Raw genomic sequence first — 60,948 nt, 5'->3', positions numbered from 1 at the left:
TGCTAGAAGAAACAGTCACTCTGATTCTTATTATTTATCATCTGAAGATCTTTATCAGCAGCCTCCAAAAGTCAGGCAAATTCTAGTGTGGAAGGAGAGGGGCTCACAAAGTCCCACTCCTAAATGGCATATTGGCAATTAATGGCTGCTAGCAGAGGGAGTCAGTTTTCTTCCGAGTTATGCCCCTGAGAGGCCCGGTCACTCTTTAGTGGACAGTTCTGCTCCCACACAGGTACTAGTGGCATAAAGTGGATTCCATAGAGCATTGGGGGTTAATGAGAAGGGACTGAGGATGGGTTCAATCAGAACATGCTACTTGCATGTTCTGAAATTCTCAATCAATTTTAAAATGCAACTGCATTAGGTTAAAGCCCATGAGATATCATAACATCTCAAGACAACAATAGTTTAAGAAACATGAAGGCAAGCATGGCGGTTCTCACTTGTGATCCAAACACTCGAGAAGCTGAGACAGAAGGATTGCAATGAATTTGAGGCTAGTCTGGGCTATGTAGTAAGCTCTTGTTTGAATAAAGAAAGAAAAAGAGGGGGGGGGAAGGAGAAAGAAAATAACTTAAAACAAATAGCATGGGGGTGGTGCTTATTACTTGTGTGAAGAATATTAGACATGCTCTTTGTATTGGTGAGGCTGTTGTAGGGTTTGACTGCTGTGAACAGACACCATGACCAAGGAACCCTTATAAGGACAACATTTAATTGGGGCTGTCTTACAGGTTCAGAGGTTCAGTCCATTATCATCAAGGTGGGAACATAGCAACATCCAGGCAGGCATAGTGTAAGAGAAGCTGAGAGTTCTTCATCTTCATCAGAAAGCTGCTAGCAGGCTACTGGCTTCCAGGCAACTAGGAGGAGGGTCTTAAAGCCCACACCCACATGGCACACCTACTCCAAGGACACCCCTACTCCAACAGGGCCACACCTAATATTGCCACCCCCTGGGCCGAGCATATACAAACCATCAAAGAGGCTGAATTACCCGAACAGAGAAACCAACTTAAACTAGGACCCTATTTGGTCCCTGATCTCCCTCACTAGGACAGCAGTTATCTCTTAAGGTTCATGGAGAAGACCAGCAGCACCAGCAGCACCTGGTAACCTTTTAGAAATGCAAATCACCAGACCACTGCAGACATACTAAATTGGAAACCCTGGCACAGGGCTATGCCATGGATAGCAACTGCTTCTGAGGGGTGGGTGTGCTCCCAGGCATGGTTTGCTGTCTCTAGTTGGATAGTGTCTGCTGTGTATAGCTTTTGCTACTCCACCAGAGCTCTGGAAATGGACAGCACTACCAGCCCCGATCCAGATAATATTGGATCCATGGATGAAACACACACACACACACACACACACACACACACACACACACACACACACACACACAGTTGCTCAGTTTCAATTTGCCTTATTGGCTCAACTGCTGGTCACCTCCAATCTACCTCGACTAATGTGCTCTTCTCAGAGCTCTCAGCTCAACGCCCTGAATCTGCCCTCAACTTCAGTTGCTCAACCATCTTCAGTTCCAGCTTAACATCCCCAACCTCCCACCTGTAGAAGCAGCCTGTGGTTCCCCCCTCCCCCCATATCTCACATGGCATAGCAAACTTATTCTCTTCCCTCTTCATTTGCCATTTGCCTGTGGGGACCTGAAAGTCCTCCCTATTCCTTCTGCCCAACATTTGTCCCATGGCTTCTTTACCAATAGATCAAGAACCAATTGGGGAACAGGACCTTAGCATCAGCTTATGCAGGATAGAAAGAGCTACCCACAAGTGCCTGTGCTCTGTGTCCTTTTGTGGCTCCCCACAAGGTAGTCTCCTATCTTTGCATGGAAGGGACTCTTCCTTTACCCTCACATTTGTTCCAAGGCATGCTAACTCTGTGGAGAGGCAGTGAAGTCTGTGCCTAAGAAGTCCGGCCACCTAAATCCTGGACCACTCAGGTTGTTGGGGATCTTTTCTGTCATTAAACATCAAGCACCAACTCTTTGCTGGCTGATGAGGGAAATTGAAAACCTTCCTGTTTATTGGGTCCATCTTGGAACTTTCCTATTTGAGCTGCATTTTATCAGCTTGGAACTACAGGAAGACAAAGTATCTAAAGATACTCCTTAGATCATTCAAACACTCGAGAGATATGAGGCCCCTGGGAGCAGGGAGGCCTGATGGAGATGGGGAACAGCAGCCTATCCTCTTGGTGACAGGGGGGAGGAGAAATAGGATGAGGAACTGTGGGAGAGGGGCAAAGACTGGACTGTAAAAAAATGAAAGTAATAAAAAGAATTTAAAGATAAAATTTTTAAAAATGATAAAGTTCTACCTGATGCCTTTGGTCTGTCAATGTAATACAATAATGTAATACAGTTATACATGGATACCATAGAAAATAAACTGTCATCATCATGCAGGGTCTCATGTAGCTCTTATTGAAGCTTGTACTTGAGGTTGACCTTGAACTCTTGATCTTCCTGCCTCTGCCCAGAATGGTGGATTACAGGTGAGGGCTAACAAGTTGTAAAGAGCTGGGGCGCAACCCTGGGTTTTATGCTTGTTAAGCAAACATGTTACAAGCTCAAGTACATCTCCAGTCCCCAAATAAACTTTAAAATTTTAGAATAGCATCTACACGCACACACACACACACACACACACACACACACACACACACACACACACTGTGGATGTAGAGTACACGTGTTGCATATTTAGTTGTTTTATTAAGCCTTTTCCTTAAAATCAGAACAAGAAAAAAGTACATGCCATGGAAACTTAGCTGACCAGAAGAATCTGTGAAATCATTCCACAAGAAACTACATGAGCAATAAGGCAGTAGTTTTTGCATCTAGTGTAAACTGGGTATTTGGTTCTGATACACCTGCATATAGACTTAATCATATGTTTTACGATATGAGGAAGAAAAAAGACTTATTATACCACAGCTATTCACTTGCTTATTGGTTCATTCATTTAATGCTTACTGAGTACCCCCAATACACCAGTAAGGTATGCTTCTAGCACTGGGGTCAATGCAGTAGCAGAGGATAACATGCTCCTACCCAACTAGTCTTGGTGATTTAAGGGGAGAAGGTCAAGCAAGCAAAGTGTTTATAGTAAAATGCAATGACTGTTACCTTAGGACATAATGGATTCACCAGAAACTCATAGAAGGATAGCAGAACTGTACAGAGATGGAGTGGCAAGAGCCCCATATGAACTTTGGGGCTTTGGTTTTGGAGGCTCTTTCAAACATGTTTGATGAAGAATAGCCCCAAATTATACTGATCACTGGAAGGAAAGTCTAGGTGAAGGAGTCCCTTCTGCAGTCTAATAGACATCAGCTCACTGCCTCAGCTTTTGGTAAGTGTTGGAGAATGTGATGAAGGTCAAGAAGATCAAAGCCGTGATGCAGCCAATGAGCAGGCCCAGCAAGCTTCCGTGCACATGCATGGCCTGACAGCGCTCCCCTGTGTAGAAAAAGGCATGCCCAGAGACGCACCTGTGGAACAGGACACAGAGAGGGGAAAACGCCTGAACCTCAGATGCTTCATAGCAACAACCCCACCAATAATAGCAATAACGGTAGTCAGTAATTACAGACTATTTCCAGCCCATTCACAGGCTTTATACATATCGATTCACTTAGTCACACCATAGCTTTTTGTGGTAGGGGACTACAATCCAGCCATTCTCGCTGAATGCCTTATTTAAGCTGAGCAATAAGGCATAAATAACTGTCAGAGTCACATGGTTGGTATTTCACCCCTGAAGCTGAGTCTCAGGAGAGAGACCTTGGCCACTTGCATCCAGGAGGAAGGCTTGGACCACTTACAGAGTACTTTACCTGACCCAAGCTCAGAGACACTGCAATGGAAGCTCCCCCAGAGAGAACCTGAGTTAGTATATCACTGAAATGCTAAACCTCACAGACTATACCAAGAGACTGTGAGTTGCCACAGTGTCAATGGTCTCTCAAGGTTTCTGGAAGAATGAAGATTCTGTGCCAATTAAGATTATTGAAACATAGCAGTGCATATCAGCTTAACTCTGAAACGTTTTTTTTAATAATGTTGTTTGGCAGTGAGCATTAGTGGTGCACAACATTGGCCCCAGCACTTGGGAGGCAGAGGCAAGTGGATCTCTGAGTCCAAGATCAGCCTGGTAAACAGAGCAATGTTCAGGAGAGCTTGAGCTGCACAGAGAAACTTTGTCTTGAAAGAAAATGTCATTTTACATAAAGATCATTAAGGGAAGGGCTCCATGCCTTCCATAAGGACCATCTCTCCCTTTGTTTTGAACATGTCAACTACAGAGAACTCGATGGGGCAGGCTGGGATGTTCATGAGTCAGGGGTCCTAATATTATCCCTGGAATTCTTTTACTCTTTTAGTCCTTGAGTAAGGGTTGAGACAGGGTTTGCAGACTAGCCTGGAGCTCACTGGGTAGTTCCCGTTGGCCTCAATCCACAATCCTCCTGCATCAGCCTCTCAAGGGGCAGCATTATAAAAGTAAGCTATCATACCTGGCTTTCTTTTACCTTTAAAGGATTTCTCTCTAGTCTGGGAGTTTTCTTCTTAAAAATCAATAATAGCAATCAAACAAAATTTTCTTCTGATCTGACCCCACCAGCTTGAGTTACTTCCAGCAAGCCTATCCCACAAGGCCCTGCTTCAGGGCTGTGGGAGACAAATAACCCTTTGATACATGGGTGGCAATTCCTGGCTTTCCTTCTGGGACAAGTATGGCTAGTAGGAGTCCCTACTTGGATGTGGTATCTGAAAACCTAGCAGACCTATGTCTTTGATCTGTTATTGGTGCCCAATCTGGGATGAGTCAATGTTTGTTAATGTATCCCAGGAACAGTTAATATAAGGAATGCAAAGTACTCTTTGACTCTGGTACCTAAACATAAGATCCATCTAATCAAGAAAAAAAATTCTAGAGTCAACACAGCAATAACAAGGAAAATGTTATGAAGTAAATATCATCACTCTTCAAAAATGTCAAAGTGACAAATGACAAGGATTGTTTCAAGTTGAAAGAGTCTAAGGAGACAAGGAACTAGATGCATTGTGATGTCCTGGAGTAGAAAGGGGACATCGAAGAAAACCTGGTAAAATCTAAATGAAGTCTGTTGTCTGGCCCATAGCATTGCGTTGATGATGTGCAAGTCTTGCCTTTGCTAGATTTAACATGGTTGTGTAAAATATTAACATGAGAAGAAGATTATTAACAAGAAGAAGAGAATTTAACAAGAGAAGAAGAAGGACACAGGGAAATCAGTAGTATTTGTGCAGTGTCAACATACCTACAAGCCTAAAGTTATTTCCATGTAAAAATTCAAAAGAAAAGAAACAAAGTAGAGATGAGAAGAACTCACAGGACACATGTCTGTATGGAATACCTCCTACATCTGCTTTCATCCTGCCTACAGCAGTGATGGTTCTTTCACTACACATGCTTGTTTATGATGTGTTCTTAAGGCTGTTATGCAAAAGTGAGAAAAAAAATACCAGGTACAGAAAATTGCACAGGCAAGTCCCAGCTCTGCCATTTATTATCTGGGTAATTTGGGACAAATTACCCTTTGTACGTTCATCTTCCCTGATATACTAGATGAAGGTAAGAAGAACTAGGACACAAGATAAGATCAGATCTTGTTGTATAACACTGAGAGGGACACATGATACCCAGATGATGATAATCAGTTCCCATTACAGTTATTGAAAACGTAATGATGGGACAGAACTGATGAATTCTAAAACTATTATTGCTAATACTAAGAGATAATAAGACATCTGCCATCCTCGAAGATTCAAGTTTGATCTTGATTCTCTGTAGCAGGTCACAGAACAGAAAGCCCCTAGGTCACCATTTGTGAGGCCTGGTGCCATAGTCAAGGCAAACAACATCTTATATAATGTGCTCATTGCCATGTTCTATATGTGTATATATGATGTGCATGTGTCATCGAGTGTACACATGTGCATGTGGGTATGTATGTATGTGTGGTATGTGTTCATGAACATGTTGCCAGACATAGACATTGGGTAGTATCTTCTTCAGTTGGCTCTTCACCTTATTCTTTGAGAAAGGATCTCTCGCTGAACCAGAAGCTGGCTGATTTAGATAGGTTGGCAAACCAATGAGTTTCATGGATGTTTATCTTCCTAGTATTGAATTCGTAGATATGTGTCACTATGTTCTGATGTTGTATGTGGGTGCTGGGGACCCAAAATGCAAGTCCTCAAATTGCACAGCTGACACCTCCTCCTCAACCCCGCCCCCTCTGTGATGTTTTGAACATCAAATTTGACTCAGATATGTTAGCCCATCCTCCACTTGCCACTCTTGACCTTGGCACCTACCTGCAGCTGGCCATTCCCTTTACGTTCACACAGGTGCCTTCATTCTGGCAAGGGTTTGGGTCACAGGGGTCTCTGAAGTACTGTGGCCAGTTGTGGTCCTCCATGGGACCAGTATTCTCCACTGAGCGCTTTGGTCTGCTGGGCTGTCTCTGGTCCAGCCTGCTTGGCAGGGATTCCTCCATCATGGCTTTTCTGGAGTCTCCCAAGGCAAGAGGCTCCTGGCCCTGCAGAAGGAGGCCTCGGGGCATCACGCTTCTGCTGGAAATGGGGACTTCAGTCTGCCTCAAGTGGGTAAGGTCTTCAGGATCCAGACCATGGCAGTGAGAGAATTCAAGATTAGTGTCTGACTGTGATGGGTGTCTGCTTCTGGAAGTTCTCTGGGCCTCCTCTTTCTTTCATATTTCACAAATGTGTTTCTCTACCACATTACAAAGGAAAGTGGCTTTGTCTCAGGATACCAGCTCTCTTACTGTAAAAGGATCCTGTCACACACTTCCTTACTGGATTTGCAAAAAGGAAGCATATGCTAACCAAGGGTAGATGGATGGAGGCTAAACTGAAGCCAGCATATGGTCATAGCTGATAACTTATCACAAAGAAAACACTTCAAAAAGATGAAATTTTGGTTTCTCCTAAGGACAGCTAAAGATTATAGCTTTTGCTACAAAGAAACCATAGGTGTTTGAAGAGTTAGATACACTTGCCCTGGGTTTTTGGTCATATAATGGACAGATGTGTCAATGTATCACATGATATACTCTGCATGACTATGTGTAATTTTTTAAATTTTTTTCCAGAGCTGAGGACTGAACCCAGGGCCTTGTGCTTGCTAGACAAGCACTCTACCACTGAGCTAAACCCTAAGCTCCCTGTGTGTAATTTTTAATGTGTCAATCAAACAACATATTCAAAACATTATACAAAAATATGAATCTTTGACCAACAAGCCAAATGTGGCTATTATAACACAGTCTTTTTCTTTTTAAAAAACCTTGTCCTAAAAAATAAAAAAATATAAAAAGATTTTTAGTTCCCTGACTTGTTTTAAAATCGATGTAAATCAATAGACCAGGCAGAGCCTAGGGCTATTGACCCAGGAAGTCTAACAAAGTACCTTTAAAGTCCACGAAGATTATGAGGGTGTCATCTTTAAGGAAATTTCTTCTCATCAGCATCTGGTGGGAAATGGCCTGGCCCCAACCCCAGTCAATGCTTCTAAAACAATCACAGTCCTTATCATAGACTCCAACCTTGGTTGGCCTGTCCCAGATGACAGAGCCATTTATAGCTGCAGAGGGATGAAGGAAATACAGTCTCATTAGCATTTATGCTGTACCTTCCAACTTGTCTTTGATAAGCATGAAGGGCTTTGTTAAAACTCTCCCCTCCCCCCAAAACAACCTATAATTGTACACTCACATCAATATGTCATTGCTATGCACAAGGGGAGAGTAAGAAGAATGATGCTATCTTTTAAACCTCTGCTGGCTGTCCTAGACTCAGGGGCAATTCTTCTTGTGTGCAAACACCTACCTGAAGATGTTTGGTACTTGGAGGTAGTGAACATCAAGCTCAAGGACATCCTGTTCCTGGCATCAGGTTCCTGGTCCAGGATGGTCATTATGGCCTGTCTGTTCTCCACTGGCCACTCCAGAATCACATCGTTATCCCCACTGTACAAGTGGAAAGCGAGTCCCAGGTAGCCAGAGTTACTGGTGATTCTACCATTGGGGTACAAGGTCACCCCAAAACCATAACCCTCGGAATTGTAGAACCTAGGGCTCACGAGGCTGTCCCCTTTCACTGTGTTCTCAAAGACCTGGGAGATATTCCGGATGGTCCAAACCCCTGTAGGGCAGGGGGTTTCTGTCAGAGTGATGTCATCAAGGTAAATACCGCCATCTGAGTTACCAGGGTCACCTTTGGTACCCTGGAAAACATAGCGAAATTTCTTCTCTTCGTTGAGTGTCACGTGAGCAATTTTCCAGTAGTGATCAGAATCTCCTAAGGAAAAAAGAAAGTTGGTGACCATTGGTGTCAAGAGTTGATGGGCCAGGGATGTATACATACCAGTTCCCTCCTTCATTCTTCCTGGAGGCTCCCAACAGAGGCATTATTGCAGACATACTAAGCAGCTTTGCCCAGTCACTTGTTGTGATATTTAAAGTTAGCATTTGCAGCGATAGACTTCATAGACATGTCACTGAGCTCACTCTTAATTCCCCTCCTTCTCCATTCTCCCCTCCCCAACTTAAGCCTTATTTATAATCGATATTCAAATCTTAGTCAGTTTCGATTTCCAGCATTTTTAAAGTTGCTCCTCCCTGTTGCCACAGACTGCTATCCGCTCTTGATAACACTAAAATGTCCATGCATTCAGTGGAACCCCATAAAATAGACATTTTAGGAGTCAAAGATCAAACAACGGGCACATTTCATGGTTCATCCTTTCACCTGTTGCCCACAATTTGTTTGTCTAGACTTTTCCTTGTACATTTGTTAATTCTAGTATGGAAGGGACCCGAGGAATCCAGGGTTACCAGAAGCCGGTGACTGTTCTATATTTGCTCCTTGGCTGAGGCTGAACTGGAAGTGGGAGGTTTGAACAAAAACCTGAAGTAAGGGGATAAAAGGCCAGAGAGAGAAGCCAAGGGGCAATATGGAGAAACTATTGCTAAGGCAGAGTAACTCAGAATGCCCCAAACCTAGGCAAGCAAATTCTGAAGTGAAGTAGAGAGGGGGCCCTGGGGGTGTTCCCTTTCCTCCCCTGCATCTTCTAGGCAGGGCTAAGCTTTTCCCAGGACAAAGAGCCTGGGATTCCTCTTGTCCTCAGGTCCTTCTAAGGATGACCATGGAGACAGACTCCTGGCCACAGTTTGCTCAGACACATACGACAAGGTGCATGAACCACATCAGTAGCATGGGAATCTACGTAGCATGAGGACACGTGAACTGAAAATACAATGGGTGACTTAAGGTCTGAGATGGGAACAAAAACACAGGTGGGAACTAAGTACTCAGCAGATTCCACATCACGGGGATTCCAACAAGAGGATGAAAGTTCACTTCTTGCTTCTGAGTAACTGCTTTGATTTTACGTTTTGAGGTTGGAATGTGGGGCAGGGTAGTAGTAGACAGACTCTAGACACTGTGCCACATGGACACAGACTTCTTAAATGAAAATTCCAAGTTTTTACCTAAGTGGGAGGCTTCCCTGAGTCAGTCATGTGGTAGTGATAACTCGATTGTTCGAGCCAAACTTTGTCTGTGGTAGTTCAGAATTGTCATCTATTAGAGGTTCTGGCCTCACTATAGCTGTAAGCTGTATATGTGTATGTGTGTGTGAATGTTCATACTCATGTTTTGTGTAAACATGTTGTAATTAAGCTTATATATAAAAATCCTATAGACCTATAGTTTGCATATTGATAAGCACATTAATAGACACATTTTTATGTAAGCATAAAATTTGGGTTAGAACAAATTAAAATGGGCCATTTCACAAAAGTTACAAGCTACTCCAAGATGACAGTAACCAACTTGTGTTGAGTACCCCATCTTTGCCAAGTTGTACTCAACTTTTAGAGGAGTGTCACAGACAGGACAACCATAGAATTGACTGATTTCAAAATCCATTTATGCACTATGTCTAAGGAACTTACAAATATGTCCTATGGGAGGCTGGAGAGATGGCTCAGTGGTTAAGAGCACTGTCTGTTCTTGTCAAGGTCCTGAGTTCAATTCCCAGCAACCACGTGGTGGCTCACAACCATCTGTCATGGGATCTGATGCCTGCTTCTGGTGGGTCTGAAAACAGTGACAGTGTACTCACATAATACAATAAATCAATAAAATCTTTAAAAAGTCTATTAAAAAAGATGCCCTATGAGAAGTCAAATGATTTGAGTAACTAAATTCCACCTGGGATGGTTTCATGTATCCTAGTAATCGTTTTCATGGGGGTGGGTAATCAATCAATCAATATCATTGTATTTACAACACATTTTCACTTTAAATATTCTCTACTTTTAAAAGGGTTACTTTAATAAATGCTTGAATAAAAATGCTATGCGGGTCTGGTTAATCTCTTTTTATGTGCAAGTTCTTTACGATAAGCTTTTAATTATTAAAGAAAAAGGAAAAGGCATCTTGCTGACATCCTTCTGCCAAATTAGCTTTGACTAATTGCAGTCTGGAACAGCAAGCCATCCCCTCAAAGCAAAAGACTTCTCAGACAGCAGCTGATGTTGGAGTGGGCAGAGGTGACTGGACATATGTGTTTCCAAGGACATCTCAGTAAGTTTCCTCCTTTCAAGAGTAGCAGCCTGTTTTATATAGTGTAAACAGTATTTACTTTCTAGGACTCACGTTGAGAAATCCTTTGTTGGGTAGGGAATATGTCAAAGCCTGTCTCCCTTGTTCAGAAACACTCACTGCCACAACAACAACAACAACAATGACAACAACAACAAGGAGAAATATTTAGCTCTAAGGAACAGGGTTTGATGACCTTCACATTCAATTGTCTGCCTTAGCAGCCAAGGATTTTCTTTCTGAGCCCCAGAGACACAAAACAACAGAGCAAGTAAATGGCCCTGGTGGTGGAGTGAATTCATTCAGTGATTTCAGTCCCATCACTATTTTAAATACTGGAGTAACCAGAGCCCACGTGTGAGGTCTTAAGGCACTTCAGTATTTTACATAATGATGTCATTTGCTTTCCTGAAACAGAAACAAAAGCAGTTACTTAATTGCTTGGCATCTTATCTCCTCCTCTGAATCTGCCTGCTTTCCTCAACAACCTCTTTCAAAAGTATCTTTGAGCCTCACCTAAATGCTTAACTTTCCAGGGCATAAAACTTTCTGGTAAAACAAATTAGCAGAGTCTGGGGGAGACAGAGGAAGCTGAGAAGGAGGAGAGAACCAGAGGAGGGCAGAATGCATGAAAGGAGAGAGGGACAGAAGGAAGAAGACCCCGGTCCCAGGGTTTCAGAAGCCAGTCCTTCTGTGATCGCTCTAAGTACCTTGAAAAGTCTGGATCTTGGCCAGCTGGCGCACGGTGCCCGTGTTGTCGTCCCTTCTCACCCAGATGAGGAGTCTGTCTGCAGGGCTTCCTGTCATCTTATAAAAAAACTGCAAACACTGCTGCTTCCTCTTGGGGTAAAGGATCCGAGACTCCAGAAGGGCTACCTCTCCTGTCACCCCCGAGCTGGTATTGAAGTACATGAAGTAGCCAGCAGCTGTGGAGAGAGAAGCCCAAGGTCCCATCTCTGCCTTCTCATGACCTACGCAGAGTACCTTCTACCCAGACAAACTGAAGTAGGAAAAACTAGCTGTATCCAGGCACCCAAAGCTAGAACTTCTACAAGGAACCAAAAAGATGTCTAGTAACATCTTCTCTCAGTGAGGGCCATTAGTATCTAGCTAACTCCATCATTCTGCACACCTATTTTATTTATTTATATTTACTGACATTTAGAGAGAAGATTCTCTACATAGCCCAGGCTGGTTTTGAACTCATGATCTTCCTGACTTAACCCTCTGGCATGCTGAAATTACAGATGATCCCAACTTGTAGATTTCCTTTGATTGTCTTTTCCCAAAATTTGTGAAATGTACAGCACACAGGATTTAATTAAAGTTTGATGGGATTTGGTATATGGGAGATAAATTCTATTTTCCTTGCCGATTTCCTAGTTTAAATTAGAGATTCGTTACAAAGTGAAAAGTTGATCTCCTTATTTGGTAAGAAACAGGTCAGGTTTATGATTTGGACTTCAAATGGTTATAGCAATACAGGTTGAAACTTCTGTTTCTAACCAAACAGATTGGATCTACTATCAATGGGAAAGAATTGTTTCTACTGATCCACAGAATGGCTCATATTAGACATACAAAGGACTGATTAAAAATTTCATCTGAATTTTTATTATAAAATATGCCTTTATATATTTTAATATTTTAAAAAATATTATATATATATATATGCACTTTCCCCATACATGTACATTTCTTCTGGGGTGTGGTCCTCTCCTACTAGGATCTAGAACATTTTCCAGAAAGCTCTTCTTCTGTAATGATCTCTTTGCCTCTCTGGAAGTTGAATATTAGCCTGGTAGTGAACCCATAGGGGAGGGTCAACTAGAGGCACCAAAGGTAACATGACTTCAGGATTGATTTTGACTTTTATGTGACAGAGACTTTCATCTTCTGTCAGGCTCAGGGGAAGGGTGCAATGGTAGCAAATGACCTTTCACATTCTTCTTGGTGGCCTGGCATTTAGCTGACTCTTCTGAAAGGATATCTAATCAAGTCTCAGGCTGATATGGGCTCAGGGACTTCGAAATAAATAGCCTAGCCTTTAAAGGTCTATTGTAACCTATAACCCCACTTGCTTTCAAAGAGGTGTGACATGACTTTTCCTTGGCAGGCACATGATAAACAGATGAAAAATAAAATCGGAAAGACCCTAGAGATGTAGCTTAACTGAAATCCCATAATGTCAGTACTTGCGAAGAGGAGCAGGAGGACCAGATGTTCAAGGTCACTGCCCTCTGCTTAGCAAGTTTGCAGCTAGCTTGAATCATGTAAGACTGTGTCAAATAAGTAGACAGACAGACAGACAGGCAGACAGAATTTTCAAATCCTCCCAGAGAAAGGGAAGATGAAAAAATGAAAAGTGAGAGAGGGGAGCTACAGTCTCCAGCTAGAGACTTTGTAAGCCTTGTCTTCCTCCACCTCTCTGGAAAGATTTAGTATGTTTTTGTTTCATGAGCCTTATAAATACCAAGACATCGTAAGAAAAAGCACAGAGTAACCATTGCCTATCATCACCAATAGTCAGTTGGGGAACTGCATTTCAAACTGAGATCTGTCTGACCTTATGCATTTTCAATAAAGAAAGCAAATGCACAATTTAGTCGTTCCTTTGCTGTGGACACACCGATTATCACATACTGAGGACCACTAAGGACAAGGTGAGAACAAACTGAGAAGTGCTGTTAAGCTGGGTGTGGCGGCTCATGCTTTTAACTTGGGAGGCAGAGGCAGGCCAAACTCTGAGTTCAAGACCAGCCTGGTCTACAAAATAAGTTCCAGGACAGCTAGGGCTACACAGAGAAATCCTGTCTTGAAAAACAAAATAAAATCCAGAACAGAAACAGAAATTAACCCAACCAAACACAATTTACAAAGAGTAATAATGTAGATGTTTCCTACAAAAAAATTAAAGTTTCACATATAGTCATTTTCAGGTTGACTAAACATAATAATACTAATACCTTTGAATCAAAGTGATTTTTGCCTGCTTCCTTTTAGTCCTATATGAGGCTATTGTAGACTGTACATAATACATGTGGCTAGCATGGTATTTCCATTGGTGGGTACTGCTTGGAAATACTATCCTTCATTATAAAGTTATGTTATAACCAGGTATGCCCGTACCAATGTTATCATGGCAAACATATACCTTTCTTTTCATATATATTTAAAATATTTTAGAGTGTATTTCTAGGCAATTTTGCACATGTATACAATGCATTTTGATAATACACATTCTCTACTGTGCCAAGCCTACTCCTGTAGAATGTCTTCCCAATACAGTCTCTTCCTATTTTCATGTAATTTATTTTGTGTCACCCAGAGAGTTTAATTAGGGTTTCCTACACGCAGGGGTGGAGGGTAATTTCAACGGTCTCCCGCCTCTCCACAGCCTGGATAGTTTTTACTGAGTTAAAGATTAAGGTATGAGAAATATTCTTTGTCCCTGTTCAGGTTTTCAGGTTTGATAATTAACACAATAACTTAAAGGCAGAATCCACTGCCGGCCATTCACCACCTCAGGGTGCCGACTTGGACTATCACCAACCTTTGCACCGTCCCACCAAGGTGTGATCCACTTGTCCAGGCTGACTGCTGTCCTCATGAACCCAGTCAGCATCATCTCTGGTCCCCTGGATCATTCCACAGATGTTGGTCTTCTCAAACGCACAGTGGTCCAGCAGGGTATGTGTTCTGGCTACATGTGATATTTTTCGTCATGTGGTTAAAATGTAAGATATCTTATTCCAAACAGCTAATGTCTCAAGACACTTAACCACCACTGTTCAAACGAAACAATGTCACGAGCCTTTCATCTTCTTGACCTTTTCCCCATATGTGGCCCTTACTGTCATGGGTTAGCTCTTAGAGCACAGACACAGAGCCATGTAACTCAGACAACCAGAAATTAACTGCAGAGAAACTGCAAGAAGTCCTTGCTAGCTAGGCCAGTGTGAACTCCAGATCAAGGATGAGGCAGCTAGCACACTGGGCTTTGTATTCACTTGGCCTGTGCATGCTTTGTGAGCACAATTGGAAAGTACCCCCAGCTCAAAGCTTTAGAACACTTTAAGATTAGCCCGAGGAAAGAGGTTGCCCTGGCGCAACACATTTTCCAGTCCATTGCCTGTCTTGACCTTTATATGATTACTCACCCTTTGAAAGGAAGCCAGAGGAAATAGACAATGAGAGCTCCTTATATTTGTCCAATTGTTACCTTGCAATATACATGCACAAACACATATGCATAGACATATGCATCATATACATATATGCGTGCAACATAACTACCCTATGAGATGCCTTTTTCTAAAGAGAGCATGCTTAAGGGTATTTAGTCTGCCTGTTACCCAGAGCATTCAAGAAAAGTAGCAGAGGCTGAGGGCTTAGCCAGTCCTTAGGCCCAGAGTTACTCACTGCAGTTGTACATCCGATTCAGTCTCGTTAAATCAAAGGTACTAAAATCCAGGCGCTGTCCAATGATGGCATTGAACTCAGGGATCTTGGTAGTGATGGTCGGGATGCTTTTATTCTTGTTAAATGAAAATGGCCCATAGTGCATCAAGGACTCATAATCATAGGGTGTGTTGAGGTCTGTGATGGTCTTGTCATCATACGTGTTGAAATTATGTTCATAATCTGTTGGGGAGAGAACCCTCAGGTACTGCTCAGCCACGCTATTCTCTCCAAACTTTCGTCTTTGCCTCAGATATCTCAAAAATGGGAATATTGCATCATCAGTTTATATATATATATATATTTATATACACACACACATATACCTTACAATTAGAATATATAAAGAATATACATTTTTGAATATTAGTAATAATCCATTAATTTTATAATATGTTTTGTAAAATAGTATGTATAAGACTGTTGGAGTGATCATAAAGAATCCATGTTCTATTAATACACATACTTATATATTATTATGCATTATGAATATTTCATGTAATTGTATGGGAGAATGTGTATATGTATGTGGCTTTTAAAAATAAAGTAAAATAGCACACCTAAAGAAAGAATTTTAAACAGAAAGAGAAGAAGTTTTTGAATTAAGGAAAATATTCAGGATTATGTTACGATGCCTCTCCTAATGACCAAGTACACCCATCCCTAGGTCCATCCAACTTTCTACCTGGCCAGCTCTTTATGTGTTGGGAAAATGAACTTGAAGGGTCAATAGGAAAGGTAATCAGCTGGCAAGAAAGACTTGTCTTGATCAAAGCGCATGCTCCCTGGTCTAAGGAGAGCATGTAAGTAAAAACAAGATATGAAGAAAGAACTATTTTCCCATTAAAGGAAATGTGTTGCGGTAAACATTAGTTGGAAGGAGATAAGACAAGTTGTGACATGAAGTGTGGAGGTACAAAGCCCAATCGATGTCCTGAAATTGAGCAGTTACCAATAACTTACTGTTTCAGCTACCCAGATAGGAAGAGTTGAGAGGTGTTTAATTGCCTTCTTGTAAGAGAAGAATTCTACATATCCAAGGCGTAAAGCAGTGGTCATGGTTGTGGTTGTTTTCATTCTAAAAGCAGCTCCACATCTCATGGAACTACACAGCTTGTCAACCTCTGCTCCACCTCAGAAATGAAATCTGTTCCTTAGTGGAAAAGAAGAAACGCAGTCCTCATCCACAGAATGGAGACAGAAACTGCACCACAGTGCGTCAATATATTGACCTGGTGATACACTCAGGGCTGGAGGTGACATACAATAAAATACACAGATGACTCTGGGAGTCACACTGCCCTTGTGTATATTATTGGGCTTCTGGCTGCTTGGAGAACAGTAATTCAGTGATTGCAGGCAATCTAGATATACAGAATTGGATGCGATGAAAATAAAGAGGTAGATATATGCTAAGCAGCCCTGCCTCACTCAGCACTGAGCAAATATGCAGACTGTGCGAGCCAGTGTGGGTTCACTGATAAACAGATATCGTTTGCCTTAAAACCGTCTTTAAAAGTCACGAAATATCACTTTCCTCAAGTCTTAGAAATAGGATTGTTTTTGCTAATGAAATCTTCAGCAAATCCAGCTACATGTGTTGGAAGGTAAGAAACTCAGACCTGTAGGCAAATACAGGAAGAGTCTAAGAGAGCTCTAAGGGCCACAGTCAGGTGATGTAGTACTTTTGCCTGTGAGTCCATCCGTCCTTTCTTTACATACCCAGTTATGGCACAATCAACTCTGAGAGACAAACACATTGAGTCTTATCTGAAATAGCATCTCTGAGGACATAGATTCCCAAACTGACTTCAGGAAACCCCCACCTAAGACTACCTCACAATTCCAGTGTTTACATTGTATATGTGTTGTGTGTGTGTGTGTGTGTGTGTGTGTGTGTGTGTGTGTGTGTGTGTGTGTGTGTGTGTGTGTGTGTGTGTGTGTCTGTGTTTCATGCCAGTGACAAATAAAGCTTTTACAAATTACAGGTTTCCTGTTATTTTTCTATCATTCCACATTAATGATATTATTGGTATATTATAGGGTGGGAGGGACACAGATTGAGAAACCATATGAGGAAGTTCGATATGTTAGGGAGCTCTCTCCACCCTTCTGTAAGGACCACTGACCACCAAGTGAGCTGTGCTGACAGGAGTTTTACAGGATTCAGATTTAATTTTAAAGCTGGAACAGTTCTCACAAGCACATAAAAGTCAGATGCCTACGTAAACATGGCCATGAATGGACCTATTCATGAAACTAGAATAGAAATAAAATAAAATTCTTGTGCAGGAAAATCATATACTCGAGGCAGCATGTGTGCTAAGAGTGAAATCATTTCTACCGTAGTGAAGTTTTATTATTTCCTTATGACTTGAAAGAACACTTTTCCACATCCTGAACTAATTCCCACATTCAAAACATGCATGCATGCATATATTCACATGAGCATACACACAGGCACACACACTTATATTATATACATACACACATGTACATACACACATATACTCATGTACATACACACAGGTTTATACACACATACATACACACACACACATATATACTCACGTGCAAGGTATACACACTTATATACATAAACACATATATGTACATACACACATATATACACATATACGTTAATGCACATATACACCTGTGCATATATATATAAACACATACACAGTGCATACATATATACATATAGCATTCACACACATTCCTATACACATAAACATACACATTGTCTTAATGGGTTTCTACTGATGTGATAAATGATTATGACCAAAACCATCTATCACTATAGGAAGTTGGGAAAGAGCCTGGAAACAGGAACAGCAGCAGAAGCCGTGGAGGAAGGGTGCTAACTGGATTCCTCTCCAAGACGTCTCAGCCTGGTTTCTTATACACACCAGGACTACCTGCCCAGATATGACTCATAAGAGGCTGGGTCCTCCCTACCAATCATCACCATCGAGAAAATGCACTACAGACTTGTCTACAGGCCAATTCCATCCCAGCATTTCCTCAATTAGAGTTGCTTGTGATCCTAAATCGACACTGGGGATTTGAACTCTGGTCCTCATAGCCAGTGTTCCACTGAAAAATCTCCCAGTCTCCAATTAGAAAGAAAAATAAAACCATAACTTTCTTCTTTTTGTTCTGGAAATCTTATAAATTGTAGCCATTTATATATTTGTAAAATATATGTAAATATTATAATATATAATATATATGTGTAATTCTCTTATATCAAGTTGACATAAAAACTTCCCAACACACACATGCATAAAATGTATATGCCCACACATACAAATACACATGCATATAACACACATATACACATGCAGTTACACAAAACCCCTTGGAGTGTGTATGGTAGCCATCTTCATAACCATAGCCTTCTAAAACAGCTGTAATGTCCTCTGAAATCCAATTCCCTTTACTCATCACAACAAGAAAAAGACTTTTAGATGGAGCTTTAACAAAATACTGATACAAAGCGTACACTTCTGACTTTCAAGTCACGGTGAGTCACTCATCGTCCCATTCAGGGACCAGTGGCGACCCTGTCAGTGTAGCCCTTGTTCTTGCATCAAAGACTGACTCTCCTGTTCCAGACTCAGCCTAGGCCTGACACAGATGTTCTCAGAAAGCCATAGAGACCATAAGAGCCATAAAGTAGTGGCCCCTCCCCACTATGCCTGCTTCATACACACCTGTCATAATTTCATTCCACCAGATGTTCACATAATCATCCCGGTCAGTCCTTGACTGCTCATGGAAGAATCCCAGAGCATGCAGGATCTCATGTTCAATGATGCCCTTATAGTCGCAGCCCTGACCAATGGAAATATTCTGTCCCACGTGTTGATCACCAATCATAGACCAGCACCTTTGAAAAGGGAGGAGAGGAAGAGGTTTTCATAGAGTCATAGTTTATGTATAGTGCATATAGTTTAAGTGGCTAAAATGTATAAGATTTCAGGACAAGAAGAAGAAAGTTGGGTTTGTTTTTGTTTTAATTGGAGGCTGGGAGATTGCTTAGGAGAACACTTGCTATGCAAAAATGAGGACCAGAGTTTAAATCCCCAGTGCCAATTTAAAAGCCAGCGGTAGAGGACAGCCACCTGTAACCCTGTAACTTGGAAGGCAGAGACAGGATCCCAGAGCAGCCTAGCTAGCCAGTCTCTAGAATGTCCAGATACGGACTGGGGCTCAGACTCACTCAAAGCTCTCCCTTCTGTCTGTTTGGAATTTCCAAAACAGTATTGTTGGTTCTAGTTAGTTCACTATGCATCACAACATCAAAACTTATCCCTCTCCACCAGTCACAACTTTGTACCTAAGGATGGGTTCATTATCCTACATCTGCATGTAGAAGCAGTTCACAGTGCACAGTTGCTAGGATCAATTCAAAACAAAAAGTTTAAAAGGAGACTTTAAAACCAGAAAGAAAAGCATTTCCATATAAGGGACCAGATATAGATCCCTCCTGAGAGACACATTCAGAGCATGTCCAATACAGAGGTCAATGCTAGCAGCAAACCACTTTAGGGGGAATTAGAGGAGGTATTGAAATAGTTGCTTACAACCCCATAAGAACAACAGTGCCAATCAACCAGAGCTTCCAGGGACTAAACCACTACCGAAAGACTATACATGGACTGACCCAGGGCTCCAACTGCATATGTAGCAGAGAATAGCCCCTTGTTGGGGCTCCAGTGGAAGGGGAAGTCCTTGGTCCTGCCAAGGTTGGGACCCCAGTTTGGGGGAATATATTGGGGCAGTAGGAGGATGTATGGGGAATACCCATACGGGGGAGGGGTGGGGGAGGGGATAGGGGCTTATCGACAGGAAACCAGGAAGGGAAATAACATTTGAAATGTAAGTAAAGAAATATATCTAATAAAAAATTAAAATAAATAAATAAATAAAATACCGTCTTTTCATGATGGCTGTGGCTGATTTAAATGCTACCTTTAGGGAATTTCCAAATCCCCTATGAGGAGAGGTGAAGTTCATGATTATGAAGAGTACCCATGATACAACGAGTTAATGAATGCAGGAGTTCACATCTTTAGATATATTTTGACTATGTGAGGAAGACTGCCCACCTCATACTGAAGAATCCTAGGCAAGCCCAAAAGTTCCCTAAGAGACTAGTGGCCTAGGGAACTTCTGATAGATTCCTAAATTCCTGCTTTCTGTTGGTGGTTGATCATGAAATGTACCACTTAGGTCCCCCGTGCTTGTCCCTAGCTGTTTTGGATGCTATGAAACTTTAGGAGGTGGAGTCTTACTGTAGAAGTGCTTCATTCACATTGAGAGTTTAGAGCCCAGCTTCCTGTCTACTTTCTACTTCCTGGCTGTGATACAGCTCCAAGGGGATAGGCTTTCCCAATGGAGGTGTTGCAGCTCTGAGTGGGGAGGTTTCACCAGTGCGAGCATTACAACTCTGAGGAGAAAGGCATCCTGGCAGTCATGTGACACAATAAACCTCACGTGAGAGGTTTACTGGGAAACATGAAAGATGGCGGCTGCTTCTACTTGAGCAAGAAGAAGCAGGGAATTGAGCGGGAGACAGGTTTGTATAGGGTTTTGTGGGATGATGTCACAGGTGAGGCGGGTACAAGATAGAATGAGGCCTGTCATTGGACGAAAGGAAGGATGGGTGGGAGCAAAGTTTGAGGGAAGGGGAGGAGACTGGGACGGAAAGGGCAGACAGAAGGAGACAGCAGAGTAGCCACAGGACAACATGGAAGCTGGCGTTAAGATTCCACGCTGTACCTTTACAGGTTGTTATTAATGTTCTTAAAGGATGGATGTGTACGTTTAGGTGGGCAATTATATCTTATCAATCGGATCAGAGGTTATTGTGTTGTGTGTGCAGATTTAAGTGTAAGAGAGTGTGCGACGGATAGTCTGGGCCGCCACAGAGTTGGGATGTGTGCTTCTGGCATGGAAACCTGCCTTGGGAACTGGAGGTGTAGAGAGATTGTTGCCAGGCACAGAGAGAGGCCTTCAGCAGTGTGATACGGGATGGAGCAGAGTGGGTGAGACGCTTTGCTGACTGAGATTAAGATATCTACCAGATATCTTGGAGCACTGTGGTGACGGACCTAGTAGGGGTAAAAGACAGCATTTTATTTTTTATATTTTTACAACGACAGGGTTTCTTGGGGGCAGAGTGGAGATTGGTGAGATCTCAAGCCAAGCCCAGGGACTGATGGGATTTCCTGCTCAGGAATTGGTGGGTCTTTTTGCTCAGGGTTTGGTGGGTTTTTAAGCTCAGGGATTGGTGGGTTTGGATAGGTTTTCAAACTCAGAAGTGGACTTGGACATTTCTCCCTCCACTAAGAAAGCAATGTCCCAGCCACCTTACCTGCCTTTTTCACCACTATGAACTGCTGGGGGTTGGTCTGGTGTTGTGTATACAAATGCTAAATGCTGGTCGCCAAGATCTGGTTGCCCTGAGATCAGACAAATGAATTCCTATGGTATGCCAGTCTTTGTTGTGTAAACCTTGCTCCCAAATTTAAAGGTATTGGTTAAATAAAAGCGGCTACAGCCAGTTACTGGGGAAAATAGAGGTAGGCGGAGCTTCAGTTACTGGGCTGGGTCGGGGAGGTAGGGACCACAAGGAGAATTAGAGGAGGAGGCCATAATGAGGCTAGATGGATCATTTGCACATGGCCAGGAGACGTGGGCTCTTGAGCACAGACTGATGGAGCAGAAATAACTGTAGTGAAACTCAAACAACAAGTAACAAGGGGCATAGGTCTGGGATATAAGGTACAATAGCTTACAACATGCCCAATCTAGACTTACAGATTGTAAATAAAATATCAGGACTTGGTGTCTTTTATACAGGCTAGCTAGAATAAATAATTCGCTTACATTAAACTATATTCCTTCCCATAGCATAAGCCAGAATAAATCTTTCCTCCTTTGAATTGCTCATATTAGGAACTTGCTCATGGCATTAAGAGTCACTGATCTACTGCATAGCTTCCTTCTGATGAGTCTTCGGCAAGAACCCCAAACTTCCCTCAGTCACTGGGAAGGGATTAGGGAATCTTAAAAGAAAGGTTTGATTTTATCTTTTTTTTTCTTATTGTATTGTTTAGCTTTCAAAATAGATGAGTGACATTTTAGAAACTTAAGGATTTGTGCTTTTCATGCTTTGTAATATTTCATACTAACCCAGAAAACTGCTGGAAGATGATGTACGAGCTCTCCCCTTCATAGGGCTTGAAGTCCACACAAGACTTGAGGCGGAACATCTCAAAGGCATTGAGGATGGCTCCTTTGGCGTTCAGATCTGGAAAACATTGACAGGCATTATTTAGATTTTGGATAACAGACATAGCTTACAGCATACACAAGACTGTATTACTGATACAAAACACACGAAGATTCCATGTTGGTTTTATTTTTTTTCCTGGGCTGGGGGTAGCTCAATTCATTGGTTACTAAGTTTGAAGTTAGCCACATACACAGTGCTGGTTTCATAATTCAGATGTATAAAAAAGCAAACTGAGTAAGCCATGGGAGCGAGCCAGCGAGCGGAGCTCTTCCATGGTCTCTGCTGTACTTCCTGCCTCCAGGTCATGCTCAGAGGTGAACTGTGGCCTCAGGGTTGTAAGAGGAAATAAGAGCTCTCAACCTCCATTTTGCCTTTTAAAGCAACAGAGAAACAAACTAAGACAAGGAGTTTAAGCCCTATGAAACTGGAAGGACTGGGAAAATCCTTGGGCATTCCACTAAAACCCCAGAGAGACCCAAGAGGCCTAGGAGTCAAGACTATGTCCCAGCATTCTGGGATTTGCTTTAATATAAGACCAAAACCAAACCCAAGCCTCCAAAACGCCAGCCAAATAGTTGGCCCAGGAATCCAAAAATTAACAGCATTCCAAGGAACACAGCAGCATAGAGCCTCTCCGGAGGGTAATATCCACAGCACTCCAATACACAGCCAAAAAACATCAGTATGTGACAAAACAGGAAACATGATCCGCAGAGCACAGGATGATCCAAATGTTAACAGTTTAAAGTATGATTGTATATTTGTTCAAGGATTTAAAGAAAAAGAGGAACCAACAGAGACTCTCAGCAGAGATATACAACTTACATGAAAGAATCAAATGAAAATTCAGTCGAGATTTGTAGCAGTCATTCCTCATCATTAATTTGGTAGAATCACCATGGAAGCAAGGCTTGGGATGGGTTTATGAAGGTATTTCAAGTAATTTAACTCTAGGGGAAAGACCCACTCTGAGCATGGTACCACCCCACAGGCTGGGATTCTGGGAAATAAAACAGACGAAGTGAGCTGAGCTGAGCACCATTCATTTCTCTCTGCTTCCTGACTGTGTGTGCGATGTGATTGGCGACTTCACACGGCTGCCACCATGCCTTCCCCTGTGTGGCAGAGCTTCCAAATGTACAGACCCCTGCCCCTTTGGTCAATTTGTTAGGTATTTGGTCATGACAAAAGAGCAAAGTAGATGAATACAGGATTATATTCAAAATTCACTGAATGATTTGAAGAGAAAACTGCAGACGGTAAACGTCACAGAGACAATATTAGAAAAAAAAATGAACAGAGCCTCAATAACTAATGGGAAAATACCACTCAGCTCAATGTCTTTGCAATTAGTTCCCAAAGCATGGAAGAGGTGAGAAGGATATTTGAGAAAACAATGAGCTAAGATTTCCTATGTTTGGTTGGTTCAACATTATCTTGCAGATCTGAGAGCTTGAATAACAGGTAAATTCAATGATAGCAAATTTTCCCTCACAGATTTGTTCTTTGTGTTGTTCCTGATTTTGCTAACATTTTTGGCAACTTCTAACTGTGCAGTAACTTCTTCTTTTTTTTCTTTTTTCTTTTTTTCGGAGCTGGGGACCGAACCCAGGACCTTGCGCTTGCTAGGCAAGCGCTCTACCACTGAGCTAAATCCCCAACCCCTGTGCAGTAACTTCTAACTGTGTTGGCGCATGCATGAGTGCATGCGGGCATATGTGCATGCATGGGTGTGTGCATGCTTGTGTTGAGGTGGGTACACATGTGCAAGTTTGAGTGGGGGGGATCAGAAGTCAATTTGGGAAGTTGCTCCTCAAGTGTAGTTCATTTTATCTTAAGGCAGGGTCTCCCACTGTCTTGGAGTTCACCAAGTGAGTTGGGCTGGCTAGTTGAGGCTCCCAAGGACCCACGTGTTTCTTTATCTTCCAAACACTGGGATTACAAGCATGAGTCAGCTGACAGACTTTTTACATGTGTATTGGGGATTGAACTTGAATCTTTATGCTTCAGAAGCACACACATTCATGACTGAGTCATCTGCCCAAACTTTGACTTGTTCTTTGACACTCTCGCAGACTGGATAAAGAAAAAAATGTCACAACTTCCTTCCCATGAGATAAAAACAATCTTCAGGGCTCTTTATACATTGTTCTGAATCCAATGGCCAGGAGAAGCAGGAGAGAAGAGTTTATCCATGTCTAGTCAAGAACAATCCCCATTACCCAGATTGTCAGCCAGAATGTATGGAATGGGGAACTTCCATCTGCTTGTCGGATCTCTCAGGGCATTTCTGGTTCTCTGTGAAAGACAAAAGCAAACATATTGTCCAATTCCATCTATTTCCCCTCAACAGTTCCATTTCTATTTACAGCTGGATAAAATCGCATTGTATGAATGATCACAAGTACAGGTAGATCCTGGTTTCTAGTTTTTAATATCTATATATGACATTTAAGGGGAAGTAGGAATGAATAGGGGTCAGGGAACTGGAAAGGGATTCATGACGGACAATACAAAAGGAGGCCTAAAGGGAGTGGGGTGGATGGGGTGAGAGAACCCCAGGGGTTTAAGTGGAACTGGGAATACAGGGATTGGAAGGGTTTCAGCATGGATGGGGATTGAGGAGATGAGAATGGACAAGGGATGAGGAGGAGAACCAACCAAAACTAAGCGCATGTGAAAGATGCCTTAAGGGAACCAGCTACTTTGTAGATTGTAATAATATCAAAATGGAAACAAACAAACAAACAAAACAACAACAACAACAACAACAAAAACTGACCTGAAGAACTAAAAACAAAGATAACCAAGAAGCCCAGAGCCCAAGGTCACCTTCATAACTCATACCAAAGGAACCCAACTAATTTAGAGAATTTATCTTCTCAATATAAAAACAATGGGAGCTCCTTAGAAATAATCTTTGGGGATTCAGAGGCATTGATACGAGTAAAATGAAGGGGCCAGCTAACTGTTAACTCTGGGACAGCACCTGAAAACACATCAGAATACTCCCTTTCTATTCTTTGCCTACTGGGAAAAATTGGACAAATAAGCTATTTGATAATTATATACATTTTTGTGCTTTTGGTTGTTTTTTTTTTATTACTAACAACTACAGAGATGTTCTTATAAGATGTAGATTATACAAAAATCTTTGCTTCCCCTCCATAGTGTTCAACATGGAACCAGCCCCTGAGCCCAGGTTGAGCCTCCAGAGGGACCACAATTCCCAAGGCACAGAATATATGTCACTGTCAGCACTCACGGGCAGAAGGATGTCCCCTTGAAAAAGGTTCAGGCCTGCAGCTGGGGTAGATTTAAAAACAAAAGGATATTTGCAATCAACATTAGCAAAAGACAGTTTATGGTACAATTAACCTTTGCCATTATATGCGTTTCATTCCATGTAGTCACCTATCTCTTTTTAAAATCGCAAATCTTTCCCTCTACCTAAGAAGATATGAATAGCCAGTAAGTATTGCATATTGATATGCCCTCTTTTCAATTTTGGAATAAAAATCCTTCTTCAAGAACCTTAGAACTGGCCTTGAAAGATGGCTCAGTGGTTAAGAACACTGGTTATTCTTATAGTCAACCTGATTTCAGTTCCCAGCACCTCCATGGCAGCTCACAAACATCTGTAACAGCATTCCAGGGCCTTTTCTGATCTTTATGGGTACCAGACATGCATGTGGTGCATGGACATGCGCGTAGTCAAAACATCTATACATAGAGAATAATGATATTTTTAAAATAACCTTATAATTAAGATGAATTAGAAAGGATTGTGCTGTTCATGAACTCTAATGCTTTCCTTCTTTAAAGCAAAATGAAGTGGAGCTCAGAGAGGTCATGATCGAGGAAGTCATTGTCCAAGTGAGCTTTACAGCTGGTGTCCCAGCCCAGCCCTTTCATGGCCCCTCCCTTTCACCTAGGTAAAAACACTGAGTGGACTTCCTCCCAAGAGAAAGAAGGCAGCCTCCTAACGTAAGCCAGGAAAAATACCCTTTCAATGACAAACACCTGGAGACTATGTGCAGATCCATTCAAGGCTATGTGCATCTCTGAGACCTTGCTTTTCAGATGTCAACCTCACAGAATGGACCCACACACACAGCTTGACTTCCTTTTCTGTGACCTCAAAGGACTTCTAAAACTAAAATTCTTATAGGGAAAGATCACGGGAAAATTTCCCAACTATTGGAAGAGCTACATTTACCTTTTAAAATAGCATTAAATTAATTCTTAATTTTTAACTTTATCCTAATTAAAAATGCACAAAATAGGCCTGCCTAGGTTCAAGTCTTGGCCTTGATTAATGATTATCATGTTGTTTCCTTAACTACATGAGTATCCATGATACTTCAAAAACAATGCTATCTATAATGTTGTTTTAGAACGTGCTCCAAATAGAAATACCTAATCATCATTCAGGCATGGTGGTGCCCACCTTTGATCTCAGCACTCTGGAGGTAGAGGAAGGCAGATCTCTGAGCTCGAGCTCAACCTGGTCTACAAAGCAAGTTTCAGACCAGCCAAGGATACAGAGAAAACCTGTCTCAAAACAACAGGGGGAGCAGCAGCAATAACAACAAAATCCCCACCACTACCTCCACCTCTACCACCACCACCATCACCACCACCATCATCATCATCGTCGTCATCATCCAAAGAAATGCCGAATGATCGAATAATCGCTAAATGTTAACACTGATCACACTATACCACACTCTTCCCCATAAGTAACTAGAGTACCAGCATTTCATCTAGTCTGTTTCTTTTTAAACATGATCTCATGTAGTTCAGGTTGATTGTGAACTCCGTAGCCAAGGATGGCCTTGAACTCAGAGCTGCCTGCCTCTCTCTACTTCCCCAGTGCTGGGGTTTCAGGTGTTAGCCACCACACCCTTTTCAGTTCTGCCATCTTCAAACAGCACTCAGCTGCCATGGTGATTTAGCTCTAAAGACCTGGAGGGGCTTCCCTGCTGCAGCCTGCAATCCTGAGTGAGTCTCTAACCACAGGAGGTTTCCTGTGTCTTCCTGCATAAGGAAACCAGCATCCTCCATTACAAGATGCAGGTGACACTAGATATGGATGTCTTTGCAAACTCTAAGGTGATTGTGACCAAGTGTCCCTCCACTGACACCACTCCCATCCAAAGATGTCACTATGCAAAGGCTTCTCTGAAATCCCAGAAGCAGAACACAGAGACAAGACAGGCAGCAAAAGTCTGTGCTCTTGGTATTGGATGACAATGTGGGTTCCTTAATAAATATGTTTCTGAACAAGCTATCCAAACAGAAACACATTTATTCATTCCTTTATAACTCATCAACTAGCTACCAGGACATATGATGGGCCTGCACAGGCTTGAGATTTCTCCTACTAAATAAAATTGCCTTTTTGTTCTTTATAGTTTATTTAGTGAGTAGAATAATTACCCACTTTTCCCCTTTACTTCAAACCAGAAACTATGAATTTTTCATGAACAAAAAACTTGTCACATGATCTCAGATCCAGTGAGGGCTCGTTAGCTCTCTTAGAAAAAGCTAACCTCTGGCCTGGGTTGGTGATTCAGTTGGTAAAAAATTGTTGGGCTTCTTGTTGGGCACCAATGGGAGGAGAAGCCCTTGGTCCTGCCAAGGCTTGATGCCCCAGTGTAGGGGAATGTCAGGGTGGGAGGCAGGCAGGGGTGGGTGAGTGGGTGGAGGAGCACACTCATAGAAGTAGGGGAGGGGAGATGGGATAGCAGGTTTATGGACAGGAAACCGGGAAGGGGGAAAACATTTGAAATGAAATAAGAATAAATCCAATTTAAAAAAAAGAAAAAAAAGTTGGGCCTCAGAACCCAAGTAAAATCCCAGGAGTCCTTTGATCCCAAGGACAAAGAGGCAGAAGCATGTAGATCCCTGGGTCTCACTGACCAGTCAGTGTCACTTGCTTGACAAGACACTGGCCAAAGAGAGATCCTGTCTCAAAAATAAGGTGGACAGATCCTGAAGATACATAACTGAAACTGATTGCTGGCCTCCACACACATACTCACATCTATACACAATCTAATATAAGCCTCTTTCTCTCAGCATCATCATTTTCTAGAAACTTCTAATGCCAGTAATCACCAATAGACTTGTCTCTTCAGAAGGGAATCCTATCAGGGCACTTTAAATCCTGTCAAGTTAGGCAGGGAGCTGCCCATCCGTAGTCCTGGAAGTCTTGAGGTACAAGCAGAAGGGTGAATGCTAGCTTAAATCCACCCTGGCTTTCCTTTAGCAATTTCCAAGCCATTCAGAACTACGCAGAGAGACTGTGTCTCATTGGTAAATCAATCAGTTGATTTACCTGGTTTTGAGGCCTCACTATTTCAGACATTGAACTTACCTAAGTTGATTTCTGAAATGTCCTTCTGTTGTTCACCAACGTCTACATCATCGTGGTCTGTCAAAAGAAAAGTAACGAGGAAAAACTGTTGTTGAAGAAAACTTGAGTCTTGTTGAAGACAACTCACAGAAACTGCCTAGGAAATGCCTCTTACCATGTCCAGTCGAAAGATGCTGAATCTGAAAGGAAACAAGTGTGCACAAAGTTGATAACAGGCTACAACGGATGCTCTTAAATACCTAGGGGCAGTAGGTAGCAACTACTTACGGATACAGCTGCAATGCGGGCAGAAAAACTCAGTGAGAGAAGACACACAGGTAGCGTCCACAGCATTGTTGCAAGTGAACTGAGTTTGGCAGAACCTCCATGCCATAAAAACCTATTGGACCTTGCTCTCTCTGTCACAGTAGAAACTTTGACCCTCCCATGAGTACTGTACTGCTTAGGAGATGAACACTACAAGAATGAATGACATTCTCGTGGGCGTGTACAAAGAAGCCTGCTCTAAAAGCTCACGACCCAGAGGCTGGGAGAAAGTTTGAAAAATTCATAGTAGAACGGATATATGATAACAAGTTATACACCATGCCACTCAGGACAGGAATACAGAGAGTCATTAAGGGGTGATAATATTGTACTTTGCCGATCAAAGATAAACTAAAATTTTATGAATTGTTACAATTACAGTTATGGAAGGGCATCGATGCATGGCTCACACCCTTCCCCTCTGCCTGTGTTTTCTTTATTCTTCCACATCCTCTCACACACAAAAATAAGATGTTCGTGACTGCTATGTATTAGTCGATACGTTCAATGCCATTTCAGTAAGATCCTACCAAGGTTTTCAGTGGACCTTTACAGACTGTTTTTAAAATTTACACACAAGGCATAAATTTCCAAGAATAAATAACGAAGAGTCTTCTTAAAGTTATGGTAATTAGGAAATATCTCATGGCCAAAAGAAAGACGTCGGGAATGGAATGGAATAGAATGTCAAAAGAAATTCGTGTCTATGTGGGGCTTTGTTACACAGGAGGGATCAAAAGTGCTATAGGGAAACTTTGCTCCCTTTAATAATGTTAAAACATGTGTTCAGAAGATATAAACTCTAGAACAAACGGCTGTCAACTTTCCTAATGCTGAGACCTTTTAATACAGTTCTTTGTCTTGTGGTTACTCCCAACCATGAAGCTCCTTCATTGCTTCGTCATAATCACAATTTTGCTATTGTTATAGATCATAGTATAAAAATCTGATATACAGGATATCTGATATGCAACCCCTAAGACAGGGTCATTCAGGGTACCTAAAGGAGACTTGAAAAACGGGTTGAGAACCAGTGCTCAAGATAAAGGTAGAGATTTGCAAAACTCAGAGCTTGAGGTCGGGTAAATTGCTTAAATAAGGGAAAACTTTGAAATTATAACGAAAAGTTAATTTAGCTATATCAAAATTTAACCTGCCCCTCTTCCTCCACCTCTTCTCCTCTTTTTGAGACACAGCCTCATGTAGCCCAGGCTGTCTTGCTGTGTAGTCAAGGATGACCTTTAGACTCCAGGGAGAACCAGGATAATAAACTATCATCATCGCATCCAGCCCAGTCTTGTCAATGTGACGACAGGACACGAGGCTTCAAGTCAAGGTGTCATTGGTTATGTTTAATCCTGATGGTAGATACTCCTTTGAAAACATTGATTCTGAGGACAAATATCTAACATAATTAAAAAATGAGCAAAGACGCCCACTGCATATAACTGAATAAAAGGAAGGATTCAGGAAAGGTGCAGAATTCCCACATGTCTTTTATGAGCTCTATTGCAACGGTTAATTGGTGACCAGTTCCTTGCCATGCCAGCCGTTCCCCACCGCTCTTCTGTGTATAGAGAGTGCTGTAGGGAGTCACAAGTGGCTTTATGGTTTTGCAGTAAAATGCAAACTCTGAGGGCAAAGTTCTTGCTTTATTCTGTGTGCCCTAGCAACTGATATACTGTAAACAATGAGTTATTCTGTTACACGAAAAGAGATCAGATTACTGTTTTCTCTAGTGTGGTTGGACAGATGGACGCCCACTGATGATGCAGGTGAGGTAAGAAGAAAAGAGGCAGGCAGGAGATGACGAACCCTTCCCCGCTATGGGCCGGCGCTCTCCTATCCCATCAAAGCCGAGCCAGGCTCTCCGGGCTGTACTGGGAAACTTGTAAGACCTCTTCCTCCATCTGACCTTGATCCTGGCAGTGCCTCACGTTCCGCTTTCAAGTTCCAGCTCAGTAGTTCTGGTAGCTATTCTTATTGCAATCTGCTCAGTAATGGGAGCTCAACTATATGAAGAACAAAACTCACCAACTTAAAGAAAATGTTTACACATCTGTATGTGAGTGTTTCTGTGAGTACAGGGGCCCTCCAAGGTCAGAAGAAAGTGTCCGATGCTGGAGCTGGAATTACCAGCCTGAATCTCACTTAGAAGAGGGAATTAAATCGTTGTAGGAGGTAGATGGGGGGATGAGCTTGGTGGGAGAGGGGATGTACAGGGGAATTGTGGGGTCAGAATAAGGTGTGGGAAGAAAGAGGGGAGATGGTCAGATGGGCATCTGCAGCTGGTGGGGGTGTGGGTATGGGGACATTTCTCATACATGTGCCAGAGACCTGGGATAGAGGAGGATCCAAAGAATCAATGGGCATGACCTTGGTTGAAACTCAGACTCATAGCTGTGGGAATGTGGGACCTGAATATGCCACCTCCTGTAGTCAGGCAGGAAGCCCAGTGGAGCAATAGGGATATCAACCCACCCACAAAACTTCCAACCCCAAATTTGTCCTGCCTACAAGAAATGCAGGGATGGGGGATGGAACAGAGAATGAGGGGATGACCAAGCAATAACTGGCCTAACTAGAGCTTCTGTTGATTGGTTGGGTGCACATATCTGCATCTGAGTCTTTCAGCTGCTTGTTGGATTTATTGGAGGACAGTCATGGTAGGTCCCTTTTGTGAGTGCTCCATAGCCTCAGTAATGGTGTCAGGCCTTAGGGCCTCACCTTGAGCTAGATCCCACTTTGGGCCTGTCACTGAACCTTCTTTTCTTCATGCTCTTCTCCATTTCCATCCCTGCAGTTTTTTTTTTAGACAGAAAGAATTATGGGTCAGTGTTTGACTATGGGATAGCAACCCCATCTCTCACATGATGCCCTGTCTTTCGGTTGGAGGTGGGTTCTACGAATGCCATCTCCTCACTGTATGGCATTTCATCTAGGGTCCCTTCCTTTGAGTCTTGAGAGTCTCTCACCTCCCAGGTCTCTGGTACATTCTGGAGGATTCGCCAACCTCCTACCTCCTGAGGTCGCCTGTTTCCATTCTTTCCCTCACTTCAGTCCTCGTATTTTGTCGTTCCCCCCCCCATTCCCTTTCCTTCACAGGTTTTTCCTCCCTCCTCCCCCTTGTGGTTGCTTTCTTCACCCTCCCAAGTGGGACTGAGGTGTCCTCACTTGGGCCCTTCAGCTTGTTGACCTTTTTGAGTTCTGTGGACTGTATCTTGGATATTCTGGTTTTGTTTATTTGTTTGTTCAATTTTGGCTAATATCCACTTATTAGTGAGTACATGCCATGCAGGTCCTTTTGGGTCTGAGTTACCTCCCTCAGGATGATATTTTCTAATTTCATCCATTTGCCTGCAAAACACAGGATGTCCTCATTCTTCATTGCTGAGTAGTATTCCATTGTGTAAATGAACCACATTTTCTGTATCCATTCTTTTGTCATGGGGCATATGGGTTCTTTCCAGCTTCTGGCTATCACATACAAGGTCACTATGAACATAGTGGAACACGTGCCCCTGTGGCATGGTGAATTGTCTTTTGGCTATATGTCCTGGAGTGGTATAGCTGGGTCTTCAGGTAGATCTAGTTCCAATTTTCTGATGAACCTCCAAATTGATTTCCAAAGTGGTTGCACCAGTTTGCAATCCCACCAGCAATGGAGGAATGTTCCTCTTTCTCCACATCCTCACCAACATGTGATGTCACCTGAGGTTTTGATTTTAGCCATTCTGACTGGTGTAAGGTAGAATCTCAGAACCATTTTGATTTGCATTTCTCTGATCAGTAAGGACTTTGAACATTTCTTTAGGTGCTTCTCAGCCATTCAAGATTCCTCTTTTGTGAGTTCTTGGTTTAGTTCTATACCCTATCTTTTGATTGGGTTGTTTGGTTTTTAAGAAGCTAATCACCAAAAAACCAAACAGCCTAAGTATCTTAAAACTTCAGAAGTGAGTGGTTCACACCCCAGAGAGGCTTTCTCAGCAATGAGAACAATATCTCTGTTCTTAATATCTGCTAAATCCTCCCCTCCTCCTCCCCTTAGGGGAGTAGAGGCTACTATAGACTTGATTTTCTCACAAGAAAATAACCTGGAGACATTATCCAATAATGACTGGCAGAATTCTTTTGTTGATAAAAATTCTATAGAGTCCTGCTCACAACATCTAGCTTGTAGAATCACAGGATGGCTATTAAGAAATCAGATTCTCAATTCTCATCCTTTGGCTTGAATCAGCTCTCCCAAATCCAGGCTCAAAAAAACCCAAACTTGTAAACTGGTACAACCACTCTGGAAATCAATTTGGAGTTTCCCCAGAAATTTGGAAATAGATGTACCTGAAGACCCAGCTATACCACTCTTGGCAATATATCCAAAAGATGCCCCACCATGCCACAGGGGCACATGTTCCACTATGCTCATAGCAGTCTTATTTATGATAGCCAGAAGTTGGAAACAACTCAGATGTCCCACAACAGAGGGATTGATATAGAAAATGTGGTTCTTAGTGGAATACTACTAAGATATTAAGAACGATGACTCCTGAGTTTTGCAGGCAAATGGAAATATTATCCTGAGTGAGGTAACTCAGAACCAAAAGGACATGCACAGGATGTGCTCACTAAGAAGTAGATATTAGCCAAAGTGGGGGGAAAGTACAGAATACCCAAAATACAGTCCACAGGATTCAAAAAGGTCAATAAACTGAAGGGCCCAAGTGTGGACACCTCATTTCCACTTGGGAAGGTGAAGAAAGCAACCACAAAGGGGTAGGGACAGAGGGACAGGGGAGGAAAAGGGGATGGGGGCAGGGCAGAGGGGAATATAATCTGGTATTGGGTGGGGAAAAGGACTGAATCCCTGATGGCCAGCAGAATGAATGAAAACAGGTGACCTTAGGAAGTATGAGGTTGGAGAACCCTCGAGAATGTACCAGAGACCTGGGGAGTGAGAGACTCTCAGGACTCAAAGGGGGCACTCTAGATGAAATGTCCTACTGTGGGGAGAGGAACTTACTGAACCCACCTCCAGCCAAAAGACAGGGCATCATGTGAAGGACGGGCTTGTTATCCCACAGCCAAAGCTATGACCCATAATCCTTCCTGTCTGAAAGAACTGCAGAGATGGAAATGGAAAAAGAACCTGAGGAAAAGGAGGTTCAGTGACAGGCCCAAAATGGGATCCAGCTCTAGGAGAGGCCCCAAGGCCTGACACCATTACTGAGGCTATGGAGCGCTAACAAAATATGGGACTATCATGACTGCCCTCCGAAAGACCCAACCAGCAGCTGAAAGACTCAGATGCAGAAATTTGCACCAGCCAATGAACAGAGACTTCTGACCCCTGGCTGAATTAGGGATAAGCTGGAGGAAGTCAAGGAGGAGGGCAACCCTGTAGGAGAACCAGCAGTCTCAATTAGCCCGAATCCCCCAGATCTCTCAGACACTGGATCACCAACCAGGCAGCATACACCAGCTGAGATGAGGCCCCCGACACATATACAGCAGAGGACTCCCGGGTCTGGGTTCAATCAGAGAAGATGCACCAAACCCTCAAGAGACTGGAGGCTCTGGGAAGTTTAGAAGTCTGGTGGTGTGGGTGGGGTGGGGACATCTTTGTGGAGATGCAGGGGGGGGGTATGGATTGTGGAAAAGTTGGAAGAAGGACCAGGAGGGGAATAAAATCTGAAGTGTAATAAAAAAAAGATGCTTAAAGTGGATCTGGTATGGACCCTCCATTCCCTTTCACCCAATTCATTGAGTTGCTAGTTCATACTCTGCCTGCTGGGAGAACCTGTTCCTCACCCAGCACTGAGGCAGAGCCCTGGTGTGCTATCCCCCTTGCTCAAGGTAGGCGTCAGGTAGAATTATTTTCAGGTTTTTACATCGATGGGACACAAAGAACATAGTTCCCCATTCCTTCTTGGTGTGGAGAGAAACCAGTCATATAGCTTCTTCATGTTTTCACCAATCGTCTTCATACATGGTGAAATGGACACACTTGCACATGGTGAAATGGACATACGCATACATGGTGAATGGACACATTAGTACATGGTGAGATAGACACACTTGTACATGGTGAAATGGACACACTTGTACACAGTGAAATGGACACATTTGTACCTAGTGAATGGACATGTTTGTACATAGTGAAATGGATATATAGAAGCTACTTTGCACTGATTTCTAAATATTGTCACCAAGATAACTAAGTAGCACAGCCTGGCATCTCTGCCTTTAGGCTAGATCTGTCTCCTTGCTTTGGGTCACCTGCTTCCCTCTGCAAGCCAGCATGTTATTATTCAAAGAGTGCCTGCCTACCTAACATCTCTCAGCACTTTTCAAGGCTAAAGTCTCAGAGCTCTGCCATTGCTCTAACCCTGTACTCACACTGAATTCAAGGAGAGCACCATCTAGGACGGACACACACCCACTCATCCCCCCACACCCCCCCACACACACTGAGCAATCTTTTTGACCCCTTCACTTGACTATTTTAATTAGCATATTGGGGTAGATGTAGAAGTTAGGTCCAAGTTCTTTCTCCCCTCCCCATGCCTCCTAGAAATAAGACTCAGACTCCTAATAAATACATTTACAAATACCTTGGCTATATAGCTAGGCTCTTCTTTACTAGATCATAACTCAAACTAGTCCATTTTTTTAAACCTCCAATCTGATACATAGCTCAGGTATCATGCATCTGTCTCCACACATCTTCCTTCCTAGGAGAATTTCCTGCCTGTCTCCATCCCAAAATTCTCTCTGTCTCCTGGATGTCCCACCTTCTATTCTCCCCTTTCCTGTAAGCCATTGTTTTTTAATTGACAGGGCATACACCCGTACAATACACAAGATGTTCTCTCTAAACTTCCCACTTTTAATTCAATAAAGGGCTCCTTTTCTTTCAAATATGATTAAAATTGATTGTACCACAGAGTCTGAGAGCAACCTGTTGCTAGTACCACTGTACTGGCTTTTGTCCTAAAGGCTTGAGTTAGTTTTGGACTTTGTGGAATATTTAAACTTAAGTCATTTAGCTTTGATCTGCACAGTCATAAAGACTGGGCCAGGGGTCCCAACTGAACTGGGTTGTCTGGAAAGAAGTGTCTAACTAAACACATGGAGATGAGTGAAGAAAGACACAGTGGGCCAGGCTTTTGTCAGAAATGTGGTTCTGAAAGAGAGAGAGAAGATTCTGTTTGTCTGTTTCCTCAGAAGGGAGGGCACAGGAAACAAGCTCAGATGCAAAAGGGACATTTAATTATTCTGTATAAAGTCCATTCCTGGTCATCCGAGGATTCTTGGATTCTGAAGCATTTTAAGGAGGGGAAGCCAGTATTAGTCAAAGAAGTGGTCTCAAGGCCCAAACACTGATGAAATCCCTCTGCGGAAGACGGTGTTGGACAAAGATTGGGTGGGGTATAGTTCAGAGAGGTCTTTCTTTTGTGCCTGTGTCCTGGGAAAAGTTATTTAGCTTTGAAGTCTTAAATGAAAGAAAGATGACAGCTACGTCACGCACATAACTGGGTCCAGAGAACGGGGAGGTTCAGGCTTCTCAGAAAACAAAGGGGATTGGGAATCTCATTTCCCTCAGAAAGAATATCGCAAAGCTGGTTTGGGGACAGCTGATTCTCTTGTGAAAGTGGACAAGGGCTCCGTTCCCAGCAATCCCACCATCTGCACCACTGGCACCGATACAAGTTCAAGTAATAAGAAGAAGGTGATGGGAGGTCCTGGGCGGGAGCCATGTTGGAAATTCACTCGGGTAATTGGTCCCAGCTAGTAAATGAGCGAAGGAGACATCCTGAGTTATAGCCCCAGGCTCAGTGCAAGTGTTTAGCACATCATCTAAGGATCTGGGGTGGAGGACAGTAGGGCTAACTGCTTTCTAAGACACCAGCACAGCCCACACTAATGAGGACAGTTTTGTGCAATCGTGTAAGTATCAGCCACTAATGCCTGTGTGAGAATGGATGGGCTGAATGGAGTTACAAATCAAGCAAGGAAGAAAAGTAGTCACGTCTTGGTTTTTCAGTTGAATTTCTGGGAATAGCTGATCGCCAGCCACCTGTAAAGTCGCTCGCCCTGAATGTCTTCTTGTTGGTGACTTAGGAGGTACCTATTATATGACAGGTTCTTTCTTTCTTTCTTTCTTCCTTCCTTCCTTCCTTCCTTCCTTCCTTCTTTTACTGTAGACAGAGTTTAACTGTGCCACTTAGCTAGCCCAAAACTCACTATGTAGATCAGGCTGGCCTCAAACTCACAGAGCTCTACCTGTCTCTGCCTCCCAAGTGAAAGGCATGCTACACACACACACACACACACACACACACACACACACACACACACCCTTATATGATGGAATCCTAGCAATTACTTTATATGAACTGTCTTGCTTGATCCTCCTAACAGTCACATAAAGCAAGAATTGCTTCTCCCCTTTGATGAAAGCCCCAAGATTCAACAGTATAGTGCTCATCACCTAAAAATAAAAATCTAAATAAAGACAGGTAAGTATTTAACAGACAGACAGGGTCACATAGCACGGGCTAGCCTCAAACTCCATAACTTGTCAAGGATTACACTGAACTTCTGACCCTTCTGTCTCTGTTTGCTGCATGCTAAGACTACAGAAGTGTGCTTCCGTGCTTGCTGGATGCTGGAACTCAGGCTCTTGTCTTCAATAAGCATGCACCCTACCCACCAAGCTACATCCTTCCCCCTAAATAAGGAATTATTTACGATAGGTTTTTCTTTCTATTGGTTGAACTAGTTGGGCCCTTGAGCTTCTCAAACCCATTCTTTATTTATTCATGTGTTCATCCATAAAAATATGTCATCACATAATTCCTCTGTGCCAGCTTTAATATCAGAGACAAGGAATCCACCGTGAAACAGTATTTTCTCAAGGAGCTCAGACACTGGTGAATGTCTAGAATACTAAATAGCATAGACTAGTATAAAAGTGAACCATCAGGTAATAAATGGTAAAGTGTGATATATTGTATAACCACGGACTTTTCCATTTATGTCCTGGTTCCTGAAGTAGTGACCCTAAGACTTAATCATGTATGAATAAATGCCTGGGCCATAAGTTTTGGTTTGTTCCCTGACTAGCTCATAACTTAACTAACTTGTTTATTCTATTCTATGAATGGCATGTGGCTGTCATTCTCAGTTTCATGTGTCTGTCTCCTCAGAGTTTGAGGCAAATCTCCTCCCATGTCTAACTCTATCCCAGAGTTCCTCTCCCCCTACTGGAACTCCCACCTCCTATTTCCCACCTCAGCTAACAGGCCATGAGCTTTTTATTGACAGGGGGTGCTTCCATCCAATACACAAGAGATTCTCCCTACCATCTGTGGTAGCATGCACAGCAGAGCACTGACCCACAAGATATTGTGGATTCAGTGAGACGTGGTCTGCCATTCTTAGGAAGTGAAGAGGATTTTAAATACCCATATTGTCATGTTCTGGGTGACATGTAGACATGCAACTTGGTCATTCTTTCTCTGAAGATTGTCTTATCCTGATTCTCAGAGGCCTCAAGTGAATTTAGTTCTATGGGTTTCATAACATTTTGTTGTTGATTTTCTTCTAAAATGAGCAGCCTCTGCATCTGAGCCAGGCCTTGGGTCCCAGGTCAGCATGCTTTAGGGAAAAGTCACTCATCCATTCCAAATTTGAACCATCAACTAGCTGAGCAGATGGAAATAATGTCTTTTGAAGATTTATGCCAGTAACCACACATCCCTAAATAATTATTAAGGCCCTGTCCTCTCTGTGGCTGGGCACTGAGGGCAAGCCACAAAGTAGTCATGGAACAAAATGAGCTATTAACAGCTGCTAGGTCTGTGTTTAGAAAGAGCTACTTGTTTGTCTTCCAGCAACTTAGGTCCTCTGTGATAGCTGTTTTCCCCCAAAGAAGCAAAAAATGTGATTTCTTAATTCTTAACTCAATGCTTCACCATGATTGTTTTGTATTTGATTCTACTTAACCTAGAGTTCAATTCACCACTAATTTTAACCCATCCACACAAAGAAGGAACATGCCGTTACAGATAATCCCCCTTGCCACAGTAACCACAACTGTGGTTACTGTGTGCACTTTTTTCCACACTAACTATTGAGGAGTAAAAACCAAGAAGATTGCTGCCCATTCTTTTTCTCAAAACCTTCAAATCTGTTTATTTTCCCCTCCTGATAATTCAGCTTCTTTCTTTTTACTGGGAAGGGAAAAGATATATCTAACAATGTTCATTATGGAATATTTTTGATCTTAGAGAATATTTAAAATATTTTTTAAGTTACTACAATGGGTAGTGGTCAGTGCAGAGACTCATAACTGTTCAAAAGTTAAGATTAAGTGACTGAGAACGCTCATCCATAGAGCTCAGAGAACTGCCAAGGCTCAGAGAACATCTTCAAAGGGGGTTAAAAAGACTGTAAGAGCCAGGGATGGGTTGGAGTGCTGTGAAATGCTGTCTTCTGGACATGACATGGCTGTTGCACACAAGAACTCATGATGTACTGTGGTTCCCTGCACAAGATCTAGCCAGTCAAAAGTTTAGCATGGAGAAGTGAGAAGCTACCAAGGAAACTCCACCTCCTACTGTAGGCCTAGATTTTTAAAACCCTTCTTTAATAAGGGTTCTCAAATGCTTCAACCCCACTTCTAGTCCACAATCCACAGGTAGAGAAGAAAAGATAGTAAATAGGACAAGGGACTATGGACCTGTTTAGAAGTATTTCTTTGAGGTAATTCCAATCTCTGTTGTTAGAATGCAAATAGTCCAGTTCAAAAGTGTCACCAAACAAAAATCAGCAGCAGCTTCACAATCCAGCAGAAACAGCCAGGCCTCCACCAAATCAGCTTCAGTGGGAGTGACTAGAACCAGTCAGAATGCCAGAAAAATGTTCTCTGCCATGCCTCTCTTAACAAAGTAAAGATCAGCAAAGACAAGAGAGCAATGAAGCATTGCACAGCTAGCAATGCAAGCAAGCCATCACTGTCTGTTAGGTCATATTTATACACCATTCAAATATTATGTGTCCTCCTATGGGTCTGCTTCAGCAAAACATCACATAAGTCAGCTTCAGCAAAGCTTTACGTGACATAACCTGAACATTTCACTTCACTTACTGAGGCTATATTGCCAGTTGTAAACGTAACTTCTATTCATCAGATGTAATTGTCACCTTGGAGGCTTACTGCATTCACCTTTTGAAGTTCTTTCTAAACTTTGGCTGTCTGATTCAACTCAGCTGTTCTGGCCCAAACTCCTCTCCAAGCTGACTGACTCAGTTTGGCTTCTCTCAGCTTCTCACTGAATTGTTCTGCTTTGCCTCAAACTAACTCTGGTAATTTTTTTAACCTCTGGCTCCTTCTTATTCTCTGGCTTCAACTGCCTCTGCTGCCTTGCACTGAACTGAACAAACTCCCACTGTACTACACTGCCTCATTCTGTGCTCTTAAGTAACCTCTGTTTCCTGTTTGTTCTTGTAAGAGATGAGCATACCTTATCTCTGACTCATTCATCAAATCTTTCTCTGATTCATCACTTTATCTGCCACTCAATTAGACATCACTTTCAAACATGGCTACTTCCTTCTACAAACTAACTTTACCTTTATTGTTTGGGATTACAGATATGTACTAAGGCCATGTACGTATTCCAGCCAGAGTGATTAAAAGTGTATCATTTCAGTTGAATCACACAGACCTACAGGGTCTTCGGATGTGATCTCTTGCCAGTGCAGCTATGTTGCTACATTAAAATTCCTCTCTAGCCACTGATGATCTGCTGGGGGAGGGAATACCACTTCTCTGTATTAGGAGTGGCCACTGATGGTTGTCCATGCTCCCGTGAATAATACCCATGTATATACAGACAGCTCTAACTGGACCCTTTAAATTTAAAAAAAAAAATGAAAATAAACAGGAATGAATTTGTGGGGGTGCTGTGTTGGGACAATTGAAGTGGAATGTGAAGGGTGTAAATGTTATACAAGCATGACGTATGCCATAGGCATGCATGACATTTTCCTACAGTAAACACAAGCCTTAGACTGTAAAAGCTGGGATGCCATTAACAGTCGATCCAGTTTTAAACCATTTTTGCATGCATATTTTGTGATAATATAAATGTGAGTCCATTTAAACTTGCTCTTGTGTGCAGGGCTTTGGGGGAGTTGCAGAGATGAGGTCTCATCCGTTTTCCTAAATGATCCCTTTTGTGGGAATGCATCAGTGTTCAACTCTGACCAACAAACCGTGGGCTCCACAGAGCTCTGCCAAAGACGCTGTGCTTGAATGTCTCAACTTCAAAAACCAAAGCAAAGCAAACCAAACCAGATCAAACCAGACAGACAGAAAACAAATACGTAACTTTCTCTATTTTTGCAACTCAGAGATACTGAATGCTGAACACTCGAAAGCAAAGTGAGAAAATGCTCACTTTATTCAAACCCCCACTGTTAGAATTCATATACATGGCCAAGACAGGTTCTCCTCTCTATTCACTCAAGGCGGGGGAGCGGGGGAGCCTGCATTGCATTAGGCTTATAGCCTGGCTTGCAAATGCTCTCCCGTGTTGATGGTCTTAGTCATCAGGCTTTGCCTTGATTAGCAATAATTTCCCTAAATGCATTTGCAGAACTTATCTAACTGAGCCTGTGCTAGGCATATACAGGTCATCCCCATATGATCTTGTTTCTTGTAGGCAATGCCACCATGAATGAAGAACCTTGCATTTGTAATCTTAGGCTCCACAGTATAGTCCCTTAAAACAAAGAACCTAGGGGATTTGGGGGTTATTTTTTGTTTATTTTGTTTTTGTTTTTTGTTTTTGTTTTTGTTTTTGTTTAACCTGTAACAGAAGATCCCTAATCTCCTCGCCCTCCAAAAGCATCTCATAGGAACTTCCGTTTGCCTGAGACCTTCAGAGTCCAGGAGGTCCAGGGACACAAGGCATCAGTACGGTGGTTTGGAGGCTCAAACAAGAAGGCAAGCAGTGTGAAAGAGGGGACTGCTATTTTATCATAGAAAGCGATTTAACGGGATGTGGCTCCTCCTTGTCTACACTACAGAGGGGAAATGTGGGAGAGTCCAACGATTTACTGAAGGCCACAAAAAAGCCACAGGCAGCATCTGAATCCAAGTCCAGCGGATGTCACGGCCCAAATTGCACCTGTTTTGGCCTCCCGACTTTACAAAGACTAAAAGCTGGTGTGACCTTAAACACTCTATGGATTCTTCCAGACCCTAAAACCTGTCATTTATCCTTAAAAATAAAAAGATTGCCTCATGTTCCAGTATCTTCTCTCTTTTGTTGGTATACCCCCTAAAATTTCTAATATAACTAGAAGGAACAATATTTTAAGCCAGGGTATCTGATTCGTAATCACCCTTTGTGTTGGTTTCAATACGCTTGAGCTAGGGTGTGGTACCATTGGGAGGTGTGGCCTTGCTGGAGTAGGTGTGGCCTTGTTGGAGGAAGTGTGTCCTGTAGTGGTGGACTTTTAGACCATTCTCCTAAATATGTGGGAGCCAGTCGTCTCCTGTTTGCCTTTGGAACAAGATGTAGAACTCAGCTCCTCCTGCACCATGCCTGCCTGGATGCTGCCATGTTCCCACCTTGATGATAATGGACCGAACCTCTGAACCTGTAAGCCAGCCCCAATTAAATGTCCTTTATAAGACTTGCATTGGTCACGGTGTCTGTTCAAAGCAGTAAAACCCTAACTATGACACCCTTCATGCCCTCACCCAAGAAACAATTCACCTAAGCTTCTTAGAACAGTATGGTTTCTCATAAGGCAGACCACAGAAGGAAACAGGCCAGGCATACCCAGTTGTTCATCAATAGAGTTGTATGATAGTCAGACAAGGAAGCCAGAATCCACAGTTAAGAAAAATTGAAATCAAGTAGAATTATCGTATTCTGTCATGATTATATTACTGAGTATTAGAGAAATTTACATTTAGTTATGCATTTACGTGTTTGTTTCTTTGTGTGTTTACATAAGTGTATGAAGGTGGCTGTGTATGTCATGGTTTGAGTGCGGAAGCCAGAGGAACAGACAGCCAATGGGAGTCAGTTCTTTCTTTCTACTCTGTAGATTCTGGGGATTGAACTCAGGGAATCATGCTTGTTGACAAGCACCTACCTATACCCACAGAGACATCTCTCTAGCCTATTGTATTATAAACATTTTTAAATGGACAAAAATATAATAAAGCCTCCATTTCAACATATCACTTATTGATCCAAGCCTGCCCTTGGTTTCCTATCTCCTACCTCAACTGCTCACTGAATTGTCCAAAACCAGAAACAAAAACCATCTTTCTCTTCACTCCAAAGCTTCACCCTTACACTTAACTCAATTCTCTAAGGTCTCAGGCAGAGCCGGCTTTTTGACATTGTAACTTGACACCATCATTTACAAAGTGCACACTTTGAAACTGCACAGTCAAGTGACCAAAATAAACCTCATCGGGTTCTGGGTGAGTCTATGAGTTTGTGTTGGGTCACATCCATAGCTACACTGGGCTGTAGATTACACACATCTTCAACTATCTGCTTCACACCCTCCCATAGCCCTACCTCATTTCCATGGGTACCGTCTGTTCTGCTGGCTCCGAATCAGACTTCCACCAGTTCATTTAGGACAGAGAAACCTTAAGCTTGTCAGAAGTAAGGTATTGTAGGAGTTTTTGTAACAGCAGCACTAGATTGTGTGTGTGTGTGTGTGTGTGTGTGTGTGTGTGTGTGTGTGTGTTTCTCTTTGTGATGTTACAGGCACTCAGCATATTAATTCTGGCTTTGTGAATGGATTCTGTTCTAAAGCAAACACCGTATTTCAATAAGTTACAATGTGACAATGTGAGGACAATCAGTTTTCAAAAGCTTTGGTTTCCTTAACCCAAATGGTAACACTCACGGTGTTACTTTCAGATCCTTCATTTTTTTCTGCTGGAAAATGTATCTAGTAGTATTTTATTTGCTTTTAAAATACATGTCTAGAGATTCTGTGCGGAGTGTGTCAAGGCTAGGACTTCCGGTAAGAGGTTCTTCTTGGCATGAAGTGCTTTCTGATAGGGCCTGATGTGGATGTCTCCTGAGAGGCTCTGCCAGAGCCTTAATGATACAGATGAGGATGCCTGCAGCCAACCATTGGACTGAGCATGGGGACCCCAAAGGAGGAGTTAGGGAAAGGACTGAAAGAGCTGAAGGGGTTTGCAATCCCATAGGAAGAACAACAATATCAACCAGACCCCACCAGAGCTCCCAGGGACTACACCACCAACCAGTGAGTACACATGGAGGGACCTATGGCTGTGGCCACATATGTAGCAGAGGATTACAGCATATTGTACAGCATCAATAGGAGGAGAAGCCCTTGGTCCTGTGAAGGCTCGTTTTCCCAGTGTAGGGGAATGCCAGGGCGTTGAGGTGGGAGTGGGTGGGAAGGCATGGGAGCATCTTCATAGAAGCAGGAGGAGGGGGAAGGGTGGGTGGGAGGGGGGAAAGGGGATAATATTTGAAATGTAAGTACATAAAATATCCAATAAAATTAAAAATTAAAAAAGCAAAAAAAAAAAAAGAGAAAGTCTTTCTTTGGTTTTGCATATTCTCCACCAGGGGGCGCGCACATCCTAGTAAATTAAATACTACTCGGCTTTTTCACAGGCTTCAGGGAAACCAGTAGTATGGCTATGACAGTGCTGTCAGTATGGTGGAACCTAGAGTCCCCTTGAGGACAATCCTCTCCCCTCGCTTTGGGGGATTACTTTGACTAGGTTAGCTGATGTGGAAAACTCCAGCTTAGCTGTAAGAAATACCGGTCCCGGGGTTGGGGATTTAGCTCAGGGGTAGGGTGCTTGCCTAGGAAGCGCAAGGCCCGGGGTTCGATCCCCAGCTCCGAAAAAAAGAACCAAAAAAAAAAAAAAAGAAAAAGAAATACCGGTCCCTGGATGGAGATCCTGGGCTATGCGGAGTGGGAGAAGCCAGCTGGGCACTGCGCAACATTCATTCCTCTCACCTCTGACACAGAAGTCATGTGATCAGTTATTTGACGAACCCGCGGCCTCGACTTGTTTGAGGTGATGTACTGTACCTGACCTGTGAACTAAATGAACTTTTCCTTCCTTTAGTAGTTTTGGTTAGGCCGTTTACCACAGCAACAACAAAAGAGACTACAGTATAACGGTGGGCACAGATTATAAGAAACTGAAACACCAAGAAGATAATTTTTACTAAAAAGTGATTTGAATTTTCAAAAAAAAAAATAGTTTATCTCTGCAAGTGGGGTGAGCTTGTGATTTTTCTCACAGTACCAAAATGATAAAATATGCAATTAACTTTGTGGTTCCGCCAGAAATCTCCTAGTTCCTTTATTTACCAACATCCCGCTTAATAGCGGTGTTTCCTTATTACAACTGTGTGGTCCACAATACTATAAAAGAAACACTTTGAAACACTGCCAAAATTCAAGTGTGCAATCACAAGCCACAGGCCTTACTTTACCTATTTGCTTGGTTTCTGAGAGACGGCCTCATGACAAAGTCTTAGCTGGATTGGAATTTCTTAAGTAGACCAGGCTGGCTTTGAACTCATAGAGATATTAACGCCGCCTCTGACTCTGGAGTGCTGGGATTAAAAGCATATGCGACCACATGCAGCTATTTTTTTTTTACATTATTTCTAAACTAATGTGCAGAGCATCAGATTTCTTTGTGGTATTTTCAAATGAAGAGTGTTTTCATGCACTGTCCCTCCAACCCTTCCCCCAACCTCTCTGTTACTCTTAGTCCCTCCCCGCCCCCATGTATTCTCCCCCAGTCTCTTCCTTCAGGTCCAGGAATGCAACTCAGGTCCAGATGCTGCACAGAGGGCACCTTTCTCCCGAGACATCTTCCCAGACCCGGAGTCAAAACTTTTAACAGCGGCCGTGATAGGAATGAAACATCAGAGCAAACCGCACTTTGGATTCGTGTAAGTTCAAAAAGCCCACGACAAATGCACACTTCTACTATAAAATTAAGGAGATGCTTATACATGCACTGTGTTATTAAACAAAATTAATGTTGCAAATATTTCTATATCTGTATGCAACCATATGATATTGTTTTTAACAACAACAAATTTAAAAATACATTAACAAATGTATTTTTGGGGGAAAGAACTCTCTTTTGTTTAGAAATTCTGAATTTCCTTTTTTTCTTTTTCTTTTTCCATTTTTATTAAATTGGGTATTTCTTATTTACATTTCAATTGTTATTCCCTTTCTCGGTTTCCATGCCAACATCCCCCTAACACCTCCCCCTTCCATTCTATATAGGTGTTCCCCTCCCAAACTTCCCCCCATTACTGCCCTCCCCACAAGAATCCAGTTCACTGGGAGTCCAGCCTCAGCAGGACCAAGGGCTTCCCCTTCCACTGGTGCTCTTACTAGGCTATTCATTGCTACCTATGAGGTTGGAGCCCAGGGTCAGTCCATGTACAGTCTTTGGGTAGTGGCTTAGTCCCTGGAAGCTCTGGTTGCTTGGCATTGTTGTTCATATATGGGGTCTCAGCCCTTTAAGCTCTTCCGTCCTTTCTCTGATTCCTTCAACGGGGGTCCGTTCTCAGTTCAGTGGTTTGCTGCTGGCATTCGCCTATGTATTTGCCCTTTTCTGGCTGTGTCTCTCAGGAGAGATCTACATCTGGTTCCTGTCTGCCTGCACTTCTTTGCTTCATCCATCTTATCGAGTTTGGTGGCTGTATATGTATGGGCCACATGTGGGGCAGGCTCTGAATGGGCGTTCCTTCTGCCTCTGTTCTAAACTTTGCCTCCCTATTCCCTACCAAGGGTATTCTTGTTCCCCTCTTAAAGAAGGAGTGAAGCATCCACATTTTGGTCATCCTTCTTGATTTTCATGTGTTCTGTGCATCTAGGGCAATTCGAGCATTTGGGCTAATATCCACTTATCAATGAGTGCATACCATGTGTGTTTTTCTGTGATTGGGTTAGCTCACTCAGGATGATATTTTCCAGTTCCAACCATTTGCCTACGAATTTCATAAAGTCATTGTTTTTGATAGCTGAGTAATATTCCATTGTGTAGATGTACCACATTTTCTGTATCCATTCCTCTGTTTAAAGGCATCTGGGTTCTTTCCAGCTTCTGGCTATTATAAATAAGGCTGCTATGAACATAGTGGAGCATGTGTCTTTGTTATATGTTGGAGTATCTTTTGGGTATATGCCCAAGAGAGGTATAGCTGGGTCCTCAGGTAGTGCAATGTCCAATTTTCTGAGGAACCTCCAGATTGATTTCCAGAATGGTTGTACCAGTCTGCAATCCCACCAAAAATGGAGGAGTGTTCCTCTTTCTCCACATCCTCGCCAGCATCTGCTGTTGCCAGAGTTTTTGATCTTAGCCATTCTGACTGGTGTGAGGCAGAATCTCAGCTTGTTTTGATTTGCATTTCCCTTATGACTAAAGATGTTGAACATTTCTTTAAGTGCTTCTCAGCCATTCAGCATTCCTCAGCTGTGAATTATTTGTTTAGCTCTGAACCCCATTTTTAATAGTGTTATTTGTCTCCCTGCAGTCTAACTTCATGAGTTCTTTATATATTTTGGATATAAGCCCTCTATCAGTTGTAGGATTGGTAAAGATCTTTTCCCAATCTGTTGGTTGCCGTTTTGTCCTAACAACAGTGTCCTTTGCCTTACAGAAGCTTTGTAGTTTTGTGAGATCCCATTTGTCGATTCTTGATCTTGATTCTTCCCCACTTTTTCTTCTATTAGTTTGAGTGTATCTGGTTTGATATGGAGGTCCTTGATCCACTTGGACTTAAGCTTTGTACAGGGTGATAAGAATGGATTGATTGATCTGCATTCTTCTACATGCTGACCTCCAGTTGAACCAGCACCATTTGCTGAAAATGCTATCTTTTTTTCCCATTGGATGGTTTTGGCTCCTTTGTAAAAAATCAAGTGACCATAGGTGTGTGCGTTCATTTCTGGGTCTTCAATTCTATTCCACTGGTCTATCTGCCTGTCTCTGTACCATACAGTTTTTTATCACTATTGCTCTGTAATACTGCTTGATTTCAGGGATAGTGATTCCACCGGAAGTCCTTTTATTGTTGAGGACAGTTTTAACTATCCTGGGTTTTTTGTTATTCCAGATGAATTTGCAAATTGTTCTATCTAACTCTATGAAGAATTGGATGGAATTTTAATGGGGATTGCATTGAATCTGTAGATCGCTTTTGGTAAAATGGCCATTTTTACTATATTAATCCTGCCAATACATGAGTATGGGAGATCTTTCCATCTTCTGAGGTCTTCTTCAATTTCTTTCTTCAGTGTCTTGAAGTTCTTATTGTACAGATCCTTCACTTGCTTGGTTAAAGTCACACCGAGGTACTTTATATTATTTGGGACTATTATGAAGGGTGTTGTTTCCCTAATTTCTTTCTCGGCTTGTTTCTCTTTTGTGTAGAGGAAGGCTACTGATTTATTTGAGTTAATTGTATACCCAGCCACTTTGCTGAAGGTGTTTATCAGGTTTAGTAGTTCTCTGGTGGAACTTTTGGGATCACTTAAATATACTATCATATCATCTGCAAATAGTGATATTTTGACGTCTTCCTTTCCAATCTGTATCCCCTTGATCTCCTTTTGTTGTCTGATTGCTCTGGCTAGGACGTCGAGAACTATACTGAATAAGTGGGGAGAGAGTGGGCAGCCTTGTCTAGTCCCTGATTTTAGTGGGATTGCTTCAAGTTTCTCTCCATTTAGTTTAATGTTAGTGACTGGTTTGCTGTATATGGCTTTTACTATGTTTAGGTATGGGCCTTGAATTCCTGTTCTTTCCAGGACTTTTATCATGAAGGGGTGTTGAATTTTGTCAAATGCTTTCTCAGCATCTAATGAAATAATCATGTGGTTTTTTCTTTCAGTTTGTTTATATAATGGATTACATTGATGGTTCTCTGTATATGAAACCATCCCTGCATCCCTGGGATGAAACCTACTTGATCATGATGGATGATTGTTTTGGTGTGTTCTTGGATTCAGTTTGCAAGAATTTTATTGAGTATTTTTGCATCGACATTCATAAGGGAAATTGGTCTGAAGTTCTCTTTCTTTGTTGGGTCTTTGTGTGGTTTAGGTATAAGAATAATTGTAGCTTCATAGAAGGAATTCGGTAGCACTCCGTCTGTTTCAATTCTGTGGAATAGTTTGGATAGTATTGGTATGAAGATCTTCTATGAAGGTCTGATAGAATTATGCACTAAACCCATCTGGTTCTGGGCTCTTTTTGGTTGAGAGGTTTTTAATGACTGCTTCTATTTCTTTAGGAGTTATGGGGTTATTTAAATGGTTTATCCATTCCTGATTTAAATTCGTTACCTGGTATCTGTCTAGGAAATTGTCCATTTTCTCCAGATTTTCCAGCATTGTTGAATAGAGGCTTTTGTAGTAGTATCTGATGATTTTTTGAATTTCCTCTGATCCTGTTGTTATGTCTCCCTTTTCATTTCTGATTTTGTTAATTTGGACACACTCTCTGTGTCCTCTCGTTAGTCTGGCTAAGGGTTTATCTATCTTATTGATTTTCTCAAAGAACCAGCTTTTGGTTCTGTTGATTCTTTGTACAATCCTTTTTGTTTCTACTTGGTTAATTTCAGCTCTGAGTTTGGTTATTTCCTGCCTTCTACTCCTCCTGGGTGTATTTGCTTCTTTTTGTTCAGAGCTTTTAGATGTGCTGTCAAGCTGCTGACATATGCTCTCTCCTGTTTCTTTCTGCAGGCACTTAGAGCTATGAGTTTTTCTCTTAGCACAGCTTTCATTGTGTCCCATAAGTTTGGGTATATTGTACCTTCTTTTTCATTAAATTCTAAGCAGTCTGTAATTTCTTCCTTGACCAGGTTTTCATTGAGTAGAGCATTGTTCAACTTCCATGTGTATGTGGGCGCTCTTTCCTTATTGTTATTGAAGACCAGCTTTAGCCTGTGGTGGTCTGATAGGATACATGGGATTATTTCTTTCTTTCTGTATCTGTTGAGGCCTGTTTTGAGCCCAATTGTATGGTCAATTTTGGAGAAAGTACCATGAAGTGGTGAGAAGAAGGTATATCCTTTTGTTTTACGATAGAATATTCTATAAATATCGGTTAAGTCCATTTGGTCCATGACTTCTGTTAATCTTTCTATGTCTCTGTTTAATTTCTGTTTCCATGATCTGTCCACTGATGAGAGTCGGGTGTCGAAATCTCCTACTATTACTGTGTGAGGTGCAATGTGTGCTTTGAGCTTTAGTAAGGTTTCTTTTATGTATGTAGGTGCCCTTGTATTTGGAGCATAAATATTTAGGATTGAGAATTCATCTTGGCGGATTTTTCCTTTGATGAATATAAAGTGTTCTTCCTTATCTTTTTGATGACTTTTGGTTGAAAATCAATTTTATTCGATATTAGAATAGCTACTCTAGCTTGCTTCTTCAGACCATTTGCTTGGAAAGCTGTTTTCCAGCCTTTTACTCTGAGGTAGTGCCTGTCTTTGTCTCTGAGGTGTGTTTCCTATAGGCAGCAAAATGCTGGGTCCTCATTACGTATCCAGATTGTTAATCTGTGTCTTTTTATTGGGGAATTGAGTCCATTGATGTTGAGAGATATTAAGGAATAGTGACTGTTGCTTCCTGTTATATTAGTGTTTGGATGTGAGATTATGTTTGTGTGCTTTTCTTCTCTTTGTTTTGTTGCAAAACGATTAGTTTCTTGCTTTTTTAGGGTGTAGCTTGCCTCTTTGTGTTGGGCTTTACCCTTTATTATCCTTTGTAGGGCTGGATTTGTAGAAAGGTATTGTGTAAATTTGGTTTTGTCATGGAATATCTTGGTTTCTCCATCTATGTTAATTGAGAGTTTTGCTGGATACAGTAACCTGGGCTGGCATTTGTGTTCTCTTAGGGTCTGTATGACATCTGTCTAGGATCTTCTGCCTTTCATAGTCTCTGGTGAGAAGTCTGGTGTAATTCTGATAAGTCTGCCTGTATATGTTACTTGATCTTTTCTCCTTACTGCTTTTAATATTATTTCTTTGTTTTGTGCATTTGGTGTTTTGACTATTATGTGATGGGAGGAGTTTGTTTTCTGGTCCAATTTATTTGGAGTTAGTTCTGTAGGCTTCTTGTATGTTTATGGGCATCTCTTTCTTTAGGTTAGGGAAGTTTTCTTCCATGATTTTGTTGAAGATATTTACTGGTCCTTTGAGCTGGGAGTCTTCACTCTCTTCTATACCTATTATCCTTAGATTCTCTCTTCTATCTCTTGTATTCTGTTGGTGATGCTTGTATCTATGGCTCTTTGCTTCTTCCTTTGGTTTTCTATATCCAAGTTGTCTCCCTTTGTGCTTTCTTTATTGTTTCTATTTCCATTTTCAACTCCTTCACCTGTTTGATTGTGTTTTCCTGTAATTCTTTCAGGGACTTTTGTGTTTTCTCTCTAAAGGCTTCTACTTGTTTATTTGTGTTTTCCTGCATTTCTCTAAAGGAGTTCTTTATGTCTTTCTTAAAATGCTCCATCATCATGATCAAATATGATTTTAAATCTAGATCTTGCTTTTCTGGTGTGTTTGGATATTCAGTGTTTGCTTTGGTGGGAGAATTGGGCTCCGATGATGCCATGTAGTATTGGTTTCTGTTGCTTGGGCTCTTGTGCTTGCCTCTCGCCATCAGGTTGTCTCTAGTGTTACTTTGTTCTGCTATTTCTAGCAGTGGCTCGACAGTCCTATAGGCCTGTGTGTCAGGAGTGCTGTAGACCTGTTTTCCTGTTTTCTTTCAGCCAGTTATGGGGACAGAGTGTTCTGCTTTCAGGCGTGTAGTCATTCCTTTCATGGCTTTCAGCTGTTCCTGTGGGCATGTGTCCTGAGTCCACCAGGCGGGTCACTTGGAGCAGAAAAATTGGTCTTACCTCTGGTCTCGGGCCTTAAGTTGCTCCTCAGGGCTAGGTTTCAGCTCTCTGTGAGGGCAGCAACCAGAAGGGCCTGCCCCTACTTCCGGGTCCCTGTGCGCAGGGGGCCTTGGTGGCACTAGGTGTTTTCCTCTATAGTCAGATATGTGGACAGAGAGTAATCTCCTCTGGTTTTCTAGGCGTGTCTGCCCCTCTGAAGGTCTAGTTCTCCCTCCCATGGAATTTGAGTGCATGGAGCTGTTTGACCAGGTCCTTTCAGATCCAAGTGCAGTCTGGACCGCAGGGCTCCTGCAGCTTGAGTGCCCCTATCTTCCTGTTCCCAGAGGCCCTATACAGTTTCCTCTTGGGCCAGGGATGTGGGCAAAGGTGGGCAGAAGTGGAGGTCTCTCCTGCCCTGCAGTCTCAGGAGTGCCCACATGTCTGGGTGATGAGTTCTCTCTCCCACAGGGTTTGGGAGCAGGGAGCTGTGGGCCAGGATCAGCAAGGTTCAGGCACCAGGTAGAAACCGGAAGTGTCCAGTCCCAGAGGAATTTTGCCTTTGTGTGCCCTGAGTCCACCAGGCAGATCACTTGGAGCAGAAAAGTTGGTTTTACCTCTGATCTTGGGCCTGAAGTCACTCCTCAGGGCTGGGTTTCAGCTCTCCATGGGTTGCAGCAACCAGAAGGGCCTGCCCCTACTTCTGGGTCCCTCAGAACTTTCCTTTTTATTGGCGTTGAAATATCCCTTTCTCTCAGAAATGGTGGCCTTTTGTTATTGTTATTGTTAGCAAAATGAGTAGTTTGACAACTCTGTGGACTCTCTGGGAATTTGCATGAAAGTTAAGTCTGGGAAACACTAACCTAAGAATGCAATCATTCCAAATTCTATGTATATAGAAGGAAGGAAGGAAGGAAGGAAGGAAGGAAGAGAAAATGAAAGGAAAGGAAAGGAAAGGAAAGGAAAGGAAAGGAAAGGAAAGGAAAGGAAAGAAGAGAGGCTAAGCAAGCCATGGGGAGCAAGTCAGTAAGCAGCACTCCTCCATGGCCTCTGTATCAGCTCCTGCCTCCAGGTTTCTGCCCTGCTTGAGTTGCTGTGCTCACTGCTTTAGATGATGAATTGTTAGGTGAAGTCCTGTGTGAAATGAACCCTTTCCTTCCTAAGTTGCTTTTGATAATGGTTTTCATCTCATTTTGGGGGAGTAAATAAGCAATTTTAGGGAAAGGCTCTTAAAGGTGACCCCAGTGTTGGTAGGAAGCATGGGTTTCCAATATAGGTTTGCATCACCTAGAGAAAATAGGTGTTGCTGAGTTCCAGTCTCTTGGAGTTTTAACATGAGATGGTAATATCTCTCAATGACACTGAGAAGTGTCAACTGTCCGTACAAAGCTGCACGTGGTAAGTTCTTCAGGAACATCATAGTTAATATTGCTATTATTATTATTGCAATCCTCCTGCCCTTGATAATATTGTCACTCTCACTGTCTTCCCGCCCTCACTAACACTGCTGTCACCAATATTCTCTCACCACAATCAGCAATCACCCTGCTGTTAGCTCTCCTGCCCTTCTCCTCTCCATCATCACTTGGATCTGTTTTCATTCTAAGGCAGGTGACTCATTCGATGAGAGGGTGGCACTAGATGCTTGTGTGTTTTCTTATGCATGGCTACTAAATTTTAAACATAGCTTTTGTAAAGTTTAGCATGTGTGTGCCCAGTGACCAAGCCAGTCTATTCCCATGTGTTTACCAGAGAGAAAGGAAAACACATAAATAAAAGGATAATGGGCAGTCATGTAGTTTTGGCTACAATGGTCTCAAAAGGAAAGCAACCCAAATATCCATCAAATGGTGAATCCTTCACCTCTGCTTTGTGTATGACATACATATATGTCAAGTAGAACCCAATAGCACTCCCGTTCTCTGAAAAAACCAAACAAATAAACCCATAATGTTTAACTATCCACAGAGACTTTACAAGTTGAAGGCAGGGTACTAAGATATAATTCAGGGCAGCATGCAAAAAAGATGGCTTCCCTGGCAAACAGACAGGATCAACTGGATGGGAGGTAAAGCAAGAAGAACTTTCCAGAAGGGTAGGAACATCATAGCTATTCAGAAAAGTCACAGACTAGCCAGGGCCACCAGAAACAAAGGCTTCTCTTTATAAAACTGACTTGTCATCAAACACAGTCGAGGGCCATGAATGGGCTGACATAAGATGTCCTGAACATCTGTCTACTCATCCTACAGCTGGGCCCTCGGTCTCCTTCTGTGGAATACTGTTCTCTAGGCATGGCGTGACCATTGTCCTGTTGAGCTATGTGTATGTTTGTACATATATGCATAGCTACATATACACAAATATACATAGCTTTGAGTACTATGATTAGCAGGACACCACCATCAGATTGCGACTGTTAGCTTTCTATCATGGAGAATGCATACAGTTAAAGGTGATGAAAGAGAGATTGTTTTCCTCAGTGGGGTAGCTGCTCTTCAGTTGCCCATGCTCCTAATAGCAATCTTTTGTTCACCAACACTTTGATAACTAATTCTACTTAAATGCTTGTTTCCCTAAGATAGACTTGCATGGAACCAGTCCTTTGGTTTGTCACTCATAGTCTTTCTATGGTGAATAGACATTTGTTCATATTTCCTCAGGAAGAATTGACCCATTCCCCTCTAAAGTACACTCATCAGTCTTGTATAGTTCCACTCCAGCCAAAGAAGCCTGTGTCACAGTAATATGGAAGGATTGTAGTGGTCGCCCAGTTGGAAAAGTATTTGTCACACAAATATGAGAATTGAGAATTGAGTTCAATTCCCTGCACCCACATAAAGAAGCCAGCATGGTAACACTTGCTTGTAATTTCAGTGCAGAAGAAGTAAAGGCAGGAGAATCCTTGAGGCTCACTGACCAGCCTAGCCTGCTTGGTGAACTCCTGGCAAATGAGAGACAAAACCAAACCAAACAACAGAAAACAAAAAACACAAGGTGGGTGGCATCTAAGCCCCAAGTCAGAATTGATCTCTCTCTCTCTCTCTCTCTCTCTCTCTCTCTCTCTCTCTCTCTCTCTCTCTCTCTCACACACACACACACACACACACACACACACACACTCAAAAGGCCCAAAAGTAGGAATAATTTCCCTACCTAGAGTCACAGTACTTATCTAATGTGGTGTGGGTGTGGGTGTACTGTGTAGAGCAGAACATGGAGAAGCTCCAGCTACCCAATAGCTCTCACAGTTTCTGGACCAGGCCTGGTGGTTAGTATGGTGTGAAATGACATAGTTGTCTCTGTCACTTCACTGTCACAGTCAAAACCCCAGAGAGTGTTGGGGAGATGACTCTGTAGGCCAAGTGCTTACCATACAAACAAGAGGACTTTAATTTGACTCCCAGAAGTTACCTGAAAGGCAGGTGTGGTGGCAAAAACTTACAATCTCAGTGCCAATGAGGCAGAGACAGGTGAATCCCAGGGTTTGCTCCAGAGCCAGCCTTGCTGAATTAGCACCTTTGGGGTTCAGTGAGAGATCCTGACTCATTAAACAGGGTAGATAAGGACTAAGGACATCACTTGAGGCGGACTTCTGAATTTTACGTGCATACATGGATGGGCATCTGCACATATATGTGAACTGCACACATATTTATGCCACATACACATGAACACATACAAACTCCTTGAACATTCATTCTTTCTTCAAGAGGCCGCCTCTGTTATATGACTTCTTTAGGGAAGAGTTCTGCAAAACTTGCAGTCTTCCCTTTCCTTTTTCTACCTTCCCTTCTCTCCCCTCCCCCCTCCCTCTCCTCCTCCATCTCCTTCACTCTCACCTTCTCCCTCCCTCCCTCTCCTCTCCCCTAGCCCTTCTCTCATTTTTACTTCGGCATGGTCTCCTGTATTCTAGGCTGGTGCTGGACTGCAACACAGTAGATAATGATCTTGAGTCCATGATGCTCCTGACTTCAGCTCCCAAGTGTTAGGCTTCCAGTGGTCTATTTCCATACCTGGCTGTTCTTTACTGCATTGACTGCACAGCATCTAACCTGCCCTGGGCAGTGAGACTGCATCACTCACTATGGGACACATCTCCAGACATATCCATGCCTGGTACATAACACCTGCTGAATGTGTATTGCTAAGTGGCTTATTGAAAAAAAGAGCAATGGAGATAATATTATTATCCATTCATCTACTCATTTGCCTGGAATAAGCAGAAATGGCGGTTCCATAGAAACAGAGAGCACACAAGAATGTGGAGTGACTACGTGTTGTTGTAAAATGAAATTAGGGGCTGTCTTTTACCCCGCTAGGTCCGGCACTGCAGTGCCCCAAGATATCTGGTAGATATCTTGCCAGAGGCACACATCCCAATTCCGTGGCAGCTTAGTGACCCAGCCGCCACATACTCTTAAACTTAATTCACCGCAAGAAAGAACACACAACCCAATAACCTGTGATCCGATTGAAAAGGTAAAATTGCCCACCTAAACATACACAGCCCTGTACACACCCAACCCTTAAGAACATTCATAACAACCTGTAAAGGTAGAGTGGAATCTTAACATCAGCCTCTGCGTTCTCTCTCTGCAGCGGCTTCTCCGCCTTCCTCTACTCTCCCATCCTTTCCCGTCTCCTCCTCTTCCCTCAAACTTTTCTCCCACAGGATCCTTCCTTCTTGTCCAATGACAGGCCTCGTTCTATCTTGTACCTTCCTACACCTGCGTGATGACATCATCCCACAACTACTAACAAACAGATGGCGTCTCTAGAGTGATGGAAATGTTCTAAAGCTAGATAGTACAACATTTGCACTATTACGTATGTTTATTATATTAATTGTATACAATAAGACCATGCTATGGCATGTCAGATAGACCTCAATGAAGCAACAAAACTGATATCAAGGAAGAACCCCAGATTCCACAGAGCTTAACGTCTAACATTCCTGGAGACCACAAAACTCACTGTTTCATGTGCAATTTCTTTCTTTCTTTTTTTTTTTTCTTTTTTCTTTTTTTCGGGGCTGGGGACCGAACCCAGGACCTTGTGCTTCCTAGGCAAGCGCTCTACCACTGAGCCAAATCCCCAACCCCTCATGTGCAATTTCTTTGTGGAAGGTAATTTGCCATGTCAGTTTCTTCAGTGGCAATTGATAAAAAGGTCCCCTAACTGTGTGGTTCCCCATAATAAATGTTAAAAAAGAAAAAGAAAACAGTCCGTGGCTCAGTATGCTTGTACCTTAGCATGGTATGTAAACAAGTTAGACAGGATCAGAGAAGTGCCCCAGTGTCACCAGCCAGGGATAAGAACCAATGTAGCGAATAGAAGGTATTGTCTCGTTATAAAGTTACAATGTTGCCCAACAGCCACATGATTCCCAGTGGGTAAGTGGTTTCTGATTTCTCTTTTACAAATGTGGCATGATTGTGTACTCTCTCAGCTCCAGTATGGGACCACGTTTAAGAGCACACTGGCTTTTTTAATCATGTCCCTAGAAGGGAACCTTTTTGTCTGGTCTTGTCAAATAAAATGGGGGAGAAAATGGCATGCTGGGAGGGATGCTAACGTCCCTGTGACGTTCGTACTTACCACCCCCAAGTCACCAAATGGAACATAGCAGTGTTTTATGGAGAAATCCCCTTTCCTCTATGAGCATCTGATGACCCATCCATAAACTTAGATTTGGATCAGAGTTTAAAGATCCTGTTACTCTAGTAGCAAGAACGGTTACAGCTATAATTGGGTTGGTTGAAGCACTTGCTCTGCCAGTGTGAGGACCCAAGTTTGAGCCCCAGAATCCAAGTTTTAAAAAAAACTGGGGAGACAGAGACAGCTAGATCTCTGAAGGTTACTAGCCCCCCATCCTAGATGAGTTAGCAAGCTCCAAGATAGTGAAATCACCTGTTTAAACAAACAAACAAACAAGCAAACAAACAAAAACCTAAGGTAGAGATGTCCCAGAGGCTAACTCAATATTTGTTCATTGTAAGTATGGCATCTTGAAAGAGTTTCCTTGTTATTTTGTTTTTGTTACCGTTAGCCTGATACAAGTTAGAGTTGTGAGATAAGAGGGAATCTCAATTGAGAAAATACTTCTATCATATTGGCCTGTGGATAACCCTGTTGGAAATTTTCTTGATTAATAATTGTTGTGTGAAGGTCTAGATCATTGTGGGTGGTACTCTTAGGCTTGTGGTCTTGGGTCCTATAAGAAAGCAGGCTAAGCAAGCCATGATGAGAAAGCCAGTAAAGTCACTCCTCTGCGATCTTTGCCTCCAAATTCCTGCCTCGAGTTCCTGTCTTGACTTCTCAGTGCTGGGATGTGGCCTGAGAGTTGTAAGATAAACTAAACCTTCAGAGAGTAAATTAATTGGGTTCTGTCTCCTATGTCAGCCTTGGTTTGTGCATGTGTTTCAGTGTGTATTTTTGTAATAACCACTTGTTTAAGAAACCAGTGCCTTTGATCCAAGTTGACAACCTCAAGTTTCTTCTGTCTGTGGTTTGTTTTGTGTGTCCCGTACTGAATTGGTAGGGAAAGGTGTAGTGTTGAGTTTGGGCTATGCCACTTTGTGCTCCCAGTGGATAGCACACTTCCAGCCACCCACTCAGGAACTCTTTGAATTCATAAATGGAAAACACACAACACACACACACACACACACACACACACACACACACACACACACTCTTCAGCTATTTTTAAAATGCCTTGGCTACCTCAAAGGGTGGGTACTCCCAAACCTTCCCATATTACCCATGACCCAATTTGGAAAGTGGCCAATGGCCACTTCCTTCCTGCAGCTCCTGCATCCATCCATCTACAACTTCATAGAGATCTCTGTCTCCTCCCGCTTGCATCCTAGCCTGTGCAACTCTAAGGGACCCTGTGTCCTTTTACCCAGCCATTGGCCTCTGGCACTTATTGATTGATCAAAAACCCATCGGGGACTAGGACCTTGACCATTTGGACATGCAGATTCCCAATTGAATCAAAGCATTAGAAGAAATCTCCAACAGAAAGAATGCTCCTTTTGGGTAAGTGAGTGATCTTTGGATGATATGGGATTATGAATGAAGGCTCAAGGTGACTCTTAAGACCCAAGTCATATGACCCTCAACTCCTGTGAGTCTACATTCAAAGGCTGAATACCCTAAAACTCAATGGTGGCAGGCAGTGACTATGAATGTTGTGGGAGGCCAGCTTTGACACATCAGGCACTAAGGGGGATGTGTGGAGTTGGTGATTAATCATTCAGCAGACTTTTCCCTGAGGGAGCAAAACTTAATTCTCTGGAGCCTGCAAAAATGGTGAGGGAGCAAAACTTAATTCTCTGAGGCTGGGAAAAAGAGGGACACACACACACACACACACACACACACACACACCTCACAAACACTCTGCAGGAAGAACTGCAGTGGGCAAGTGCGGGCAAGTGAGCGTCCTGGAGACTGTACACTGTTTTGCATGGCTGTGATGGGTGAACCCTGGAGAGGCATGACCCCAGGGCTTCATAACAGGGTTGCTTCTTGCTGCTGCTGTGCCTTTTATGTTTGTCATTGCTTTATGACATGGTGTGATTGGGCAAAGAGAGACCCTTTCTACCTGTAGTCTGTTATGATAAATTCCTTGGTATTAGCCCACCCCATATTTCCTTCTGATCCACATGAAGATTAACTCTTCTAATACTGTTTAGATGTATTGATGATTTTACAGAATTCTTCATTTAAATAGTTTTAGGAAGTTAGAGTAATTGATAGAAAGTTTAAGGAGATGGTTTAAGTTGTTTTGCCAGAAAGACACAATAAAGTTAGACTCAAGAATATAATGTCTCCCTCCTCATAGGCTAGCATGTCAAGGCTGCATAGGTTGGAAGAGGAATACAGTGAGCTTTACTGTGGTACAAGTATGTAACTTGCACTAGGAAGGAAAATGGGCAGAACAAATTCATGATCAAGGAAAACATTCATTTTAGGGTAGGTCCAGAAATGAGACCACAGGTGTGCAACTGTGGTCATGAATAAGGGGTGGGTAATTACTGTGAGTGTAAGAACAGAAAATAGATGATTAGCTTGACCTCAAAACTAAGATGTAAGATAGATGACCTATTTCCTGATTTAAAAAAAACAAAGCAAAAAACTTTGTTAACCTGTGACATAAAAAATTATTGCTTTGCGCTTATAATGCACATATGGAATAAAAGGTAAATAAAACTACTGCTTTGAACTTATAGTAAACCTGTAGAATAAAAGATAGATAAAAAAAATGTCTAGTTAAGTATAAGTTTAATAGAACAATATGTAATCAATAATCCTGCTATAACTCCCTCTTCTGTAATGATTTTATCTCTTTTTTTTTTTTTTTTTTTTTTTTTTGGAGCTGGGGACCCGAACCCAGGGCCTTGCGCTTGCTAGGCAAGCGCTCTACCGCTGAGCTAAATCCCCAACCCCATTTTATCTCTTTTGAATGAATTAATTCTTTCGTAGAGAACTTTGAGGAAATATAAAAAAGGCTAAGAGCAAAAAATAAAGTTGTTATGTGGGCTTGTCTGTCTTTTCTCTATTCACCACCAACAGTGTATGTGTATATGACATATGTATTTTCTTTTCAAAGAGTTAAAGAGTTTAGAATTTTCACTGCATAGTTAAAAATATGCATATATGTGTACACATATGTGTGAATGTGTATGTGTCTGTCTGTCTGTCTGCCTGTCTGTCTGAATGGAAGCATGGTGATAGGAATGACCTCACATCTTCAATCACAAGCAGGAAGCAGAGAGAGTGCACTGGGTATAGCATAAGCTTTTTAATTCTCAAAGCCTGCCCTC

General features: G+C 42.3%; 1 protein-coding gene across 2 annotated transcripts; it reads right to left on the bottom strand.

The window, feature by feature from the left end:
• Positions 1-2,717: 2,717 nt before the first annotated feature.
• Mep1a (meprin A subunit alpha) lies at positions 2,718-29,242 on the bottom strand. 2 transcript variants are annotated; one of them, XM_032900702.1, is made up of 14 exons: positions 29,119-29,242; positions 29,006-29,030; positions 28,852-28,908; positions 25,735-25,775; positions 24,692-24,767; positions 22,367-22,484; positions 18,880-19,055; positions 15,122-15,343; positions 14,253-14,402; positions 11,410-11,625; positions 7,919-8,389; positions 7,500-7,673; positions 6,386-6,683; positions 2,718-3,516 (listed from the first exon to the last, which is right to left on the bottom strand). In XM_032900702.1, the coding sequence occupies exons 1-14, from the start codon at positions 29,182-29,184 to the stop codon at positions 3,360-3,362; spliced, it is 2,247 nt and encodes a 748-aa protein (XP_032756593.1). In that variant the 5' UTR covers positions 29,185-29,242; the 3' UTR covers positions 2,718-3,359. The 2 variants fall into 2 exon arrangements, with proteins under 2 accessions (XP_032756593.1, XP_032756591.1); XM_032900700.1 differs by lacking the exons at positions 25,735-25,775; positions 29,006-29,030; positions 29,119-29,242.
• Between the last annotated feature and the right edge of the window lie 31,706 nt (positions 29,243-60,948).

The sequence above is a fragment of the Rattus rattus genome, chromosome 4 (genome assembly GCF_011064425.1).
Source record: "Rattus rattus isolate New Zealand chromosome 4, Rrattus_CSIRO_v1, whole genome shotgun sequence".
NCBI lineage: Eukaryota > Metazoa > Chordata > Mammalia > Rodentia > Muridae > Rattus > Rattus rattus.
The sequence above is the reverse complement of the archived record's forward strand: the minus strand, read 5'-3'. Positions and strand labels throughout refer to the sequence as shown.

Excerpts from the sequence above, each read along its gene's own strand:
- Mep1a (XM_032900702.1), bottom strand. The coding sequence starts at position 29,184 with ATGCTGTGGACGCTACCTGTGTGTCTTCTCTCACTGAGTTTTTCTGCC. Across the intron at positions 11,626-14,252 it reads CTTGGTGGGACGGTGCAAAG|CTGCTGGCTACTTCATGTAC; the intron begins GTTGGTGATAGT and ends CTCTCTCCACAG. Across the intron at positions 8,390-11,409 it reads CAAGATCCAGACTTTTCAAG|GAGATTCTGATCACTACTGG; the intron begins GTACTTAGAGCG and ends TTTTTTCCTTAG.